Consider the following 72,089-nt stretch of genomic DNA (forward strand, 5'->3'; position numbering starts at 1 on the left):
TGGGAAGATCCCACATGCCGTGGAGCAACTAAGCCCATGCACCACAACTACTGAGCCTGCGCTCTAGAGCCCGCAAGCCACAACTATTGAGCCCATGTGCCCCAACTACTGAAGCCCGTGCGCCTAGAGCCTGAGCTCTGCAACAAGAGAAGCCACCACAATGAGAAGCCCGCACACCGCAATGGAAAGTAGCCCCTGCTCGCGCAACTAGAGAAAGCCCACGCACAGCAACGAAGACCCAATGCAACCAAAAATAAATAAATAAATATATTTATTTAAAATCAGCTTCTATGGAAGAAGACATATGCTTTGAAATCACCCACCTAGTAACTTGTGAAAATGAATGTCATTATATGATTGATCACTTCACACTAAAGGGGGGGCCAAAGGATATAGAAAAGCCAAAAAGGAGAAGGTTAGATGAAGATATAGGACAAGGAGAAACTATAAGATGTTTCTATTTCTATTACCCCCCAAAATATTACTAAATATATGCATAAAGAGTATAAGAAGGAATAGCAGAGTGGAAATGGGTTGAAAGTCGTAAGCTAAATATCATGTTTCTGCTGTTAGTAGCCATGTCATAATCCCTAAATAAAATGTTTGAGGCATTGAGAAAATTCATCTGCACAACTAAAGAGGGGTCAAGAATGAACATGTCAGGAAGATAAGGAAAATCTCTGTTTCTCTGCTTTACTTTAGCAATTTAGCATAATCCCAATGTTCCCATATCAGCTAAGATCTTATAAGAGAACCAGTTCTTTAATATCTTCTCCAAATGTCTCCCTGTTTATATTATGCTTCTAATGAAAATTTTCCTCCAGTTTGTTCTGCATCAGAATCACTCTTTTAGAATTAAGAAGAAAACACTTAAAGCTTCTGATTTTCCATTCTTTTTATTCTTCCTTTCATGTTAGAGCTCTTCTTTACTGTTTTTTTTTTTCCTTCTCTCAATCTTTTCTCTCTTCCTCTCCTACATTAACTTTTCTTCTCCACTTCCTGAGTCATTGCTTAATTTAGAAGTAAAGGATTTTATTTACTGTATTTCTTCTAGAGTCACTAGAAGAATTAATGAAAGTTAAATACTCGGTAGCTAAATTTTACTAAGTTATAGTTAGTGATAGGGAAAGCAAAACTTTCATCAGTTATAACATACTAGCTAAATTATAGTCTAAAAGAGTAATTCAACTTTCATATGCTAAACTTTCAAGCATTATATTTGACAATAAATGCATATATATAATTGCTTTTACTATTATCTATGGTATATACTATAATAAAGTAATGTAACTTTTTAAAAATATGTATTCACATGTATACTTCCATGTGAATATTGTTCTTCAAAGTAGAAATGAAGCTATACTCTTATCCCAAATATGTTGTCACTTCAGAACGTTTTCAGAAATCATTTTGTACTATGAATTATTCCTTATTATGGACTGAATGTTTATGTTCTCCCAAAATTCATATGTTGAAGTCTACCCCACAATGTGATGGTATTTGGAGATGGGGCTTTGGGAGGTAATTAGGGCTAGATGAGGTTATGAGGGCCCTGGTCTGATGGGATTAATGTCCTTATAAAAAGAGACACCAGAGAAACTGCTGTCTTTTTCTCCCTACCGCCTCCCCGTGCTCCCACAAGAAAGAGGTCGTGTGAGCACACAGTGAGGTGGTGGCCCCTACTTGTGTAACTCCTGAAGTGTCTCTGAAACAAATCTCAAAAGAGGAACATCAAAATTCTGTTGCACAATTGTTGAAATTACTGTGTTTTACCTTAATAATGGCATTTAAGAAAAAAAGGTCATTTGGCTATAAAAGGTCTCTGTACAGCCTCACCTACTAGAATATTAATGACAATTTAATTACATAAATAAAGCAAAGAACAAGTTAACATATTTAACTTTTTGTATAGTTACTGTTTTGATACATAGGTAATGTATTTTGTTCATTCCTTCAACAAATATTGGATACTGACCATGAGTCAAGCATATACAAGGTGCGATAGATACAAGTGCAAGAACAGATATTCTCTTTAAAGGAATTCATACCATGAATATATAATATTATAGAATTAGGAAGTCCAAAGGTTAAATGAAAATACACATTTCCCAGAAGAAAAACATGATTTAATAACATGTTAACATGCAGTTATAACATTTTTCAAAGAAATGACTCTGGAAGTTTTGTAAAATATTTGTTTTATGGCCAGACAATATATGACTGAAAAAATAAATATCTTAAATATTTATCAAATCCAGCAGTTTATAATTTTAACTATTGTATCCATCAATGTGATGAATAGTCCAAATTAGTTACCAAATCTTATTCTAAATTAACTTCTTCAAAAATGAAAAATTTTGAACTTCCAAAGGCCATGTGTCTCTTAAATTCTGCCATTTTCTCCACAATAATCAAAATATAAAACCTCAGAATTATTATACTACACAGGGAAACATTTTAATTGCAACAAATTATATTTCTTGGACCTTTCTATAAAAACTGTTCCAGGAAAGAATAGTATCTTCTCATTTAGTTATTAGGATGGCTTAGATTTTTTCAGTAAGGTGATCTTTTTGTAGATGTTGTCATGTTTATAGTAGGTAGCACTCATGAACAGGCAACCGACTGTCTGTGGGTCCACCTAGAAGAATCTGTGATATAAATTTAAAATAATTTATTGTACAATATTGTATTCAGTTAGGTTTAATATTGAATACAACTGAACATGAATACTCATGAATATGCTTACTAGCAAAGAAATAAAATATATATAGAATCTGCATATTTTTAAGTAACGTTTGGAAATGTTCCTAATTTTAAATGTGACATTTTCAGATAATTAAACCTTTCCTTAATTCCTGGGCAACAAAGTTTAAAAAGTCAGACATTTTATTGCTTCCATAACATTTAGCATTTGTGTGCAACACTTACTAGAGAAAGTACTAAGTAAGGAGGGGAGAGGATGGGTTCATATGATTGGCATTTACTTGGCCTTATTTCCATTGTTTCTCATTTTGTATGAAGATAGTTGCATATCACCCCTTTCCTAAAATGGAATATGGTAGAATATAGATTCTATTCATAAACGTGTCATTTGTTGATGAAATAATTTTGCCATTTAATCCTAACTGCAAGTTAACATTTTTCATGGATACCAACCCATTTTCTAATAGATCCCATTTTATTGTGACAATATAAACATTATAATAATTTTTATTTATACATTTCATACATTAAAAAAAATTAAACCTCTTGTTTAATAGTAACAAAAAAAATCATATTCGCTTAGTTCTCTGGCTCACTGAGTCTAGCAGTTTATGATCCTGCTCTGCGTGTTCTGTGCATTTTTCCTCTTGACTACACTTTTAGTATTAGGCCAAGGAAGCTATTTCATCAAGTTCTGCACATGTTGCTTGATAGATTCTTAAATTATGTATGATTAAAATAGTTTAAGATTTAAAATGATTAAAAATTGGGAAAATGCCTGCTAACACACTATTTTTGTAAGTCCTTTGTCAGTCCTCCGTAGAGCAGAATTCAGGGCTAAATGAAAATATTACTGAAAATACTTGGACGACTTATTGGAATAGCTACATCTGTATGAAAAAGCTGGATTACTCAGCCGTAAAAAGGAACAAAATTGGGTCATTTGCAGAGATGTGGCTGGAGTTAGAGACTGTCATACAGAGTGAAGTTAAGTCAGAAAGAGAAAAACAAATATCGTATATTAACGCATATGTGTGGAATCTATAAAAATGGTATAGATTATCTTACTTGCAAAACAGAAAAAGACACAGATGTAGAGAACAAATGTATGGACACCAAGGGGGGAAAGGGGGTGGGATGAATTGGGAGATTGGGATTGACATATATACACTATTGATACTATGTATAAAATAGATAACTAACGAAAACCTGTATAGCTCAGGGAACTCTACTTAGTGCTCCGTAGTGACCTAAATGGGAAGGAAATCCAAAAAAGAGGGGATATATGTATACGGATAGCTGATTCACTTTGCTGTACAGTAGAAACTAACACAACATTGTAAAGCAACGATACTCCAACAAAAATTATTTTAAAAACCCACAAAGCTGGGCTTATTATTTCCTTGACAATGGTTTTTCTCCAAAAATAATGATGAATTTTAGTTTTAAATTCACTCATCAGGACAAGCACTAAAACCTAGAAATCCATTAACCAGTGGTTCCACTGCAACCTTGTTCAATTCATGAATCCGGATGTAATAAAAGAAATAGCACCTTTTGCCCCAGGTAAAGAAGGTCTTTGAAAATAAAACAGTCAAATTCCAAAAAGGGAATAAGCCAGATTTGCCTGCTGGTTCCATTACGAGTATTTATAATTTCTTCTATTATGGCCAATAATAGGAGAATGAGAACAAGTGAAGAGAAATATTAATAATTGGTTAGTTTCAGTGTAGCAATTAATACTTTACATTGTAAATATGGTCTTTTATGAAATGTATATGCAAATGATGTGCAGGTATTACAATAAGGCTGACTTTTGGTGAAATCCCAATGAAGGCCACATGCAGAAGACAGTGATTTTCAAACCCACCTCTCAGATGCAAACATCTAGGGCTCTAACCCCTGCCCACTTTGAACAGACAAGTTCCACTTTTTTTTTTTTGCGGTACGCGGGCCTCCCACTGCCGCGGCCCCTCCCGCCGCCGAGCACAGGCTCCGGACGCGCAGGCCCAGCGGCCGTAACTCACGGCCCCAGCCGCTTCGCGGCACGTGGGATCCTCCCAGACCGGGGCACGAACCCGTGTCCCCTGCATTGGCAGGCGGACTCCCAACCACTGCGCCACCAGGGAAGCCCAAGTTCCACTTTTTAAAAATCTGTTTCCTATAAAAGGGTTGTGAATAAGATTTCTTCCTTAAACCTCTGAACTAACAAAAAAAAAGTTCTTTACCTGATCTAGTTTTAGTGACTTGGATAAAATCATCCTCATCCTCATCACAGCTATCACAGTTAAATTGTTGGAGGACTGTTTCTGACTGGCTTTCAGCTTGATTTGCATCTTTCTGCTTATAGAAGCTTCGAAGTGCAACAAGACGGTGATGTATTGCTGCATGCATATATCCTGTATCTTTGGCACTGGCCTGCAAGAGGAAAATTAAGTTGTTAATATAAGTAACTTAATAATAGCCACACTTTACACATTTGTAACCTTTCACTATTAATAAGGAAGGAATTATATGACATAAGTCTAGAATATAAATAATCCTAGAAACTAAACGGTAAAGAGCCAATTCATCTTGAACCAAATTGAATCCTAGAGCAGATAATTTTATGAGGTCCCAATTTGTGCATTTTAAACTGAGAAAATGAAATTTTGTGATTTAAATTTTCTATTTGAATTTGTTTGTTAAGACCATCCTTCCTTCACTGTGTTATACTGTAGAAAATTTTAGGGTTGGGGGAAAAAGACTTTCATTTCCTTTACATCACTTGCTTAGACATCCCTGCAAGCTGCATAGCTCTGTAGAAAAGCAGAGCTCATTTGAATAGTCTATGATGTTGTACCATAAACACATCAGAAGTCCTTGCTTTCAGTACTTTTCTATTTTTACAGTTGCTATTAATATAAAAATGATGGTAACAATAACATTGGTATAACATTTGCTGTTATAATATCCTTTTACTTTTTCAATCCTTATAATAAAACTTTAGGTTATTTATTCCATTTATGTTAGCAAAAGCACATAGTGCAGGTATTCAGTAAATACTTGTTTCCTCTTCCCTTTACAGATGAGAAAATTATGGCTCAGAAAGGCACAGCTTGTCTGCATTTAAACAGCTAGTTGACAGATTGGCTGGAACTTCGTTTTTGTCATCAAAGTCAGTGTTCTTTAAGGTAACATGTCAGTGGCTTACATTTTTGTATCTTTTCACAATTTCAAAGAAAATCTGGGAAAATTTTTCTCTTTGCTAATCCTTCAGAGATCTACCAAATATTTCAAAACCAAGAACTGAGGGTTGAATCAACTACATGCCAACTTTTGGGGAGAAGGGTCTTAAAATATGGTTTTTCTTTTGTATGTTATTAAGTTACCTTAATTATTTTTAGGGAAAAAAATACACATTAAATAAAATATTTTTGTTTCTCATATTATGTTAGATATTACATAGCAGATGTTGAGTAAATATTTGTTGACTCTTGACCAATTTAATTTTTATATTAAGTACAAGGGTGTAATTTTTCTTCAGTAGGTTAATTAATAACAAATACTGAAAATATATGTAATTGAAATATAAATACAGTTCTGCTGCCTTGACTTTTTTACATTAAATTTTAAATATGCCTTTCACTAGTGTATATATATATATAGCCAAATTCATTCAGATATTTTCATTCAAGAAATTCAGAACAAGAAGTAAAAGCACAATAATATATATATATTTTTGGACAACAAATTTGCAATGCTTAAAAATAATTTCCAGGAAGTGCCATAAGAAAATGCTAGTGAGAATGAAAATTGGCTCAGTCTTTCTGGAGATAAATGTGTCAAGACAAGTCAAAACCTTTTCCCAAGAGAATTAACATGTATGTACATAGAGAATTCCTTGCAGAATTTATAATAATGAACATAGTAAATTGCCTAAGTATTTAACAAAATGGGATTAATGGACTAAATTATGGTACATAATAGAACAGAATTTATTTTCACCTATAAAAGAATTCTTGAAGAATGAACTATTTAATAACAGAAAACACTCATTTTCATTGATAAGTGAAAAGGTCACATATGTGTATTTCACAATCAAATGTTAGCTGTTTAATCTTCTCAATCACTTTATAAAGTATATTATTATTGTCTTCCATTGGCAGATGAGTAAAATCAGGTTTAGGAAGGCTAAATAACTTGCCTGAAAGTCACGCCATATGTACAGTATGGTACACATGTATATATGTACCCACACATACATGTATATACTAAAATGTAGTATAAGACCAAAATATTAATAGTGACCATCTCTGGGAGTGGAATTTTGGGTGATTTTTATTGCATTTTGTTTGCTAATATTCAAAAATTATCCTACAGTTTAAAAAGTCAGCATGGGCCAGATATTGAGCAGCAGAATCTAGTCATAGTTAAATCTAATCGAATCTAATCATAGTCTCAATCTCAGACAGGCTGCTTTACCCACTGAAAGACAGGGGCATCTGGCCTAGCAGAGTATCCAGTATTATCTCCCTAAATGGTAAACAGGGTTTAGACATCTTACTCTAAGATTTTAACACTCAACATCACTTATACCTAACAGTGCACCTACTGGTAGTTAATAAAACCTTTGGTTTTTCATCAGTGGGCTCTTGCCAACTTTTGTTTTTTCATTATTATATGGAAGCCAATTTACTTGTATTGTCATCTTCTACCTGAGTTGCTTAGATATTCAGTCTTCTCAAGTCTTCTGAGACTCGGCCTATGGGGGAAATCCGGCCTTTTTTCTCGCCTGATTCATGTCATCTCTGTCTTTTTTTGCCTGGATCTTGTATTTGAGGTCAAGCATTCCTGCTGCCGGAACAGCTAAAGCTGTGCTCCCATCCTGTTACCTTGGAGACTGACTCATATCCAGAATTGGAATTTGCTATTGGACTGGTTGTTTTAACTTGCTAGCCCTGTGTTTTTCCATTTCTCACTGGTTCCTTTCCAGTGATTTCAAAGCCTCAATTTCAGCACGCAGTGTAAGCATCAGGGTGTGGATTCTGCTGGCCTCCTAGGAGCCAATCCTGACAGTAGTCTCTCTGGAATTTAGTAAGATGGTTGACATAATTTTAATAGTAAAGAAAAATGTAGGGGTTTGACAGCATATACCAATACAAATGTCTTGGGACCAGTACCAATTGACTGCTTTGAACTGTTGTTAATCTCTAAATTTCATGCAAAATTTAGGTCTTATATTAGACTGTAAACAACCATAATAAATGGCTGATTTTTTGCTAATGGTATAGGTTATTTTAATAAAATGAAAAAAACAAATGTGACTGCAGAGATCTATAAATATAGTAGGATAATCCTCTATCACTGAAATTTGTCACTTACCTGAATTAAAAACACTTTGATGTTATAGTCTTCTAAATCAGTAGCTGTTATTCGTAAATTTTTGTGGTTTGCTTTTTGAATCTCCATTTGAGCCCAGAGTTTACTATTGAGAATCAGCCTCAGGCTGCCTTGATTGTGCATAACTAAAATAGGAAGATGAATTTATCAGACTTTAGAACAGCTGATTCCTTAGCCTTTCAGAGGAATTTGCCATTTTGGAAAGCAAATAAATCTGGTAGTTGTTTTTCAGACTCTATTGTCACTACTAAATTGTAGTTTAATTGACTAGATTATAATTTGGTTTCCAAATTGGGCTTTATTATGTTGGAGGACCTTTTTATTAGCTTAAATGCTAAAAATGCTATTTTTTTTTTACTATAATATTAAAAAATGGTTAAATTTTAGAATTTCTTTGAGGACATAATGGTCTGAAGAATATTTACCCAAGAATTGTTTATAATGGAGAAAACTGAAACGAAAACTTTAAGCATTCAAAAAATGGAATTAGTTAAATAAATGATGGTACAGCTATTGAGGATATTATGAACTCATTAAGAATACTAAAGAAAGATAATTATTAATGTAGAAAGGTGACCATGGCATACTATGCAAAAGAAAAAATCAGGTTACAAAGTACTATAAACACCATTTATCACAAATTTTTCAATGTATTGTATACATTTATTGTATACAAAGTCCTTAAGAATATATTTTATTGACAGAAGCTAGCTACTACAGGAAGATAGGCCTATGAGTAATTTAACTTTTTTTCTTCTTGTCGATCCATATTTTCCGTCTTCTGTAATGGACATGTATTACCTGTATAATTAAAAGAAAAGTTGTTTTGTGCATTTTTTTGGCAAGTAGTGGAAGGAGTGAAATTAAACCAGAGTAGAAAACAGCTAATACCTGCCTTGGGAATGATAGTCAGATTATTTAGAAACCTGTTTGCCAGTGCTCCTAACTCTCTTAGTCTGAATTCTATTCCTTACTCACTTCTTGAGATTGATATCTGAAACTCACCAGATATCCATTTACCAGCTTCTACTTGTGGTCTCCTCCACGAGATTTGACCACCCGATATTGACCAGTAAACCCATCCACCCCGGCCCAGATCTCTGCCTGTGCTTACTTTCAGTTTGGACCTCTGAACAATGCCCAGTGTGTCTTTTGGATGCCAGAAACCTCCTCAGGCTTTTGGTTTGGCTGACCAAATTCTGACCAGCACTCTGCCTGCAGGATTCAATAACCACACACCTTTATTTACTTGGAAATTGACCTCTCATCCCAACCCACACACTGTGTTTAGAATGCCAAGAATAAATGACAGGGCAAATATTCTCTTTTAGAAAAACGATTCCACTTCAAAAATAAATTCATCACATTCCTTTAAATAATAATGATTACTATTTAGGTGTTTGCTGGGCTCGGTCATAGGTGCTTTACGTGCATTATCTCACTGAATTCTCACACTCACTAAGTCATGGACTTCTATTATTTCCACGTTAAAGTGATGCAACTGGGGCAGAAGGAGAGTAAGTAATTTGTCCAAGGTCACCAGTTAGTAATGGAGCCAGAACTAGAACCTGTATAGTCTGACATCAGAGCCTACTTTAAATAGGAAGCTCCTATAGTACATTAAAAATAATATTGTTTAATTTACTGACAGCAGTCTAATTGATTGACAGCAGTCTAATTTATTGACACATAACACATCTCCAGAAAATGATGTGTACTTATATTGGAAAAATTTCCCTGAGAAATAGTGACTCGCTTTACAAAATGATTCCTTACTTAGTCTTGACTGGAATGTTCCACAATCACTGCTTGCTGTGTCATTCAGTCTCAAAGCTCCTCTGCCCCTTTCAATCCAGGACTGTGTTGTTTTGTTGAATATAAAAAGCTTGCAGTTGATCTAAAGGACAATTTTTTAAAATGTCAAAATATAGAAAACTTTTCAAAGTGATTTCTTTCCTATGCTATAACACTTTTATTTGTCTGATACTTTACCAGAATAACCTTTGTTAATAATTTCTAAGCCAGCTTTAAAATTTTACTTCGCTTCTGAAACAATACAGTTTTTGAATAGTTCAAACATTAAAAAGCAAAAAGATGTACAAAGTGAAAAGTAACCCCACCAACACTAGTTCCCCATCTACCAGCTTTCACCCCCTACAACAGGTAATCACTGTTGCTAATATTTTGTTTATGCTTCTAGAGATATTTGTATGTATATACATGCCAATATGTATATATTTTTCTCCTATTTTTTCTATAAAAATAGAATACCATATGGTAGAATACCATAAATACTTTCCACATCTTTCTTTTTCACTTGACAATATGTCTGTATATACCAACTTACAAATTAAACAATGTTATTTGAATTATGTAATTTATCTGAAAGTTAAGGAATCATGGAATTATTTGTATGCTTTAAAAATTTTAGCAAATACAGCATCCGAACTAGCATGTGATACCACAGAGTACCATACTATAATTTAATTGCTTACCAGTGGTTCTCAAATACTACTATGTACAAGAATCACCTAGATGACTTGTTAAAAATATAGCATGTCAGGGCCTCACCCCTAGTGATTACTTCAGTGAATCTGGGATTAATCTGATCTGAGAGTTATGCTGTGAGACACACTTGTACAGTAAGTGTATCAGTAGATCAAGGGGGAAGAAAATAGGAATGAAGAGAGTTTGGGGTAAAACAGATGGAGAAAGGCTAAGGGAAATCTGTGCTTTGTTGAAAATGATTAAGTTGTAGTAATTACATTTTATATGCCTAGATTGACAGCTATACCACTCAACATTTGAATCCTAGGTGTGATACTATATACTACATCTGTGAAATTCTTGATTCATGTGAAATTCAAAACTTATTTAAAAGAACCTTTAGGATAAACAACAAGGTCCTACTGCATAGCACAGGGAGCTATATTCAATATTCTGAGATAAACCACAATGAAAAAGAATCTAAAAAAGAATGTATATATATGTATAACTGAGTCACTTTGCTGTACAGCAGAAATTAACACAACATTGTAAATCAGCCCTACTTCAATTTTAAAAAAGGAACTTTTAAAGGAAAACAAAAAACCTTTTTATTATCTTGAACTGAAATCAATTCATCTTATCTGCATTTTTAACTTTCAGTGTAAATAGAATTTTAAATCATATGATAACAAATTATAAAAGCTGACATGAAAAGTGTAAAATATAGGTTGTTTTAAGGCAGGGTCCTTGGTTGTCTTCTTTCTAAGGGACTAATGGGCATGGTTGTAAAGACAGCAATCCATTTTCCTGCAAATTACACATATAAATGTAAGAATACAACAAAATATTGGTATAATCCTTGGAAGCCTGTAACATTTTTATTTAAGCATCTCAGTCTTTCTGAAAAGTATACTTCTGCCTTTATTTTTCAAGCTGTCTCTGCTAAGGGTAGCTTATTCCACACATGGAGGTGCGGCCAGGAAGAGCAATACATGAGGCACAGACCTTTAACACACTGTGTTCTGTCTCCTCCCCGGTTATGACATCAATTTTCTCCAGCAAACATTTTGGTGATGGTTTAGAAGAGAAAGCAGTAGCTGATTCAGTTAGGGGTATATTCTTAAGAGAGTCTGTTCCTGAGAGAAAATAGGGGGAAAGAACACATAAAACGCCCCATTTTCCCTACTGTGAAAGTTCTTTCTTGCCCCTGTTAACATGCATTTAGCCTTAGCTTTTTATAACAATGAGTGTTTCCAAAAAATCAAACTGCTTGAGTTGAGGCAGATCTCTTTAATGATCCCCCATATCATTAAGTCAAACAATTATTAAAGCTTATATATCATGTTTATATGCTTTAATCTTCACCAAACATTTTAAAATACAGGGCTATTGTTTTTGTATTTTATAGATATTAAACAAATGACATGGAAAAACAGGAAGTACACCAGCTGAATCAGATGTTTTACAAATGAAATAATTCTTACTTGAGTTTGGAGCGTTGATAGGAAATTTTAAAGTGAATTTGAATGGTTTTTCCTTCACGTATGAATCATTTTCAAGTTGAGGCTGAGTGAGTTTTTGAGTACCCTAAGTGGGGGAAAAAGATGTATTACTTAATTTTATCCCCATATATTTGCAGTAAGCCAAGAGATACTTTTGTTCTTCTCAGGGTGGCAAACAAACCCAAAAGCTCTGTTTTTGTTTTGGGCTCCTTTTGTGCTGAACAGAGAATTCCTCCCCATTATTAGAAGACCTTGGTTTTCCTCCCCATTATTAGAAGACCTTGGTTCTGATCTCAGCAAACAATCTAGTTACCACCAGCCTACTTCAGGTGGCATCTAGTTCCAGGGGCAAGGGGAAAGCTTTTCGAGACCCAAAAGGAGGTAGTAGCTGTTCCATGCTACCACCACACCAACCTGATGCCTAGAGGGAGATGCAGCTGTTGTCACTTTTTCAAGGTATTTCGGTATTCTCAACAGTCCACTCTTTCTATCCAGTTCATTTAAAAAATTAAAAAGTTATCCAAAGAACCCACTAGCTGTCTCACATCATCACTACAGAAGGAATCCTAACTTCTCCTCTAAGACAATTTTTGCCAACAATCACTTTTAAGGCTGCGTACCTGGGGATTTGCACATGTGTTGTAATCAATGCCTGTGTGAAAAAAGACCAAGTAATTTCCATGCCATTTATAACCTCCTGTACAGCCCCCTGCATAGCTCCCTGCAGAACAGGGAGAATTGGACAATACTTCAGAACCTGGGTATATATCTTTTCCCTTACTAATTCAAGATTCTTTCACATTATTTCACTGGACATCAAGATAATCTGTTAAAATTGGTAGGGATGGGTGTAACTATTTCCATTTTAAGAAAACAGAAACTAAAGCACAGAAAGTTTAATGACTCACTCTTAAAAGCACATGGTCAGCAAACAAATCAAGAGGGCATCCTGGCCCCCAAATCACACAGCCACAGGATTACAGGATCAACTAGAGGACAAACACAGGTGATCTCTACAGCTCCTGCTATCCTAGCATGTGATCAGCTTAAGGAGACAGGAAGCTCAGGTTCCTTTGTAAGTCAAAGTTGAAGCACCCATAGGAAATGCACACAGGTACCTACCTTCTCACACCAAATCTGTAATTCCCACTGTAGTTCATTTGTATAGGTATCTTTCTCTTTCCCTTACTGGACTATAAACGTCTCTAGAGGACAGGGTCTTCTTTAGCTTTGCATAACCACTTACCCAGGTGGTTTTCAATCCTGGCTGTATATTCAAATCTCCTGACACCTGGCCTCACCCACGGAGATCCTGATCTGATTGGTTAGGGGAGATGGCCAGGCATAAGTCCTCTGAAGGCTCACCAGATGATTGTAATATGCCACCAAACTTGAGACCAATGCCAATGCTTTATATATCATAAGAACACAATCCATGTCTGTTAAATGAGTTGAATGTTAAAGTTGATCCCATGAGGTTTGAAGAGTATTTTATTTGTGTCTGTGACATCTTACAGAAGCTGCGACTAATCTAGAATAAATGTGCCTAAATATATTTCCTGGAAGTTGGTCCATTCTGGTTCAGATCCAAAGGTGTGGGTCAACAGCTCTAGGATTGCTGGAGCTGACCTTCATCTTGGGAGTGGCGGAAGGGTGCCTCAAAGCTGAGAAGCTGTGATACTTCTCTTGGAATTGGGGTTAAGCCTGAGGCAGGTGTAGAATAAGCTAGATCTTAAAAGTAACTGATTTGTGAAAGCCCTTAAAATCTTGGAATAAACAGGCCTCATGAGTTGGTGGTCCTTTTGTTATTCTGAGCCCTTGCACAGGTTTTAAAATCTGTACATCCTCCGTGGGATTCTTCATGTAACTAATAGCCCTGAGACAAGCTAGCTTCCTTGTCTTGTCTCAGCCAAGATTCTGGTCTGGGTGAAAGTGGAAAGAGTATAAAGATGTGTTGGACCAGATAAAACCATGGGCACATTTGCTGCACAGCTTCCACTTGGCTGTATAATTCCCCACTGTAGATCATGCTCTGTTTTAGAAACGTGCCCTGTGGAGGACAGAGCAGCAACTGCCTCACGTAGGAGGATGCTCAGTATTAATTAAGGATGATGGTAATAATAATCAGGGGGTTCCACTTGGCAAGCACACTCTCCTAGGCAAGTAAAAGACTATGATTTTCCTCTTACAGCTAGCGAAAAAAGTTTTAATAATGCTTTTCAGTGTAAAATCTTGAAGGGGAGAGTTGTGGTTAATGAGAAAAATTTGGCAAATGATTTTAAATGCATCTTGTTATAAAAAATGCTATTGAAAAACTGTATTAAAATATCATGACCAGTTGAGTTTATCTAACTATTGCAGACAGTTCTGGGATTTCCTTGGGTACCTCTGGTTTAATGCAAGTCAAAGAAGTATTTAGTATTTCTTATCAGTAATAATGTTATAATTATACAATTCCCTTCCTCTGTGGTTCTTGTCTATTATTTTAACAACTAGAACTTGCTTCCCAGGAGAACCTTTCCAGTTAAAGATAGGAAATGTGCCTTTGAACTCAGGAGTTAAAAAGTATGCTCCAATTTAACATTGTCTTAATTAATTTGCCTTCAGAAATTTGAAGTGACAGTTCTCTATATAATAATAGAAACATTTACCAAAATCTTACCAAAACTCTTTCTACCATGTTTTCTCCAAAAACGAAATCAGAACTGCAGCTTTTAAAAGAATACTTATCTTCATTTGGTTGACATCTAAGGAAAAGAAATAAGCATTTGCTATTTTAAATATAGTAGCAATGAATATAGCCATTTTAAACCTTAGCACATGAAATAATCAGATGATTTAATAGATTTATGTAAAGCATAGAAACATCTGCTAACTTTTGTTTATCTGAAGTTAATGAGAAATGATGGAAAAATTGAGATAGGTACTTCCAGGGATCCTATTCAAAATATTTGACGGCTGTTACAGCACTGGCCAAGACCAGTCCAAACAGGCTGTGTGATCAACAGGGGAGCTGCCCAGCCCTTATCTTTTTGCTTTTCCAGCACTAACTCGTCTCCAGTCTCCAGTCTCCACTCTCCTCTTCCCCAACTGGCCAATGCTTTTAGCGATCCAAGGTCTCAGGGCAAAAGCAAAGCCAATCTATCTTCTCAGTTATACTTGAGTGTGCAGTAGTTTAATTTGGTTTTTCCCTCCCAGAAACTTTTTTTTTAGTGTTTTAAGTGTTTTGCATAATGAGAAACTCAAAGACATGCAGCCCTCTGTTTGTTGACAGATGGACTCTGGGATCCCTGTTGCATCCCCAGTGTGCACAGTAGGTAAGGGCTGAGGTACCTGCGTGGGCCCTAATCGCGAGTCCAGAATGTCCACGGCTAGCTGTAATCTTCTCTCAGATCAAACATGCCCTCATCACTGGTGATGCTAGTAAATATTAACTTTCACTTTGTATATTTCTACTGCTTTCTTTGTTGTCTATCCAACCTATGTTAATAAATAATAATGCCAGCAGTAATTTAAAAGAGGGGAAAGAAAGAATGCCATGGAAAGGCTAATCTATTAGCCAATAATTAATGCCTAACTAAATAAAAATTTAGCTGTACCTATTTGAAACATACTTACCCAAGTCAACAAGACAATAGAGATGATCCAATATCAATATGATAATATTTAAATATTAGAGATGTTTTAAAAAACATTTTAAATTTGTATATTTATAAAATCTCCTTTCAAACAGAAATCTTGACATTTTATCTGTACAAGGTCCGAAACTTTTTTCCTGGAAATGGTTATAATGATAAAAGAAAGCAAGAATGAAAGAACACCACCTGTTTCCCCATCACTAACTTACCCTACTGATGTAGGACCTAAAAAATTCTGGTTAGTAGACAGCTGGACTGAAATTCTGGCACTTGGTAAATTTTCACTTAGCAAATAGGAGTTCTCCTCAGAAATCTGAAAGAAAAAAATCCATCAAAAAGTTCATTTAAACTGCCTTACTAGATATATTAATGTGTTGAAAACTTACTTTGTTCAAGTACTACCCTAAACATTTTATATACATTATTTCATACGCTCCTCAGAACAACTCTATACACTTTGTACTTCTATTAAACACATTTTACAGGTAAGTAAACTGACCTAACAAGCTTAAATAATGGGGGCAGGCCTGGGCAACAAGGAAAGGGGACTGATATTCGAGCCTGGGTCTGCCTGACACCAGACTGAGCGGGAACATTCAGAAATCCCACCTCCTTTTGTTACTTTTACCCCTTTAGCCAAGTGGAGTTAATTCTCATTTCTAGATTAGTAAATATCTTTCAGGACTATTTAATCCCTGGAAACACCCTAAGAGCTTCACCATCATGGCCACCCAGTGTGAGAGAAAACTCCATCTCTTCCTCTAGAAACTTCCGACTGGTAACTAAATCAGTTACTTACTCCATCTGATGTGTATATACATATGCACCTTACCTGCATTAATGTATAAATGAAGGAGTGAGCAGTTTTAGAACTGGAAGGAGCCCCTATCTGTTATCTAATCTAGTGTCCTCAGTGTTTTGTGGACACATCCCTTCCTCCACCAGGGATTTTCAAAGATGTTGCAGGGACTTCCTATCTTTAAAGGTAAATGGGGTCTGTTTCCACTTTAATTTTATATCAATCAATAAAAATAATTTTGAGTATTTTTCCCTTTGTAACAGAATTTGAGAGCTGAGAAATATGTGGCAAGAGAGTATGTGCCGTTGGTTAGCAAAGATCAAAGTACATGCTTATGACTCAGTCACTCAGATGATTTATCTCAGCCAAAATGGTAGTTTTTAACTCTATGTTGGTTGAGATAGTTGTTATTAGGCATATATTATTTGAATTACATGCAATAAGTGACCAAAATTAATGACAGGATGAATGAAAATTGCTCTAATTTTGATATACAAGTTAATAAAGATCATAAAAACAAGTGTTCTATAAAATTCACCTACAGATAATTCTTACTAGATCTATAAATTATAACATTTTGTCAGAATTCTGACATAGCATCCTTTTTTTTAATTTTTGAATTTTATTTTATTTTTTTATATAGCAGGTTCATATTAATTATCCATTTGACATAGCATCTTATATATAGTTTGTCTTTAGATCTTCAAAAATCATCATTCAATGGAGAAAATTCAATGATGGGCATATCCAATTAGGCTTTTCACTTATTAGGAATAAGTTCTATTTATGCCCTTAATAAGTTATTCAAGAAGAAATGCTTATAAACAATAGCCTGAAAATTTATCTTATGCTTTATTTTTATTTATTTTTGCGTTATGCGGGCCTCTCACTGTTGCGGCCTCTCCCTTTGCGGAGCACAGGCTCCGGACGCGCAGGCTCAGTGGCCATGGCTCATGGGCCTAGCCGCTCCGCGGCACGTGGGATCCTCCCGGACCGGGGCACAAACCTGCGTCCCCTGCATCGGCAGGCGGACTCTCTACCACTGCGCCACCAGGGAAGCCCCCTTTATTTTTATTTTGTTACAGATTTTATTTTAAATACATGCAATGCAGGATTTCAAAAAATCATGGCAAAAATAAATGTTGATCAACTTTTGACATAATGTGCAATAAAAATTTTAATCTATAATTTATAGAACATGCCATTCCAAAATCAAAAGCAATGTAATAACATTTTAGAAATTAGTTAACACATAATACTTTTTCTTACATACTTTAAAACAAATTAAACAACATGTATCACTCCTTAAATAGGTAAAGAATTTATGTAATATAGTGATGATTATATTTAAGTGAAAATGTTTAATAAAGTACTGATTTGAAATTTTAAAATATGTTATACCTAAAAGTCACATCATATATCATGCATAAATGATGAAATGATTTTTAAAATTCATAATGGGTCTCATTAAATCATGTCTTAACAAAGAAAAAGATTTGGAAATATAAAAATGATGGTAGGGCTTCCCTGGGGGCGCAGTGGTTGAGAGTCCGCCTGCCGATGCAGGGGACATGGGTTCGTGCCCTGGTCCAGGAAGATCCCACATGCCGCGGAGCAGCTAGGCCTGTGAGCCATGGCCGCTGAGCCTGTGCGTCCGGAGCCTGTGCTCCGCAACAGGAGAGGCCACAACAGTGAGAGGCCCGCGTACCACACACACACACAAAAAAAGATGGTAAATGCTGACCAAGTTCAATTCCCTCACTTCACTGATAAAAAAGAGAAGGTTGGATGCTTTGTCTAAGAATGCAAACACAGTTAGATAGCAGTAAAGATAGGATTAGTACCAATCAGATTATTTTCACTGAATTGATTAAATGATTCGTATTTTAACACATCCATGTGTCAATGAAAACACAGTTAAATAGCAGTAAAGGTAGGATTAGTACCAATTGGATTATTTTCACTGAATTGATTAAATGATTGGTATTTTAACGCTTGCATGTGTCACTGTCCTCATGTTCAGTCTGGGAAAAAAACCAAAACCAGGTGATCAATCCTCAGTAGTTTAGCTGGAAGCAAATGACTGATGGAATAACTCTCAAATTCCACCCTGTTGATCCTGTGTTCCCTTCCTCTCAAGTGTCTGCTTCTGGAAGACACAGATAGAACTATAGCAACAGAATATCCCCAAGCCCATATCTGCATGGCCTGAGTAAAATGAATATCTCCTGAGAAAGGCCCACAGCAAGTGATTCAGTTGGAAGAGAGAAATTGTTTCTGTCTCCAGAGGCTTCCCAAGCCCTCCCAATTACACTGTGGAGGTAGTTCGTTACTCCTGTTTCCATGAAGATGGGTCTGGAAGGGAAGCCACACTAGCATGTCCACCAGTTGAAGATACAAAAAAAATCCCTTTCCTTTTTTTGACATCTGACTCCTGGCCCCTGCCACCGCATTGCTCCCTTATTCTCACATGGGATCAATGCACCAGAACAAGACCCCAAGGGTCCCCACTACACAGGACTCAGCTTTACAGCTTAGGAGATAACACAAGACTTGTTCCCGGGAGCAACCCTCCAGTTTAAGAGGACAAGTTTAATAAGGTTACTGAGGGCTTTTGGCTATCTTGTCCAGCTGTTTTTCCAGCCTGGTAGCTGCTTCAGCAACAGAACAAAGGTCAGGCAGCCCCTAATTCCGGATATGGGGGCCCACAACAATCTACCAAAAGAAGGATGGGGAATTGAGGTCAGTCCTACCATAGGAGGTTTTCTTACCTTATTTTTGTTTTTTTCTCTACTCTTGCAGGATTCCAACACATCATGTCCAAATGCTTTTCTTACTTTTATACACTTTTGAGCTTGAGGTGGCTGCAAGATAGCAGGTCTTAGAACATGTTCAGAATGTTTCACAGGACCTTAAAAGAACAGAATGAAAGGGTCAATATATCTTTAGTGAAATACTTTTCCTCTCTATTTTTTTACTAATTTAATGCTAATTTTCTAAAGTCATGATTAAACGAGGGGTAAATGTTAACTAATCAAAGTCAAAATAGCCAGTGAGCTGCCTGGTACTTTCTTCCTGCCTACTTTTAACCCAGTAACTATTCATTTTGATCATGGGACTTAGCTTACCAAATGCTTTCCTTCATGTTTTGTCACTCAACCACCATACCACCATACACACACACAGAGATTAAGATATGGATGATAAAACAAAATTTCTGAGGTTCTTGTAATAAAGAGAAGCTACATACCTTGTTCTGCACTGTTCATATCAACATTCCTTTGCACAAAAGTTGATGTCATAAAAACATTGTTTTTCTTCACTGTAAAAAACATGTTTACAAACATTTTTAAACCTATAGTCAGTTTCTACTGTTTTAACGGTCTTGCACTGAACTCACCAGTAGATGTCGCTGTTAGCACTAACAGAGTAGGAGCACTGATTCTGCTAAAAAAGTGTGATGGCAAGATGAGTTTCGCTACAGTCTTTTTACTCAGAAAAATAAGTGAAAATTAGGTCGCAAGTGAAATAGACAGTTTTCTTTAGAATCATGAAATTGAATACTGAGAGAAATTCTACAGATTATAAACTCTGAATTGGTAGTGAACCATCTGTGTGCATTAATATATATTTCTTATAGAATGTTATAAAACTGTTAGCAAATTCTGCCCCTTCCCCACTCTTTAATGATACCCGAAGAGAGAAGTAAAGACGACCATTACTCTAGGCCATTTTTCTGTGAAGTGAATTGATGGGATAAGACTGTGGTCTTGGCTGCAAGAACAGAATTATAGGCATACCAAAGAGATATTGCTATTGGGATCCAGACCACTGCAATAAAATGAGTATCACAATAAAGTGAGTCACACAAATTCTTTGGTTTCCCAGTGCATATAAAAGTTACATTTACACTATACTGTAGTCTGTTAAGTGTGCAATAGCAATATATGTATCTTAATTTAAAAATATTGCTATGAAAAACAATATACCTATCTTAATTTAAAAATACTTTATTGCTAAAAAAATGCTAACCATCATGTGAGCCTTCAGAGAGTCATAATCTTTCGGCTGGGGGAGGGTCTTGCCTCAGTGTCTGTGGCTGCTGACTGATCAGGCTGGTGGTTGCTGAAGGCTGGGGTGACCGTGGCAATGTCTTAACATAAGACAACAGTGAAGTTTGCAGCATCAGTTGACTTTTCCTTTCACGAATGATTTCTGTAGCATGCAATGCTGTTTGATAATATTTTACTCACAGAACTTCTTTCAAAATTGGAGTCAGTCCCCTCGAACCCCCAACTAAGTTTATTCTAAATCCTTTATTGTCATTTCAACAACCTTTGCAGCATCTTCACCGGGACTAGATGAGCAGGAAACCACTTTCTTTGCTCATCCATGAGAAGCAGCTCCTCATCTGTTCAAGTTTTATCATCAGATTGCAGCAATTCAGCCACATCTTCAGGCTCCACGTCTAATTCTAGTTCTCTTGCTATTTCCACCACATCTGTACTTATTTCCTCCACTGAAGTCTGGAACCCCTCAAAGTCATCCATGAGGGTTGGAATCAGCTTCTTCCAAACTCGTGTGAATGTTGATATTTTGACCTCTTCCCATGAATTACAAATGTTCTTAATGGCAGCTAGAATGGTGAGTCCTTTCCAGAAGGTTTGCAAATGCTTTGTCCAGATCCATCAGAGGAATCACTACCTATGGCAGCTATAGCCTTACAAAATGTACTTCTTAAATAATAAGACTTGAATGTCAAAATGACTCCTTGATCCATGGGGTGAAAAGTGGATGTTGTGTTAGCAGGCATGAATGACATTAATCTTGTTTTACATCTCCATCAGAGCTCTTGAGTGACCAGATATATTGTCACTGAACAGTAATATTTTGAAAGGAATCTTTTTCTGAGCAGTAGGTCACAACAGTGGGCTTAAAATATTCAGCAAACCATATTGTAAACAGGTGTGCCATCATCCAGGCTTTGTTTTTCCATTTATAGGACACAGGCAGAGTAGATTTATCATAATTCTTAAGGGCCCTAAATTTTCAGAATGCTAAATAAGCACTGGCTTCTATTTAAAGTCTCCAGCTGCATTAGTCTCTAACAAGAGAGTCAGCCTGTCATTTGAAACTTTGAGGCCAGGCATTGACTTCTCCTCTCTAGCTATGAAAAGTCCTAGATGGCATTTTCTTCCAGTATAAGGCTGTTTCATCTACACTGAAAATCTGTTGTTTAGCACAGCCACCTTCATTAATGATCTGAGCTAGATCTTCTGGGTAACTTGCTGCAGCTTCTACATCAGCACTTGCTGCTTCACCTTGCACACTTACGTTATGGAGATGGCTTCTTTCCTTCAACCTCATGAACCAACATCTGCTAGCTTCAGACTTTTCTTTTGCAGCTTCCTCAACTCTCTCAGCCTTTACAGACCTGAAAAGAGTCAGGGCCTTGTTCTTGATTAAGCTTTGGCTTGAAGGAATATTGTGGGTGGTTTGATCTTCTCTCCAGACCACTAGAACTTTCTCCATATCAGCAATAAGTCTGTTTCACTTTCTTATCATTCATGTGTTCACTGGAGTAGCACTTTCAATTTCCTTCAGGAACTTTTCCTTCACAGTCACATATTTGCTAACCGTTTGGTGCAAGAGGCCTAGTTTTTGGCCTGTCTTGGCTTTAGACATGCCTTTCTCACGGAACTTAATCATTTCTAACTTTTGATTTAAAGTGAGAGACATGTGACTCTTCCTTTCACTCAAACACTTAGAGGCCACTATAAGGTTATTAACAGGCCTAATTTCAATATTGCTGTATCTCAGGGAATAGGGAGACCTGAGAAGAGGGAGAGGGATGGGGGAGCAGGCTGGTTGGTGGAGCAGTCAACATGCACATTTATTAAGTTGGCCATCATGACTTATATGGTCGTGGTTTAAGTGTCCCCCCAAAATTACTATTACAGTAGTAACATCTAAGATCACAGATCACCATAACAGGTATAAAAATAATGAAAATGTTTGAAATATTGTGAGAATTACCAAAATATGACACAGAGACACAAGGCAAGCAAATGCTGTTGGAAAAGTGGCACCCATAGACTTCCTTGAGGTATGGTTGCCACAAACTTTCAATTTGTAAAAAATGCAGTATCTGTGAAGTTCAATAAAACGAGGTATGTCTGTACTACACATCTCAGAGATCACCTCTTGGTTGCAAATCGCAGAAATAGCAACCTTTGAGTGTTGGATTAAAGGAGATGAGAAAAGAATAAGGATTGCTTCTTCGAAGTATTATAAATGTTGGGGTAGAATAGCTTCTCTAATTCGAAGTTCAATTACATGGTTTTTATGATCTTTATTATTATAAAGTAACACTGAATGGGCCATTTAAAATTGTACCATTTGTCTCCATTCCAACAGCGCCAAGATTCTGCACAACATAAAATGGGATGTGCTTGGTAATATCAGTGGTTTTTTTATTCATTCTTTTTGTATGTGTGTCTGATTTTTAGAAAATGAATTGAAGCAGTTTTCCAGATAATTTAAAGCCATCCCTTTACTTTATGCACAAATACAATAAAACAAATCCTCTGGGATTAAGACCCCTATTCCTCTTAATGTCTGTAACTTGTCAGGCACATATAGATGGAGCTTATTGAACTAGAACCTGTCTCTTCTGTATGTGAAAGGTGTCTGACCATATTGTTGCTCAGTCACGCTTGGAATTGTTAATAAGAATATAAATTCATTAGTTTGAAAACTCTGTGGTTCCTGGGTAGAATCTGCTAAAAGGAAGTGAATAGTTCCTATTTTCTGTTTCTTGTGGTAAGCTTAACTCGGAAAAGGCAGTTGGTTGTTCAGTAGAAACAAAAATATACAAGACTACAAATCATAATCTTGATGTAGAGCATGTTTCAACCATTTCAAATATTTTATTATGATAAAATAGTTTTACTTCGCAAAGTATTACAAATTTCAAATAAAAAGAGGTAATGTTTTAATTAGTGAAAAATTCAAAAGGAATCATATTCTAAACTTTAGAATATAAATTTAAAGCATAAACTTTGAGAATCTACACATAGTTATATATTTTGAGTACTGCATATATTATAAACTGTACAGATGGACAATAATAAGGAAAATAAAGCAAGTTACTGTATTTTATAGGCCTACCTTACATAAAATAATGCTGTCATAAACATGAAATCCTAAAAAACGTCATCAAGCTTAAACTTTCTACCAAAAATAAACAGATATACTGTCTAGATTTGTGGGGCTGGAATTCAGAAGGTAGTCTTCCATGCATACTTTGCTAAGGCCCCTATTTTATTTGCCACTAAAATGTCAAGAGTTTTATAGTAGCCGAAAAAGAAAGCTCATCATGAATAAGAATGGATTTGGAAAAGTCAGAGTGTCAGGCTTGAGGTTCTAAGAAGTTCTTTATTACCTGGCCCAGAAGGGGGGAAGGTCGGGAGATCCGTGAAGGATGACGATCTTAGTCGCTTCTGGGACAAGGTTGATGCTAAAAGCAGATTGCAAACTGGAGTCAATAAGGAAGTGGGGTTTGTTTTTCTTTTGATTTGGATTTTTGCTGTTTTGGAAAATTTTCTTTATCACCAGATTAGAAAAATTTTTTGTATTTTTATCGATTAAAAATAAAGAGTGCCTCTGGTGAGAATTATTCAGTAAATATTTACATGATCATCGTGTGTTAGACACTCTATCAGGCGTGAAGATGACCTCAAGGAACTCTCAGTGGAGGAGACAGACATATACATAAATAGCTGTATGACACAGCAGAGGGCAGTGTGATCTATCATAAAAGAAGTCGCCAGAGTGCTTTGAGTGTAGGAGAGAGGCAAACTAAGTTAATGGTTTATTCAAAACACAGCATATGATAAAGTTCTTAGAATAAAGTGTTTTTTTAAAAGCAGACATCTGTTTATTTAAGTAGATGTTTACTTAGGAGGAAATAGCAGTTTTTCCTAATTGTAAAGCTAATACATGCTTAATGCAGAAACTTTGTGAACACAGCAAAATACAAAGGTCGGAGTTGGGGGGTGGAGTGGGCTGGGGGTGGGGGGTGGGGGGGGTGGACAAGGGAACCAAATCACTTGTAATCCCATTACCTAAGATAACCATTGCCAACACTGTGGTTTATATCCTTTCAGTCTTTTTTCCAATGTTGATTAATTGAATTTTTAAATAATAACTCACTGTGCAATTCATTTATAAACTGCTATCTTCATACAACAGTATATTATAAACACTATCAATGGGTAGATTTTTAAACATTATGTGTTTGAAAAGTCCCTCAGTAGTGTCACACTCAGAGTAAACATAACAGTGAACAGTCAAGGCTATACCTACCTCCTTGGGACTGAGAATCTGTAGTATGCAAAGTAAAAGATGAAGACCGGACACGCTTTCTGGAAGAATCATTACACTCTGTAAGAAATTCAATGTGAAGGGTAAAACTGATTGCAATAACAAATTAGGCTCAATCCGTGATATGAGAGGAGAAACAGAATTTCCTTTTCTCTAGATATATCATCGTTTGACAATGTGTTAATTTCTGAAGCACAGTGTTAGACATTGGGGTTAATAACTTGGAGATTATAAACCAATAGGCATATCATCGTACTGTGAAACAATTAAAAAAAAGTGGCTTTGGCAAGAAGTTGCGTACAAATTCTGAGATTGTATAGAGAATGCTTTTGGAAGGTTGAAGTACAGGCAGTGGAGAATCATGGGATTTTAGTGTTGTTAACATCAGTGTTCCCAAAGACCTACATGTCATCTTTCAAAACAAGAGCCAGTCTACTTGCATGCTTAAAAACAAGAAAAACCATTCGATTTTACATTGTCTGTGCCACATGCCAAAATGCTTGTGCCTACTTATCTCTTTGTATAAAGATTGCTTTTGAAATACAGGATACAAATCATTACCATGTTCTGCTGCTTCATACAGGGTGTCTTCTGCTGGTCTCTGGAAGGAAACAAAGCTACCAGTGAGAGCTGAGTGTTTGCTGTTTTCAAATCAGACTTTCACCCTGTCACTTTATAAGAGAATTCTCAGAAGCCAGGTCTATTCAGCTAGGCTAGGAAAAGCTGCTCACCTTTACTCACTAGGAGTTGAGTTTTTCTTTAGTTAGTTTTGTGGGTAGTAGGGTAAATTACCTCCATAAGTAAGAATGAATAACAAGAAAATACTAGTTAGGCTAAAGTGAGAATGCTACTAATGCTATCGTTTGTCTTTCAAAGCAAGTGATTTTAGTATGATGCTGAAAAAGCAAATAGAGTCCTCAAGATTTCTTTTGAATCATATATTGCAGTTTAGAACTTATTTTATATCCAGTTTTAAGCTAGGTCAGTGGTGGGGAATGCTTGATGAGCCTTAGCCCTCCTAATCTCCTTCAGCCCCTCCCCTTTCCCAGTCACTCCAAAAAAAAAAAACAGATAATTTGGCAAAAATGGCATGTTATCCATAGTTTCAAGATAAGGCCTCTGGCTTCCCATTTCAGCCAAATTGCTGTCAGTAAATCCCTATGATGTAAATATTCTGGAGTTACTACTCCTCTAAGTGAAGAACAGAGGATAAATTTATGCAGCAGTGATATCATTTAGTATAGCTAGCTTCTCGATATACAATCTTGTCAAAGTAAAAATCAAAGAGGGACTTCCCTGGTGGTGCAGTGGTTAAGAATGCGCCTGCCAATGCAGGGGACACGGGTTCAATCCCTGCTCCGGGAAGATCCCACATGCTGCAGAGCAACTAAGCCCGTGCACCATAACTACTGAGCCTGCACTCTAGACCCTGTGAGCCACAACTACGGAGCCAACGCGCTGCAACTACTGAAACCCATGTACCTAGAGCCAGTGCTCCTCAACAAGAGAAGCCACTGCAATGAGAAGCCCGCACACTGCAATGAAGAGTAGGCCCTGCTCTCCGCAACTAGAGAAAGCCCGCGCACAGCAAAGAAGACCCAACGCAGCCAAAATAAATAAATACCTCAAAAAAAAAAATCAAAGAAAAGTGACTTGATCTTACCTTAAAAGTTTGTTTTCTCTTTTCAAAAACAAATATTGGTTGAGCAATGACAGATTTTTCTGTAAAAGTAAAAGAACATGCAAGAAATCAAACAATACTCTGACATTTCTAACACCAACTACAAATATTTGAAGATTTTTTCGTTTTGTATTTTTCCCTGCCTTTGGGTAAAATCCAAACTGTTTTACATGAATGATTTACATGTAAATTGCATATTTACAAATGATTTTAACAATTAATTAGAGAAATAAATATTCGGGGAAAGTGATAGTAATATGTTTCCATAAATAGAGAGATCATCCCATTAAGAGAACAACCTTTAAATGTTTAAGGAAAACAAAGTACAATTACCTGCATTTGGAAACTCATCGTGCCGTAGTGATTAACATCCTTACTTTTAGAATAAGACATTTCAAAGGATGAAAAATCTCATCTGAGGGCTTCCCTGGTGGCGCAGTGTTTGAGAGTCCGCCTGCCGATGCAGGGGACACGGGTTCATGCCCCGGTCCGGGAAGATCCCACATGCCGCGGAGTGGCTGGGCCCGTGAGCCATGGCCTCTGAGCCTGTGCGTCCGGAGCCTGTGCTCCGCAACGGGAGAGGCCACAACAGTGAGAGGCCCGAGTACCGCAAAAAAAAAAAAAAAAATCTCATCTGAGAGTAATACTTCTACTTGGTTTGGATCTCAAAATATAAATGGTACAGATGTACTTAAATAATCCAGGAATAATTCATATTTCCTTGACTAGTCATATACTAAGTCATGTTTTCAATATTTAGACTAAGAATCAGTCTTAAACAGTATTGTAAAGTAGGTAGTTTGTCTTCAGCCCTGCCAACCTTATTAATCTTTTATATTTTCCTATCTTAGGTAAGGATAGAAAGGAACTCATTCACTCTAGGGTATAAATGAGTGATAACAGCATCAAATATCAGCACTCTAGAATTCTTAGGGAAGATTATATGGTTGTTAAAAGCTTGGAGGGGCTCTGGAGTTAGAGAGGCATGTGTTCAAATATAAGTTCCACCGCTAATTGGCAATATACTTTTGGAAACAATATGTCTGTACCTTAAGTTTCTTCATCCGAAAAAAAAATGAAGACTATAACAGTACTTACTTTACAGAATTTATGTGAAAATTATGTGGATTTTTAGATATAATTACTTAGATTTTAATAAGACCAAAAAAAAGCCTGAAAGGATATTAAATATGTGGCGTGACACCAATCGCTATTCCAAAACTCATAGCTGACATTGCTAATCTATGACAACACTTTCTTGATGAGCCCCAATATTTCCTCAGAACTTTTATCATTATAGGCTTCTAGCAGCCATTACCGATGTATCATGCCGGCATAGAAGCTGAGGTAATTTGCCATCACTGGTTAAATAAATAAAAGCCTAGCTGAAGAATTTCAAGGAACTACCAGATAATTACACCTTTTATATGCCAGAAAGGGGTTTTCCAGTTACCCACAATCTTATCCCATAACAGCGTGTCAAAACTCTGCCAGACCACCCTTTGCCAAGCTCCTGGGGCCCTGTGAACTTGGGTACCTTCTTTCGGTCCAGCAAGATAAGCTTCATTTTTTTATGCAAGTGCTTGCTGTGCTGTCTGCCCTTGGAGCCAAGTGAACCACAGCAGAAAATGCTCAACAATATATTTGCATTGCCATCCATATTAAACTGTAGCTCAAGTCTTTGTTCTTTCTTAGAACAAGCTCCTTTTTCGGCAGTTACATTAGATTTAAGAAATGAGATCTCTAATGACTTTGAAAGGACATAGTCTTTGTGAATGTGCAGTGGAATACTTATGAAGTGGAATAATAAATGGGCCTCTTCTAAATTGGACTTAGGGTAGTTGTCCTTAAAATAGTATGACTTGACCGAACCGTAGACAAATAGCATGTTGACTTTTCCTCTATCAAAACATAGAGCTAAAAATGGGCAGAAGTGATCTTCAATGGCAGCATTAAGTAGGAAATCATAAAGGGTTACTTGTAGCTTGGAGGGCATGTGGTAAAGTAGGAAGGCCATTTTTTTTTTCATCAATTCAACAAATATTTATTGAGTATCTTTTTGTGCCAGCCACTGTGCTAGGATCTAGGTATACATTGTCTGATTGAAGGTATATTAGCCTCAGTGCAGTGACACTGCCCAGCTCATTAGCTGGAAAACAGATGACCTCCTTACCTCCTCTTCCAGCTAGATTCTCTCGCCCTTTCTCAAACCAGTCCTTTGGCTCCAAAGTCAAAAGTAAACATTTATCAAGCCATTGGGTTCATAGCAGTTTTCTAACCTGACCCAGTAGGAAAACTTGAAAATAAGATCACAGTCCTTACAATGATATATTTTAAAATGTATCCTTTCTTCTTTCTAATATATTTGTTGATCAATCCACTTATTCAACAAATATGTATTGAGGGGTGACTGTATACAAGTCACTTTGCAAGGTAAGAGGGAGAGGACAGTGGTATAAGATGAGGCTGAAGATGAAGTTGGATTATCTAAGATAATCTTCCTGTCTCAAGATCCTTAACTTAATCACATCTACTGGGTTTCTTTTGCCACATAAGGTACATATTTACAGGCTCTGAGCATTAGGATACGGACATCTTTAGGGAGCTGTTATACTGCCTACCACGCATACAAAATATTGAGGTTCTGTCTGAGCACTCTCTACTCAGTTCACAGAATGCTGGCAGCCAGGTTTATTTCCTCCAGGCAGGAAATTATAAGATTTTTCTCTGGAGAGTCTGACCAACCCGAAAGAAAAGAACAAAAGATAAGGGCAAACAAATTTCTCCGTGAATGGTCAAACCAGATGATGAGAACCCAGTGCAAGTGCACATAGCTGCCAATGAGCTTTTTAGTGAGTGCCCCTTTCTTAAATATAAGCAGGCAATCAAGGGTCACCAGACATACAATTCAGTGATTGAATGAGTAAACAGAAGGAAAGTAAACTGGAGGGAAAAGACTATGCAGAGAGTTTAATATATATTTTCTAAAATTATATACAAATAATTTATTTTCATATATATTTTATAATTATATATCTAATATGTATATAATTAATATCCTCACAAACATGAAACATCCATGAAGCAAAAACAGAGTACTATTTTTTAAAAAGAGCAACACAGAACAAGAATAAGCTTTTAGAAATTTAGACTTTAAAATATGGTAGTAGAATCAATGTTGCCTTAAAAACATCAATAGAAGATTTAGAGAATAAAATTGAGTAAATAGTCCACATAGCAGAGCAAAAGAACAGAAATGAAAAATGTGAGAAGAGATAAGAAAACTCAGATGATCAGTCCAAGAGTCACTTCAATGCCTGACTAATAGAAGCTATAGAGAAAGAGAATACAGGAAAAAGAGGGCTTGAAATTATCAACAAATAGATCATTAAAATTCCCCAAATCAAAAGACATATGTCTCCAGTTTGAAAGAGTCAATCCAATACTCAGAACAATACATGAAAATAGAACCGTACCAATGCACATCATGAAATCTTAGAACACCACTAAGAAAAGGTCCTATTGGCATGGAAAAGGGGGTAAAAAAAGTCACATATGAAGGGTCAGGTATCGGAATGGCTTTAGGTTTCACAACAACAATCCTGTAAGTTAGAAGTCAAAGGAGCAATGCTTTTAACACTCTGAAAGGAAATGATTTCCGGTCTAGAATTATATGTTAATATAATGTACCGGTTAAGTGTAAAGACATGATAAAAACACTTCCAACTGTAAGCTCTCAAAGTATGTATCCCACATGCACTCATTCTCAGGATGCTTCTAAAGGAAGTGCTCTACCAAAAGAGCTAGTAAACTAAGTAGCCAAGAAACAGGGGCACCGACTCAGAAGAGGTGAAGGCAGCCTCCAGGATGATGGTGAGAGGATAGCCCAGAACGAGAGCAGTACACCAATTGCAGAGAATAACCAGTCCACAGTGGGGGAGGTCCCTGAGGAGACTCCAGGAAAGAAGTCTCCAAAAGGATGGAACTAAAAGCAGTTGAATATCTCAAGTAACTGAATACTTTGAAAGCATATTTAGATAATTGGAAGAGACTTTGGGGGTTGACTGGTAACTAGTACGTAGAGGACTAAGAAAACGAAACAAAACAAAAATATGACACAATTATTAAATCCAGAGAAAACAAAAAGTTGGGCAGGAAAACAAAAGTAATCAAAATATATTACATAATCATGACGATGTGAATACTGAATATTGATCTAATCAGACTTCTGATGCAGTGATTTTGGGAAGATGGGGGAATGGAAAGCGTTCATGTGTATGGTGGTAGTGGGTTGAAGGGGTCAGAAAAATCTGTGAAAGGGACCTAAATTCTTCCATAGTTGCAAACCAGTAGCACCTAAACATAAATATAGAGAAGTAGCCCTAAATGCATGGTATTTGGTTTTATGGAGGTTAATACAAAAGAAACAGCTGTGAGTTGGATGCTGTTACCTCTGGGGACCAAGAAAAAAGAAAGCAGAGGAAGGGGCCAGGAGGAGATTGCTACTTTTTTCCAGAAAAGTCTTGTAGGACCATTTGAACCCTTAAACCACATGAATATACGTAAGTTTGAAAAAATAAAAACCAAATTTGAAAATAATTTCTTTTCTACCGTAGTGTCAGACACTCATGATTAAAGGACAATTCTCACGCTCCTGGCCAACGACAGACTTCTTATTGAATTATACTGCTTAGCATGTACCCAGTATCTTATTTCTTTGGCCTACCTGTTCTTTGCATAGAGATATATGGAAATAGATGGTGGGCAAGACGGATTCACTGAATTCAGAGTGCAATAACATGCTTCTGAATAACTAAAGATCTGCTCTTTATAATGCCGTCTAATCTACTGAAAGGCATTTTATGTTCTTGTCCTTCACCTTCATTCAAAATACTCCTTCACATCTCCAGACAAGAATTCAGCTAGAACATTATGCATAATGTAAGAGCTTTGTTCTTCAGGATTCTAAGGTAGTGTAATGGTCAGTGTTAACAGTAAATATACACTTCTTTTCTCCCTATTCTAATATGTACCATAATTTTCCCCCCAAATTTTGGGTGAGTTGTAAGGTCTTGTTCCTACCTTTTTGTTTTCAATATATTTTATTGGCACTCAGTCTCTGACAAACCTGTTTCATGTAGGAAAGTAACTGGAGGATTTTCAGTCATCTCAAAGGAGAAGGTTTAAGAGTGTCTACTGAGCCAAAAGCAGATCCGGAAGAGGAGGAAGAGACTGAGAATGGAGTCCCAGTGGGCATGCGGGCAGGAAGCTCTAGGGGTCCCACGTTTCTGCTACATGGCTTCTCCCACCGAGAGTCTGGCAGACTGCTTCATCCTGCTTGGTAGTTTAGGGTGATTAAGGTGAAAACTGAGTTCTCCACACTGGATAGAACCAGGCTACTCCAACCAGGGCCACAAAGGTTGTGGAAACACTCTTGGCAGGAAAGATGGTGGCAACAACCCTCCTGCAGAGGAGCGGACACTGCCAAATGGGTCGCCTCTAATTGCTACCAGGACTAGAATTATCCACTTGGACTGCAGCCCTGGCATGCCCTGCATTTTCCTCTCTCTTTCTTCCTGGATTTTTCCATGTGTCTCTGCCACGTCCTCTTTTCTCATTTCTTCTCACGTTCCAAAACTGTCCTCTTCACCTCTTTCACTCGTGTCTGGCTCTCTGACTGGTCAAAGCATGGATTTTGGAGCTCTGAAGTTAGATAATCCTAGAGCTGTGCTTTAAAAAAATTACTGCAAGGCTTAGCTTTCTCGTCTCTCTCGATATATATTTTAAAAGGGTTGTTATGAGGATTGAAGAAATGTGTGCATGTAAGAGCTTCTTCAAACCTTTTTGGAACAAGGCAGAATATCTTTCTATCGATCCATCCTCTATATATACACAGATATATATATCCATATATATCCATTTACATATACAAGCCTAAACACATGGCAATATGTCAGAGCACAGGTTGCACAGAAGACACTCAATAAAAGTTAGCTTCCCTTCCCTCCTCTCCTCCAGTCCTATGTCATTGCCATCACCTAGCTACCCTGTTAGCTCTGGGGAAACTTCTTAATTGTTCCTCAAAGGTCCTTCTTTTTCCTTTCACTCATTACCTTATTCTTACCCCTGGTTCTCTTCTCACTTTTCCTTGTTTTACTCCTATCTTTCTTTTTCTTTTTTAATATCAGGAAGTTTCTGAATTCAGGCCCATGGCCCATTGATAGTTTTAGAGATCCTTGCCCCACAAAGTGTGGTCCAGACAGACTAGCAGTATTGACCAGGGACTTGTTAGAAATGCAGACTCTCAGGCCTCACCCCAGACCTACTGCAGCAGAATCTGCATTTTACAAGATCCCCAGGTGGTCTGTATACGTGTTTGAGGACCGGTCCTCTAGAGCACCTCCAGGTGTCTGCCCACTGAGACCAAATCTAGGAAGATGGCAGTGGAGACCCTTGGAGTTAATGACTAAACCTCCAGACGTTCTGAGTAACCTGACAGCTAATGAGAAAATAATTACAATTCAAACCACACACTATGATTATTGTGATTCAACGTAAGGTGAAGTCAAGGGCTACTCTGAAGACCTAAAAAGAAATGCCTGTAGTTAGGATATTGAAATATCGATACTGATATTGAAATCAGTCATTCAGATATTCTGCTTAAAACATTGATTTCCTCTCTGATGCAGGGAGTCTTCTGTTTTAATAATGTGTCTGAAATCTGAGTAATGGAAATTTTTTTAGAAAATATCTTTGCTTGGGATTATTAAATGTCAGTTAAAATGTTTATTTCTGCAAAGCGAAAATTTAGCCTGAAAGCATAAACTACATCAAAAGCATTTGTCATAGTTCAAAGATTTTTCAACAGGAATTTAAAACATCTAAAGTCTCAACTATAAAAAATGACATCTTCTGTAGAAAAAAAGATAAATCATAGCAGGAGACCCAGGAAGAGGGGATGTAGAGGGTCTGAATCACAATTTGATTTTTTTTTAAAAAAAGGCCTCAAATCTATGTTAAAATATTTTAAGATAGTTTTAAGAAATGACAAATTGTTGCCCCAGAAGAAAAGTGAATCTGTGCCAATTCGTGAAGGAACTATAGGCATAAGACATTCTGTACTCATTTCTAGCCATCTATGGAGGAATTCTGTAAAAATGCAAAAGGAATGAACTAAACAACAAATTACCCACCAAAATATTAAAAAATATGTCTTTACAGAAGGAGGTGGTAGGGCCACAGAGTCGTTATTAACTATGATGGGACACTCTTGATTTTACTTTATCAGATGTTTTGTACTGCCTGACTTGAAGGTAGAATAACCAGGACCCCAGAGGGAAATTTCCTGTTTACATTTACATACAATTTCCTATTTACATAGGAAATTGCCAGGCTGAACTCACAAAGCACCAGCTCAACTTGAGACACAAGATAAATGGACCCTGCTGGAACAATTGCAGCCTCGTCGTCCCTGCTGAAGTTATAACCAGTTGTGTACTATGAACACAAGTGTGTTGTAATACATACATTATAGGAAGTAATAGGAGAAAACACTTTTCAACCCAATTCTGCATTTTTTGAACTGCTGTAAATTTTTGTTGGAAATGGAATTATAAACTGCCTGCTCTAAGAAATCTAGAATTTCTTGGTTTTGATTCAATGTGAGCACACACTTGAGAAAAAAAAAAGAATCAATATTAGAATAAAACGAAGGAAGCTATCCCTTTTCTCATAAATACGATGCTGATAAAGAAATTACTCATTTTCAGAATGGGACATTGGAGAAGAAGATGAGAAAAGTATCTCGCAACCCACTGAATACAGCCGTTACCACTGAGAACTTTGTCTAATCCGTCCGATTTTCTGAACTCATCTGCTTCTTATGCTGCTAGTCTTCAAGAGATCCATTCATTGTAAGTTCCAAAGACTTTAGACTCTTTTCTCAACTGGTTTGTATATTGGTCTCCATCTAGACACAGATGGATTTCAAAAAACCAAGACATAAAAATAATTAAAGTGTCTGATGTGAGCTAGAACTAGAGGTTGTGTCACACACAGACCTTGCTACCCTTCTGGAGGTCGGACCAAGCCCCTGAAAACTCTGTGTTTAATGCGTTCTCACCCGAACCTCAACACCAAACCATGCTGCTTAGTTTATAATCCAGTCATATGTGGTAGTGGGCTATGGCCAGTGACTTGATTTCGTTTGCATTTTAGAATCTGGAGATTTGTGGCAATTCAATTGAAGAAAAATTCTTCTCATTTCTTAAAGTCATGTACTTCACTAATGTCATTATAAATAGGGAACTTCACAGATTTTAAAGAACAGAAAACTTTCATTAAGTCATTTGATACAGAACATCTGGCAAAATCACTCTGCAGATCAAAATACAGTGATGAAGGAAGAAACTGGCTTTATATTTTTGAGAGTGTTCTGTAATGTATCCCAAAAGACATGGTCGTCATGTGCAGTGTGCTTTATATTTGGGGATGTTCAGTGAGCTGAACGGTTTCATGAAGACCTTCTTGTTTTCCAAGAGACCTTTTTCAACAGCCAACACAGCATACTCCATTAAATTTTACTATTGTTTTCAGTGTCAAAACATGACTCTTTGAATTATTTCTTTTTCTTTCTTCTTAAAACAGTACCATATGACATGCTTATGCATGTCATGACTAGTCTTTAACCTTTTGCCTTTTGAAATGTTTAACTTCATATGACCTAAAAGTTAGACCTTGCTGATCTCCCATGATGCTTCTTTTATGCACATGTGTAATGTGAAAATGTATATTTGTATCATACTTCATCTATTATAAAACGTGTCTAAATATATTAATCTTTGGTGACTAAGTAAATGACTACCACGAGCCAGAATGCAGGGTTTTATAAACCTAAACTTTGGCAAAAACGAGACTGGATTCAAATTCCGTCTCTTCAGTTCACTAACTTTGTGAGCTAGGGAAGATCACTTGATCCCTCTGAGGCCACGTTTACTCATCTGTAAAATGGGAATAGTAAGACATACTTCACAAAGTTGTAAGGATTTAGCGAGGTAACGTAGATAAAATGCTAAGCACAGTACCTGGCATATGAGAAATGCTCGGTAAACCGCAGCTCTTACTACATGATACGATCCTCAAGAGGTAATTTATTAAACCCTTGGATCATGAGACAACAAAGCCTCCAGAATTACAAGATGTGTGCAAGGTCACGCAGCTCGTACTTAGAGATATGGGACTAAAACACATGAGAGCTGACTCCGAATCTCATGTGTTTTCCTCTAAGAAAGGCTCCCTCTTGGCTTAGTTAAATGCCTGTTTTACAGCTTCTTTTCTTATGAAGCTGTGATGTACCTGAGCTGTGATAGGCCTTCTGCCTTTGTGGTCTGTACGAGCCTAGTTGAGATGTCATCCCAGACTGTGTGAATGCTCCTGCACTTTTGTTTTGCCATCCGTAAACATGCAAGATGCTTCACTTATTCTTACCATTTTCTGTTCGTATTTTGACTTTCAAAAGGTTTGTTTGAGAATGTTGGCAGGCAAATGGCGTGGTGAGCCTAGCAATTTAAAACCTCTATGTCAATATTTATTTTCAGCCACTGGCAAAAATGACTCAGAAGGATGTATTACTTTTGACAAAGCATACCCATTTCTCCAAAACTTGAAGGTGTTATTTTATCTATAAGTATTATAGACCTTTATAGTTTATGGAATATAAACTATTGTATGCTTTTGTGATAAGGTTACCTGTAATCTTTAATTACTTGAATATGTTTGTCAGCAGCAAGTGTGGGCCCTCTGGATTGATAATGCCAGAAAGAGCTGTTTGCTCTTACTCGACACCATTCCTTCGTTTATGCCCATGGGGTAGTAAAGATGCAGAACGTGTCTTGTGATGTGCCTGGTCCACTCGGTACCATTTGGAAATACATATTTCATTTGACAGCATTTATAAATCACATATTCTCCCCTCAGAATAACTTGCAGTGTGAAAATGCTTCCATATGTTAGAAGTGGGTCTCTCCATTTTGCTGAGGGAGGAGGGGATGGAAATATAGTCTAGGCTTCATGGCATGTTGAAGATAAGTATTGTACAGGTTTAAAATGGTATCTGTTCATTTTAAGTAACTCCCTAGCATTTTCTGCACTGCTGAAATTAAAGAGGTGAGTTTGACACAAAATATCATATTAGTAATAATTAAATCACTCTTCACAAAGACTATTAGATATGGCTGAAATGCTGCTTCAAATATTGAATCCAGATACATTTAAGCTCTTCCTCGTCAGTAAAGAAGTACGCTATTTTTAAATTCCCTCATGGATTCCAAGGCCGGATAGAGAAGCTTGATTGCAACTTCTTGCAATTCCCAAACTCTCTTCCTTAAACTCACTCCTCTTTGGCCTGAGCCTTTGAGCAGGCAGGAGAAAAGGCTCCTTGTTTTCCCGTTTCACAGGAGTAAATGCATGTTATTCCACTGAGAACAAGACCTCGGAGGCCTAGGCAGGAAGAAAGGAGCAGGGCTGCCACCCAAGGCCCTCACAAGCCCGGAAGGCCTGGACCCCGTTCTCCTCTCGGGAACTCCCGGAAGCCCCCGGAGGTCAGCATTCACCCTCACCTTACGTGTGTGAGGACTGAAATGCCCTGCTCGCCCTCGGGGCACAGAAATGGAGCGGCGGGGCGGGGGGTGGGGGTGGGGCGGAACTGTGCCGCCTGCTGCAGTTGGTTCTGCACACACCTCTCACTGCTCTGCATTAGAACTAGTTTGAGAGAAGTAAAGGCCAGGTAGCAACTTGTAAACCTTACCAGAAACATTTGTTCACCATGCTAAAGAAGATTACAGGATAAAAACTGATCAGTTTTCCAATGTATATGACTTGAAGAAGTCTCAAAAAGAACCCCCAAAACCTGAGAACAATCCTTTATATTTATTCATTTTCTTTCCTTCAAGCTTTTATGATCATTGAACTATTATGACAAGTCAAGATGAAAGGATCAGAGGAGATATTGTAATTATGTGATATCTTTTTCTAAAGCATTTTTTATTGTGTGAAAATATACATAGCATAAATTTTACCATTTTAACCATTTTAAGTACAGTTCAGTGTTATTAGGTATTTTCACAATACATAACTATCAACACCATCCATCTCGAGAAATTTTTCATCATTCCAAACCGATATTCTATACCTATTAAACACGAACTCTCCATTCCACTCTCCCCCCAGCCCTTGGTAACCACTGTTCTACTTTCCGATTCTATGAATCTGACTAGGTACCTAATGTAAGTGGGGTCAGACAATATTTGTCTTTTTGGGCCTGACTTATTTCACTTAGCATAATGTCTTCAAGGTCCATCTGTGTTGTTGCATATGTTAGAATTGTATTCCTTGTAAAGGCTGAGTAATAGTCCATTGTATGTGTATACCACATTTTGGATCTTTTTTTTAAATCAGCTTTCCCTCATTTGTCTCCTCCTCCTTTCTTTGCTTCCATTTGGCTCCATATTTCTCTCTAACACCCACCTTCCTTGTCTCCTTACACGTTTCCCTCCCTCTACTCTTTCCATTACTCCTTCCTCCCTCTCTGACATACTCATCATTTTCTCTACATGCTTAATATGTATTAATATTACATACCAAGTACTCTTCTTATGGGTATTTTTTTAATGAGGTAAAACTCAAGTTTATCTCACCTTAATTTTTTAACTATGTTATATACTTTTAATAACGATGGTCCTCATATCATAAAATTCTTAGATAGATAGATGTAGATGGACATATAGTCCCAGCTCTCTGCACTAACTACTAACTTTGAGTAGATGACTTAGCTCCTCTGGTTTCAGTTTTCTAATATGTAAATTCAGTTGTACTACGTGATCTTTGAAGCCCCAACATTCAATGATTTATGAATATCAATCACTCGGAGGAAATTTTGGGGAAGAAAAATACTGATTTATTTGGTAAGTGTTAATTGCATGCTATGAGCAAGATAATGAACAGTATCTTGAGTTTAAGCCTTAAAATGTGAGAAATGTTCACAAAGATAGAAAGAAGTTTGGCACATCTATTATGGTGGGGATTTTTAAAAATATTTATTATTTTATTTATTTATTTTTGGCTGCACCAGGTCTTAGTTGCAGCATGTGGGATCTTTAGTTGCAGCATGGGGACTTCTTAGTTCTGGCACACAGACTCTTAGTTGCGGCATGCGTGCGGGATCTAGTTCCCCAACCAGGGATCAAACCCAGGCCCCCTGCGTTGGGAGCGTGGAGTCTTACCCACTGGACCACCAGGGTAGTCCCTATGGTGGGGTTTTTTTATGAAGATTTGTTTTCTCTATCTTTTTGGTTTTTTCTTATCTTTAAATTTGTAGCTAGTTGTTCTCTACAAACCCCTCTAAACCTACTTTGCTTCATCCCACTAACAAAACAATCACTTCTACTAATTAATTTTAGCTTACTCAATTTTCAAAAAGAAAAATGGCAAATAACACCGAAGCTTGAAAATGAAGCTCCTTATGACAAAGTTGGCCTTGTTGAACAAACAGAACCTCATAATCTGTAGCACCGGTATATGTCTTACCCATGCTCAGCTTATAAAAACACACAGGCACACAAATCTTTATCTGCAATTTCACTTCTCTGCAGATAACTAAAGTTTAACACAGCCAACCTTAGACCCAAATAGTCCATTTCCAACATTCAAAAACTTTCTCCTTACTTTACACTCTCTCTCTAGATGGCAGCATCCCTCTATGTTACAAATTACCTCCTTTCATCAGGACGAGAAAGGATTTGGTGCCAGTTACTTAAGCCAGTCATTATATAGATCTGAAGTATGGTTTTTTCACTTAGGTGCATCGCTACTCTAGAGGCATGATCAAGTTACTGAGTTGTAGTTTCTGGAGGTCTGGTAGTTTCTCTGGATCTGCTAAGGGAAAAGAATTTATGTCCTGTCAGCATTACATTCTTTCAGGACCTGAACCCATTTTGTGGTGATATAGGCCATTTAAAAAATTTCTTCCTTCTCTCTCCTGTGAGATCAGGTCCCATCTCCTCAGTTCCAATTTAACCCCTGTCCTCTTTCTGGCTCAGCTCACACATGCATGTTTTATGCTCTTTTGATGTTACTTTAGTTAGTTTCAAAATATATCTTCAGACCATCATCACTTGTTAGCAGTCCAGATCTTTTACCTATGACTTCTGCCTTGCTTGTTTATTGCCATCCACAGGGGGTGAGCTATCTGACATTTGGGTAGAAGGAATGCAGCTTCCTACTGAATACAGGTATTGATTGCATATTAAATCCTGACTTTTGGATATTGTACTAGATTTGCCAACAGACTTCATTAAAAAGCAACGCAGGTGTGAAACTTACCTTGCCGAAACGTTGTTTAAGATTTCAAGTCAAGTTAATGATTTAATATAATGGTTGAGCCAGCACTTTTTAAATAGAATCCTCAATTTAAATAAAAAGTGAATTATAACAATGAATATTATTTAGCCCTTTTTAATTTGGAGTTTTGGACACTGCTTGTTTATTTTGTCAGAAATACGAAGGATTTCTCCAAGGCCACAGCAGTCCAGTTCCAAAAACAGTGCATTGCTGTCTTTCACACTTCATGCAGTGTGAGAGATACAGACTGTGCTGTTGTTTAAAAGAAAACTGCTAGCCCAGCAAGCAGGTCACTTTCTCTGAGCTGATGTATTTGCACTGATACAGCTGCATTTTCTCACCTCTTTCTCTTAGGGACAAATACCCACTTCTGAGACAGTTGGATGTGGTTAGTAATTTATATAGAAATTAACCGGTGACTTCAAAAACAACACATTTTGAACAACTGAACCACAAATTGAGTTCAAGGGCCAGCCGTCACTCAGGCCCTTCATAAGTGCTTAGCTGAGCATCTGTTTTTGTGCCCAATAAGAGGCAGTGAGCATGGATTAAAGCAGAGGCTCTGGAGTCAGGGTTCTTGGGTTAGGATCTTGCCTCTACACCCCTGCTGTGAGGTCTTGGCCATTACCTATCTCATGAGGCTTTTGCAGAGAAACGAGCAAACACATGAAAAGCGCTTAAAACAGTGTCTGGCCTATGACAAACACTCTGTAAATGTGATTTGTTTATAAGTGACATGTTAGCACTGTGGTGTAGTCCAGGGTATAACCTCAGTTTACTGCTCTCAAAGAACTTGTACAACACAGTTAAGGAGACAACATCAACATGAATGAAATAATTATGGACAAATCATAGAATCTTAGTTTTGAAAGGGGTCCTATAGGTCCCCTAGTGGAACTCACCATCTAAGGTGTCTAGAACATCCTCAGTAGATGGCCTTCCATAACATGGCATATCAATAAGTGTTAAAAGGTATCCTGTCGGGCTTCCCTGGTGGCGCAGTGGTTGAGAGTCCGCCTGCCGATGCAGGGGAGATGGGTTCGTGCCCCGGTCCGGGAAGATCCCACATGCCGCGGAGCGGCTGGTCTCGTGAGCCATGGCCGCTGAGCCTGCGCGTCCGGAGCCTGTGCTCCGCAACGGGAAAGACCACAACAGTGAGGGGCCCGTGTACCGCAAAAAAAAAAAAAAAGGTATCCTGTTGCCCGAGCTTCCCAGCACGTGTGGCAGCATTCTGGTGTATGCGTTAACATGTGTGCCAAGATCTTGGTCCTTCATCCCACAGGGTCAGCCTCCTGTTTTTACCCCCAAGCTATTATACACATTTGAGATTCATCTCTGTGGTACATGTATCAGTAATTCATTTCTTGCTACTACTGTGTAGGTATCCAGTGTATGAATATACCACAATTTGCTTATCCATTTACCTTGCTTATATACACTTGGGTTGTTCTCATGTTGAAGCTCACAGGAATAAAATCTGCTATGAACATTCTTGCTCAAGCTTCTTGTGGACGCATTGTTTTCATTTCTCTTGGGGACAATGCCTAAGAATATAATTGCTAGATCATAGGGTAGGTGTAGATTTAACTATATAAGAAACTGACAAACTGTTTTCCAAAGTTGTTATACCACTTCACGGCAATCATTAGGAGTCGTGTTTCTCCACATTCTCCCCAACACATAGTATCAACAGTGTTTTTAATTTTAGCCCTTCTAGTGAATGTGAAACAATATCTCACAGTGATTTTAATTGCATTTTCCTGATGACTTATTATGTTGAGCATCTTTTGATGTGCTTACTGGCCATTTGTATATTCTTTCTGAAGTGCCTGCAAGATCATTTTTCCGTTTTTTAATCAAATTGTTTACATTGAGTTCTTTATATATTCTGATTACAAGTCCTTTTTCAGATACATTTTTTACAAATATTTTCTCCCAGTCTTCTCTTTTCTTTTCCTAATGTTATCCTTTAAAGAGCAGATACATTTAATGTTGATAGTCTGATTTGTCTAATTTTTATGGTTAGCACTTTTTCTGTCTGTCTAAAACCTGCCTATTCCAACTTTGTGAAGATAGTTTTCTGTTTTCTTTTAGAAGCTTTATAGATTTGCTTTTGCATTTTAGTATATTTCACCTCAAGTTAATTTTTGTATGAGGTAGTTATTAAGGTTCATTTTTAGTAATATGTTTATCTATTTGTTCCAGGATTATTACAGAAAAGACTATCTTTTTCTCTTTCAAATTATCTTGGTATCTTTTTCAAAAATCAATTGACCACATATGAATAATAGTTCAATTTCCCGGCTCCCTCTTCTGTTGCAATGGTTGATTTTCTATCCTTACACCATTATTATACCACCTTGATTATTTTAGCTTAAAATCCAAAGTATAAGTTGTCAACTGTGTATTTCTTTTTCAAGATTGATTAACTATTCTAGATCCTTTGCATTTCCTTTTAAATTTTAAATCAGCTTGTCCAAAAAAAATAGTCTGCTAGAATTTTGATTGGGATGGCCTTGACTCTCTAGATCAATTGAGGAGGATTGATACCTTAATAATATGGAGCCTTCCAATTCATGTATTTAGTTCCATCTTCTTTAGCTTCTCTCTGCAATGTCTGTTTTAAGTGTACAGGTCTTGCACATATTTCATTATTTATTATTATTAGTTCTAGTGTTTGGGGCAGTGGACGTAGATTCCTAAGGATTTTTCTACATAGACTATCACTTGTCTGTGAATAAAAACAGCTTTATCTCTTTCTTTCCAATACATAAGCCTTTTGTTTTCTTTTTCTTAACTTAGTACACTGGCTAGGACCTCCAGTATGATGCTGAGTAGAAGGAATTACAGCGGACATCTTTGTTATCTTCTGATCTTAGCAGGAAAGTGTTCAGCCTTTCACTTGATACTGAAAGTACGATGTTAGATGCTGGTTTTTGTAAAGCTCTTTATCAGGTTGGGTAAGTTCCTTTCCATCCCTAATCCTTTTAAAATTTTTCATGACTGAATGTTCTTTATGTTTTTTTCTGCATCTTTCTGGCACAGTGTTGTTTATAATATTCCCTTGTTATCCTTCTAATATTTGAAGGCTCTATAATGGCACTCTATATCATTCCTGATAATGGATTATGTGCTTTGTCCCTCTCTCTCTCTCTCTCTCTCTCTCTCTCTCTCTTTTTTTTTTGGCTGCACTGTGCAGCATGCAGGATCTTAGTTCCTCAACCGGGGATCAAACCCATGCCCGCTGCCGTGGAGCAGTGGAAGCATGGCGTCTTAACCACTGGACCACCAGGGCAGTCCCTGTTTTTTCTCTTTTTTATTGAGAAATCTAGTTAGGATTTTATTAATTTTATTAATGTTTTCAAAGAAATAGCTTTTGGGAATCAGGGATGAGTAGAATATTTCCTCCTAGCTTTGGTTTTAGAAGTTGGAAAATGAAAGGGTTTTTTTGTTTATTTTTACTTTCATTTTTGTTGTTTTAAGTCTTAACTCCAGAAATGTAATTAGGGATGGCTTTGACAGCCATAGCTGTAAAAAAAATTGTGGTAAAATACACTTACCATAAAATGTACCATGTTAACCATTTTTAAGTGTACAGCACAGTAGTTTTCACTTTGTTCACATTGTTGTTCAATCAATCTCCAGAACTCTTTCACCTTGTAAAACTGAAACTGTATACCATTAAACAATGACTACCCACTCACCCTTCTTCCTGCCCCTGCCCAAGCCTCTGGAAATTCCCATTCTACTTTCTGTCTCTATGAATTTAACAGTTCTACATCTCATATTAGTGGAATCATGCAGTATTTGTCTTTTGTGACTGGCTTATTTCACTTAACATAATAATATCCTTAAGAATCATCCATGTTGTAGCCTGTATCAGAATTTCCTTCCTTTTTAAAGCTGAATAATAATCCAGTTATGTATTTTGTTTATCCATTCATTTGTTGATGAACACATAGGTTGCCTACCCTTTTTGGCTATTGTGTGTGCAAGCATCTGTTTGAGTCCCTGCTTTCACTTCTTTGGGGGTATATACCCAGAAGTAGAATATCTGGTTCATAGAATAATTCTATTTTAAAATTTTAAATAGTAAGGAACTACCATACTGTTTTCCACAGCAGATGCATGATTTTACTTTCCCACCAACAAAACACAATGGTTCTAATTTCTCCACTCTCTTGTTATTGTTGATAACAATCAACACTTGTTATTTTCTGTTTTCTTTTTTTTAATAGTAACCATCCTAACAAGTGTAAGGTGGGAAAGTGAAGTTTAAATAATTACATTAATTTTCCAAATCCTCACATATGTGCCATCCATTAGGAAGGCTTATTATGGAAAGGATTCCTGTCCTGAGTGTGAGGTTGAACACGATAAGTGAATAGAATATGAGTTCTCCCCTTTCTAATAATTTTTAAATGATCTATATTTGTTTCTACCAATCTGTGACTTTAAATGCTTTGCAAATAGAACAAAACTATCTCTTTGAAGCTCCTTTTTGGTGAAAGAAAAACAGAAGTGCGTGTAGGTCTTCTGGAGATGGAGTTTAATAATGGTCAACAATTTAATCAATCATGCCCACATAGTATGAAATCTCATATAAAAACTCCAGACACCAAGCTCAGTGGAGCTTCCTGGTCGGTGAGCTCATTGATGTACTGGGAGAGTGGTGCACCCAGACTCCATGGGGACAGAAGCTCCTGTGCTCGGGACTTGCCTAGACCTTGCCCTATGTATCCCTTCGTCTGGCTGTTCATTTGTATCCTTTATAATAAAATGGCAATTGTGAGCTTTCTTGAGTTCTGTGAATGTTCTAGCAAATTTTAAAACCTGAGAGGGTTGTGAGAAGCCTTGAATTTGTAGTTGTCCAGGCAGAAATGTAGGTATCTTGGAGACACCTGAAAGTTGTAACTGGCATTTGAAGGGGGGCAGTCTTGTGAGACTGAGCCCTTAACTTTTGGGGTCCTTGCTAGCTCTAAGTAGTGTTAGAATTGAATTGAATTGTAGGACACCCAGTTGGTGTCCAAAAATTGGTGTCAGAACACACAAAATCAGGAGGAATCCCAATGCATCTTGGGTCTGCAGAGGTTTTCTAATATGGACCAAGGAAGAAAATTAATCATGGTAACACTAAGAATCGTGGATTTTATGAGACAGCTATATATAACAGAAAGTGCCTTGAATGTAGATTTTAATAACTATGTAACCTTGGAAAAATCACTTGACCTTGAAGATTTCTAGTGTCCACATCTTGAAAAATGAGGCTAATGATGCTTACCTGTAATAGTTAATTTTATGTGTCAACTTGGCTGCACCACAGTGCCAGATATTTGGTCACACATTATTCTGGATGTTTCTATGAGAGTGTTTTGAATGAGATTTACATTAAATTGGTGAACTTTGAGTAAAGTAGATTGCCCTCCATAATGTTGATGGGCCTCATCCAGTCAGTTGAAAGCCTGACTAGAACAAAAGATTGACCTCTCCCGAGGAAGACGGGACTTCTGGCCGGCAGACAACCTGTGGACTTCAACTGTAACATCGGTAGGATCTTCACGTGGGTCTCCAACCTGCTGCCCCACACAACAGACTTTGGACTTGCTAGCTTCCATAATCATGTGTTCAGTCCCTTAAAATAACCTCTCTCCCTCTCTCTATATCTTTATCTATATGTATCTGTATATTTCAATATACACACACACGTATATACATATAGAGTATGTATATATGTACATGCTTTGAGGTTAACAAAGTAGTCTCACATACATTATCTTATTTAATTCTCATAACAACCAGGTGAAGTAGTGTATTAATCAAGTTTCTGCAGAGAAAGAGAACAATAGGATGTATACATACATGTGTACACACAGGCATACATACCTACATGTATGTAGACACACGTTACATACATGTATACACATGTATATATGTATACACATCTGTATAAGTAAATAAGATAATGTCTGTGGAACTACTCTGTGAACTTCAAAGCACTGTAAAATGTAAGGATCGTTAAATCTGCCCAGTACATGTAATGTGTACTGAAATTTGTGCTGAGTATTTATAGACATATAAATTAATGTCTACAAATGTGGTCTCAGATCAATGTTATAGACAGATGGATTTAAAATACCACAGAAGAAGCAACAGTAGAAAGATTAGCCTTCTGGACTTCCGTTCTGGACTAGTATAGCACCTGTTGCCATAGGGTGTAAAGTCTATGTAGACAGGAAAGCATGCGGCTTGGCTGGCTTAGTTCAGCGTACATACCCAGCATCTGGCACAGTGTTTTGCATAGTCATTGTACAGCTAATTGCTGAAGAATAAGTGACTTTTATCTATGTGGTCACCCAAAAAGCACATTTTGTGAGTGACTAGGTGGAAAGAGTTAAATACCTCAGACTTAACATAAAGCACTTTAGCATCTAGCATGGAGGACTGGAAAGTACGCATGTGTTGAACCTGGTTATGCCTCAAAAGAGTTAAATGTCAATTAATCCTGACCTGTATGCTGGAATCTTAGTCTGGCTGGTGGTAGGCCAAAGCCACAAACTCAGAGTACCTCAGTGAATAAATCCACAGCCAGCCCTCACTCTGAAACAAATGGCTTTGCTTCCTTGGACCTTTGCTGAACTTTGCATAATAACAAGGTACAAATATAGCTTGGTGGAAAAGTCAGAACCATTGCACTGAATGAATACTTTTAAACTCTGGGACAGTAACTGGAATGCAAACACTGCCCAGTGTCACTTGTCAGCTCACATCTCTAGATGACATCTCTTGTAGCAGTCAGTGGCCAGTCTGGATTGCATTAGCATGCTTCACAACTTTATGGATTGTGGTTTATGTGGGCAGATATTTTGAGACTCGGTTGTGGAAGAATATGGTTGCTTTCAAAACATTCTAGGCAAAAGCTTTGGTCTGCAAGAGGAGACCAGACTTCTAATCTTGTTGATATTTTGGGAAGTATGTCATCACAATGATATTTCCAGGCTGTTCTGGATATGGCCAGTAAGGCAGAGACCATCAACACGGCCTGCCTTAAATTAAAGCAACAGTGGGATACTATTTTCCACTTATAAAATTGGAAAAAAACAATTTAAAAATAATACCCAGTATTACTGAGACTCTATATCTCTACACTGCTGATTAGAGGACCATCTGCCTCCCCCACCCTGAAAAATCTTGAAAAACATGCATATCCTTTGACTCCACAATGCCACCTCTAAGAATGCATTCCAAGAAAATAATCTTATCTCGGCAATGATTTATCCATTAGTGTACGTTAGACACAGTGTTGCTTGTAATAGTGAAAAATTAGAAATCAATGAAATGTCCAGCCACTGTAAATTGCCTAAAAGAATTTTGCTATCATCCATATGAAGGAATAGTATACAACTGTTAAAAATAAGGTTGTAGAAGAATATATGACAAGGGAATTTGTTCATAATCTATTGTTGATTTAAAAAGCAGTTTGCAAACTCTATGTACAAAATAAGTCTATATTTACTTTAAAAAATCAAGCAAAAGAATAATTTGTACATGTGCATATAAGAAAAGGCTAGAAGGCTATACATTAAGATGTTAATAGCAACTATCTTTGGGTGGTGATTTTTACAGGTGATTTTTACCATCTCCTTTATGCTCCCCCTAGCAAGGTTACTATAATAAATATTACATCAACAATTGTGGGAGAGGGAAGGTAGCTTTAAACATTTCAAACAAAATGAACCGCAAACAAAAATCCTATGATGAATTAGATTGTCTATTAATAGAGAAGCAAGTACATTTGACAGTGCTGTGATTAAACCCTGGCACATTCTAGGACTTTACATTCTAAGGCAGTTAGTTCAAAATAATTTATATGAGCCCTGATGGTACAGAAGGGTCTTAGTAGTTTTTGCTGTTTTCACTTAATAGGAAGTATTTTATACCCACACTCTGCTAAGCCTTGTACAGCATGAAGTCCAGGAACTGAAGCAGGGAGGTGGCCTGACACATTCACACAAATGTTAGCACACAGATGCCACCTTGGAAATGGGAGGTTTCAGCCCTTCAGCCAACACTCCTCATACCACTGAAATCTAAAACTGTGTCTATGGAAAAATAAAGAGCTTGTAGTCTAGATCCATACATAGACAGATCCATCTGTCTATTGAGGGTATTGAGGAGAAGTTAGAAATGTCTGGGGTGAATCCTTAACCTCTTGGGGGTGATGTCATCCCTGACACCCAGCCTTTTCTACAAGTGTCCTTGGTGTCCCTGACAGCATGGATTGGAGGGATCATCCTGTCTATTCATGTCAACCATCTGCCGCTAATTGATGCAGCTGGCTGAGTAGTGGATTTGAAATTTTAAGACTGATGGTGAAAATGGCTGCAAGGTAGATAGTTCAGTCTGAATGAGTGCCCATCATGTGAAATGTGACACTTTTCCCTGTCTGTCTCCATCTGTTCCAGAACCGTAAAAGAGAAAGAGCCTAGAATATATTTATTTCTCCCACAAATGAATGAGCCAGAGATCCAGACAAATTTAGGCTTAAACTTTAAGTCCAAGATGATACCATTAGTGGTAGGACAAGGGAGAGCATTGCAGACCAACTTAAAGCCACTCTCAGCAAATTTCCCCTGTAGCAGATTCAGCCTTGGCTAGACGGGTGTTTTGAATTACACAAAATCCAGAGTACTCTGGGAAAATGACAGTGGCTAGAAGTGTAAGCACATAAGTTTCAGAATGACAACTCCATTCTCGATAGTCTTCTATAGTCCTTTAAAAACCAATAGTGAATGCAAGTTAACTCACCCTTATACATCACTATTATGTCTGTTCTCAGAGTTTAAAAATGGAAGATTGCAAAGCATTTCACAGCAGAGATTCCCCAGCCCACCATCCTTCCGGAAATGCAAATGGACAGGAGGTCACAGAACACACAACCCATTAGCCTGACTGACTCACCTTGATGTTGCTGGTCCTCTGGAATCTTCAGTCTACAGGTGCGCAAACTGTTGAACAGGTGGCTGCTGCCCTTTCTTTGTATGGTAGACATGGTACTGGCAGTACGGCTGTGGCTCCGGTATCAGTAGGGTATTCCTTCCCTTGGCCAGTCACCTAGAATGGTCTTCACACGATACCCAGAACCACAGAGGTACAGGCAGATGCTGTCCTTGCATGGAAAAACATTTACTTCTCTAATAAACTTCCAAGTGTTTCCTAGTCATGATTCTTGAAATAAGTATTTACCAACTTGTAGCTTCTCCTACATATAAAGATGCCAATTCATTTGGATAAAAACACAACTTAATTCTTCTTTCATTTCAAAGCACATTGAAACTTCCCCCCTTATAGTGTAAAATCCAGTAAAGTAACTATTTCTAACAGATTACAGTTTTGCAATGATGACTCCTGCTGACATGAAGTCTAATGGCTCCAGTATTTAGAGACGACTGCTAGAGTAATACATACCCAAAGGGAAAAAAAAAAAGAAAAGTGCTGCCGAGTTAAATCAAGTGATTTCTAAGCCTGGTCTGAGTTACCCTCCGTGACAGCTGAAAGTGAATGGTTCTTAAAGGAGGCTGGAAGGGGGAGGAGCCGAGTGGGCTAGGCTGATTAGCATATAGAGGCAGGCAAGAAATGGCGTTGGAGTTGCTTTGAATAATAGTGACCAAAGCAGGGATTCTAAAAAGATGCCCCAACGTTGCAGTCATCACATATCTGACTTCTGCTACTTTGTTTGTAATTAAAACGAACGCTCACAGCAGGAGTTTATACCGCATGGATATTGATGTGTAAACCCGACATCTAAAGGAACTGCTAATGAGCTCATGGAAATCTACTGCTGGAACTTTCCGTTTCTGTAAACACCTTTGAGTCTTCAGAAGCGGGCCGTTTTAGAGCAGACTGCTGTCAAGGCAATTATTTGGAGTTCTGGAAGAAAAATAAAAACACAAAACATTATCTTTCCAGAGATCTATATCTGTTTCCCCTTAGATTATCTATTACTACTTCTAGGTCATAAGACAAAGCTATTTCCAGTGTTTTCTTGTGCTGAAATAGCATACTTCATTGAAATACTGAAAATCGTTTATATTTCATTGAAATAATAACGTATTTCATTACTGCTTCAAGACAAACACCTTTCATTGAACTTAGGAACCTGCTACCTCTGAAGTTGTAATGAATGCTGGTAGATCCTACCCTTCAAGATTCACAGCTCTTGTAGATTCAGAGATGAGGTGGTGGGCAAGGACAAGGAGAAAGGCAGAGCTGTTTAGCTTCAAAATCTGGAACCTGCAACTTCCTGTGCACATTTGGAAACTGGTGCTAAGCTCGACACCCTAACTAGAAATTTACCTCCTAGCCGGATCCTGGTGGGCACCCTCATTTCACTTTGAGGCAATTAACGGTTCCCCAAGCATACTCTGAGCTATGAAAACTCTTATGGAATGTAAGTGCTGTTTCATAATTCTTATGATTTTTGTCAAACTGCTTTTACTATTTTAATAAATAGTTTACCTATTGCAGTTTTTTAGGTCCCTCAGAGTGTAACAGGTTATAGAAGTGTTTGGCTACATTGAAAGAGATTCCTGTTACTAGAGAACCATAGTTTCTGCTTTAAATGGCTGGTATTTATCTCCTGCTTCACAATGGTCATGGTAGGAGGCTGAGGTATTTTCTTGCTGAATTACATAAAGCTATCAATATGCTATCTAAAGCAATTCTACTCCAATAAAGGTGTTAAAAATTTAAAAAAATTTAAAAATTAAAAAGATATTTTAAATATAAAAGAAAAAAGAAGATGCTTATGTTGGCATTAAGTAAGAGTGAAAGAGGGCACCAACACTATGTGTTCCCCATATTTGTTGGTATCACAGAATCTAACAAGATTAAAAAGTATTCGTATAACTTATTGGGTTTGTTTTCATTGGAACGCTTATTATAGTATCAAAAATGTCTTCTGATTCATTAGTGAAATAAAATAATTGTGCTCTATATTAAAAATATATATATATTCTACCTAGCTGTGGACCTCACTAAACGTATTATCATGTAGGTAAATCAAATAACCCACAAAACTGTAAGCCAGGCCTTGAGAGAAATGAATGTTTTAAAAAGTGTTTTACAATGAGAAAAAAAAAATATATATATATATATATGAAGAGAGAATAGCATAATAAGCCCTATGTACCCATCACTTGGATTCAGTCATTATTAGCTCATGGATAATCTTGTTTCTAATGTGTGTTTCATCACAACCACTTTTCCCCCTCTCTCCACCACTGCATTTGAAGCATCCCAGACATCATTGCATTCATAAATATTTCAATATGTATTTCTAAAACGCAAGGACTTTGAAAAATAGAACCATAATAAAAGTGTCACCTTTCTAACAGTTAAGCATGATTTCTTAATGTGATTAAATATCCAGGTGGTATTTTGCTCAAATTGGGACCCAAAAGTCCACACACTGTATTTGGTTGCTATGTCTCTCTCTCTTTTCTTTTTTTTTTAATAGTAATCTTTTATTTATTTATTTATTTATTTATTTTTGACTGTGTTGGGTCTTCGTTTCTGTGCGAGGGCTTTCTCTAGTTGTGGCAAGCGGGGGCCACTCTTAATCGCGGTGCACAGGCCTCTTCACTATCGCGACCTCTCTTGTTGCGGAGCACAGGCTCCAGACTGCAGGCTCAGTAGTTGTGGCTCACGGGCCTAGTTGCTCCGCGGCATGTGGGATCTTCCCAGACCAGGGCTCGAACCTGTGTCCCCTGCATTAGCAGGCAGATTCTCAAGCACTGCGCCACCAGGGAAGCCCACTATGTCTCTTTAAGTCTTTTCTATTCTGTAGGTTTCTCTCTGAGAGGAAATGTTGCTTGGAAATTAGCATCTGCATTTACCCTAATGCAGGGTCTAGTGTTTCAAAGAAGTCCCCTAGATGCCTCCATTTTTCTTACTCACGAATGAATGTAAAGCTGGGAAAAAAGAGAAGAAAAGGAATGGTCAGCTGACCATAGAACCAGCTTTCTAACCCCAGCACTCCCACTAGTGTGCTGTGTAGCCTTGAACTAGGAACTTAACATCTCTGAGTTTGTGTCTTCATTTGTCAAATGAAACAAATGTTTTGTAAGCAATGCAAGAAAGTATTCAACACTTGCTCTGTCGATATGAAGGCCTGAAAAGGGAAGGGGTATCCTGTTTTATCTTTGGCTAAAGACTGAGAAGAAAAAATATATTTAAAACTGAGAATCTGAGTAGAATTTGGGAGTGTATTTGAAAATCTAGGCCTTCAAGTCTCAAACTTGGCTGACAACCATAATTACCGAGGGAATGTGGTAAAGTTAGAGAGTTTTGAGCCCCAATTTCAGAGTCTGGGGTATGGGGTATATATATAGTAAAAATCTATATATGTATTTTTTTTACATAACTCCCACCCCCCAATGCCAGCATTATTGAGATGCAGTTGACACATAACACTGTGTAAGTTTAAGGTGGTACACGTGTTGATTTGACGCATTTTTTTTTTTTTTTTTTTTTTTTTTTTTTTTTTTGCTGTACGCGGGCCTCTCACTGTTGTGGCCTCTCCCTTTGCGGAGCACAGGCTCCGGACGCGCAGGCTCAGCGGCCATGGCTCACAGGCCCAGCCGCTCCGCGGCATGTGGGATCTTCCCGGACCGGGGCACGAACCCATCTCCCCTGCATCGGCAGGCGGACTCTCAACCACTGCGCCACCAGGGAAGCCCCGATTTGACGCATTTTTTATATTGCAAAATTATTATCACCACAGCATTAGCTACCATCGCCATCTTGTCACACAGTTACCATTTCTTTTTTGTGGTGGGAACTTTTAAGATTTACTCTGTCCTAGCAATATTCAAGTATATGATATAGCACTATTAGCTATAGTCACCATGCTGTACATTAGATCCTCAAACTTGTTAATCTTATAACTGGAAGTTTGTACTCCTTGACCAATAATGCTCGACAACCCCTGGCAACCGCCACTCTACTCTGTTTCTCAGAGTTTGGCTTTTTTTAGATGGCATCAGTGTAAAGTCCTCTTATCAAAGTAAACAAGCATGACCTGCTTAAACAGATCTGGTTTGCTCCACTACTTCATTCATTATATCTTTCCTGAGGACTGATGAAACCAAACAAACACTCCCTAAACATAGTAGTTTCCAGTCCACGACCTAAGGGTACAGGGACAGTACCGGGGAAAGCTTGCTGCCTGGTTCCTCCATGTCCCACTGTTGTGTATCATTGAGTGAGCCCTGGGCAGTGACCCTGTGACTGAGTCAAGAGCAGGCTCTTATACTGCATGTTCAGTTACACTTCTGCTCTCAGAGGCCTCTCTGTTTTGACTCACCAGTTTTTATTGGAAATAAGCCAGTGTAGCTGAAAGCAGTATGTTACAGGAGTACTGTATGTGAAATAACATCAGATGTATCAACCATAGTAAGTATCAGCTATAATAAGCCATAGCCGTTTCTTTTCAGACACACCACCAAGTTAGTAGTCCACAATGGGCATGTTATACTTTGCTTTTTGCTTGTAAATAAAAGCAAAAAGTCAGAATACAAAAGGTGAAATCTGCCTGGGTCAAGAAACAGGTGAATAATATCTTTGCTTGCAGTTTGTTTAAAAATGAGTTAGAATCCTCTGAAAGCCAAGCTTTTTCTCTTATCAGCTCTCTCTGATGCCAAAACGATGCCACCAGTTTCCTTGGTCTAGGTTCTTCCTTCCCTCCCATATCCTTTCCGCTTAACCTGTGTCTTTGTACTCCCACAAGAGTAGAGTAGAATGGCATGTCACAGGTAAACAGTTGATCTTATCAGCTGGTGCTTTTGGAGTGATACTGGAAAAATTGATATTTGATTATTAGAATTCTCAGAAAGCTATGAATTCTAATCATAAGATATCAGTTTTATAATCTAAACGGTTCTCGGTTTATAGGAGAATTTTCTTTGTTCAATTGAACCATGTTTAAAAAGTATTGTACGTTACACATGCACTGTACATTAGTTCACAAGTGAGTTACTTGTTTAATAGTAACTTGCCTTGTTTCAAAAGTATGTATGATACCTAGTTGACAAGTTTACCTACTCTCTGAGGGTCTTAAGACTGTTTTGAATGACAAGTATTATATATATACAAAGCAGTAGTATTGCATTCATCACTCTCATTCCTACAGCATAAGATAAAAGACCCTTAATAGAATCCAAACACAAAACTATGAGGCCCTGGGCTGAGCCCAAAGCACTGCAGGAATTATTAAATGGTTATTGCAGTTCAAGAATGGTGAACTAGTGTTAAGACTTTAGATTTTCTATTGATTTTAAATAACAGATCCCTTGCTCCTCTGTATCAGCCAGTGGTAGTTTCTTTTTTTGAAATCCTCTTCCTTCCACCAAAGACATTATAGATGAGAATGTTGAGTTTCAAAATCTCACAATGACTCACGTAACATGTATATCACAAAGTACCATCAAGGCAGGCCTTTGAAGCTGTTCAGAGTTGTGTTACTCTAAGTTACTGTATGTTATTAGCTCAAAGAATTTCCGAAGTAGTACGGTTAGCTGGACTCCCATGATTGCTATTTGTAGAAACAAAAGAGATGCAGATGGTTGTATTAGAGATTGTTTTGCTTGAATACTTACTCCTGTCAATAGATTCAGGAGGCTACACTGGCATAGCACCAAATTGCTTATTTATCAAAGTTGCTCACCATTCTGAAATTGCTACCATTGAATGCCAACATTTGAGTGTTGGTTATCAGAAATATTGCCACACTCCATGAACATTGCCTTGGCAGTTCAAACGAATTTTAGATCTTTCACGGCAGCCTCAGATTTGGCTGCCATAGGGCTCCCTCTGGAGGTCAGCAGAGTCCAAGGTCAGTTAATAAAATAGCCTTGGCCTCAGGATAAACCCATGTTTTCTCATCCAGCACCCACAAGAATGGGGTCTTATATTTGTGAGCTTAGGAAATGATTATCTGTATGTGAGATTGTAGGAAAGTTACCTGATTATGGGTGTGATTTGATCATTGCTATGTGCCAATATTTAATCTCTGTAGCTTTACATTTCCCTATCTTTACTGAAGTCTTTTAGCCAAAGTGAAAACACAACAAAATAAAGCCAAAGATCAGAAAAATACCGAGTTTTAATTTGTTCGTTCGTTTGTTTTAAGTGGCAAGGAAACAGAGTACAGTGGTTCTGGTTCCATAATGTCCACCATCTGGGTAAGAGCAAATGTTCCTGCAGAGTCTGAATTCCATCTAAAAGTGTTTGAAGCACCCAGGAATCAGGGTCAGCAGGTTTGCAGAAGAACTGAAATCTCTGGAGGTAAATACTCATTAACTGGGATCATTTCCAAAATAAAGCAAACTAACTTGCACCAGATCAAACTCTTGTTACTTCATTTGAATTTACGTTTATAAGAATAAAATAATAACTAAACTATGTTCCTCATCCTCTCCCTCCCTCCTTCCTTCCTTCCTTCCTTCATTTATTCATTTTCTCTCTTTTTTTCTTTCTCTATTTCTTCTTTCACTCATTTCTTTTATGTTAGCTAGGTGGAATATAATATATAATTAATTAATTTAATTATTCTATATCTGGGATTTGTTTCACAAATAATTTAAATGAAAGATATGGGGAGTATAGATGAAATAACATTGGTCATAAATTGATAATTATTAAAGCTAAGGGATGGGTACATGGGATTTATTATACTTTCATGTCTACTTTTTTTTTTAACATTTCCACTATAAAAAGTTTTATAATTACTCAGTGAATCTAATTGAAAGTGTACAAGAAATAGGCAATGTGCTAAATTTATTAGGATGTGGAGAGAAACTCTTCAAATTTCCCATTTTTTACTCCACATATTATAAAACATATACAAATATAGGAAATGTTAATATTCATAATGTATTCATGTAGTAGTATAAGAATACAATTTATAAACAAACAAAGGAAACCACACTGGGGTACATTCTTAAACATCTGAGCCATAATCATCAAATTCAGAACCTCTGTGGCAGAGAAAGAAGGCTGGACGTATGTGAAAATGACACTGTCATTTAAAGAGAAACAAACAGTCATTTTACTCATTACTTCTCAACTGTACAGATGTTCTCTTCTATACCATTTTTCTTATTTTCTTATTTCTATTTCTAAAAATACAATTAGATTGTGTCTTAGTTTGGGCTGCTATACAAAATATCATAGACTAGTGTCTTATACACAACAGAAATCTCTTGTCACGGTTCTGGAAGGTAGACTTCCGAGATCAGGGTACTAGCATGATAGGTTCTTGTGAGAGTCCTCTTCCAGGTTGCAGACTGCTGACTTCTCACTGTCCTCACACAGTGGAAAGAGGGTGAGGAAGCTGTCTGGGGTCTCTTTTATAAGGGCACTAATCCCTTCATGAGGGCTCCCTCATGACCTAATCACTCCCCACAGAGCCTACTTCCTATCAGCATCACATTGGGGGGATTAAAACATATGAATTTGGGAGAACACAAATATTCAGTCCATAACAGATTGTATTTGCAAAGATGGAAGAGAGTTTTCATCCAAATTCAGCTCCTTAATGAGGCATTGAGGAAAAAATATCTACGAGCTCTTTGTATTCCCACATAACTGACTTCAGAGGCCTGCCCACAATATTCATTGAATATTAACTAACTTCTTACTGTAGAACTACAAACATTTCTTGCCTCCCAACAGACAGATCTATGAGTGCGTGTGCACACACACACACACGTATGCCCCTTATCCCCCTGGCATTCACAGCTGGCATGTGAGAATCAGGTGTTTTAGCTCAGACATTGATCTTCAGCTTTAAATAACAACAGCACCTAGTGAGCTGCAGGTGGGAAATCCTGGACCAGTTTTGGGGCTCCCTGAACATTTGCATCAGTACCAGGGCCATTGAAACCACTCCCTAATTTCTCAGTGAGGACCCAGAGTGGCTGGGCTTGAAGAAGATGGAAGGATCAGAATATAGGATCCCTCTCATTGTCTCAGAGATCCAGTGGGGTAACCATATGAGAGTGGTAGAGGGTAAATCAAGAAAGAATCAGCCTTCCACATCTGATCATTTGATTATTTCTCGATTTAATGGGAGCTTGAAGCTCTCCCAGGAACTCCGAAACCTGGATTTACGTGTTATTGGCACAATTAGGTGAAACTACTAGCACGTTTTTCTGTATATTACACATATCAGTTACATCAGCAAACATACTTCTTCACTGTCACCTTTTTGAAGTAAACCTGTGTAGACAGTCAATCCTAAACAGAAACTTTAAGAAGGCAATAGAGAACAGATATTTTAAAATTACTTGTAGGAAAGACTAATCAAAATAGCAGGCCACGCACACACTTCCAAATCCATTCAAATGATTAAAAATTGTACAAAGAGAAAAATTTTAAACATAGATGTTTAAAATATAGACGTTATACATTAGAAAGTTATCTTCACGTATCTGCCATAATTGGACAAGAAACTATGAGGACTCACAAGAAGATAAAAAAGAGAAGGAATCTAAACAATAAGAGTGGAGTAAAGCATGGTAGAGAGGAAGCTTGGGGTCAATAAATATAGGTAACATGGGCAATCATCACATATTAATGAAAAAACTGCGTGTGGAACAGAGGAATTTAGCCACAGGATAAATGCTGACAGTTGTCCTTTTTTTTTTTTTTTTTAAACATCTTTATTGGAGTATAATTGCTTTACAAGGGTGTGTTAGTTTCTGCTTTATAACAAAGTGAATCAGCTATACATATACATATGTTCCCATATCTCTTCCCTCTTGAGTCTCCCTCCCTCCCACTCTCCCTATCCCACCCCTCTAGGTGGTCACAAAGCACGGAGCTGATCTCCCTGTGCTATGTGGCTGCTTCCCACTAGCTATCTATTTTACATTTGGTAGTGTATATATGTCCATGCCACTCTCTCGCTTTGTCACAGCTTACCCTTCCGCCTCCCCATATCCTCAAGTCCATTCTCTAGTAGGTCTGTGTCTTTATTCCCATCTTACCCCTAGGTTCTTCATGACATTCTTTTTTCTTAGATTCCATATATATGTGTTAGCATACGGTATTTGTCTTTCTCTTTCTGACTTACTTCACTGTGTATGACAGACTGTAGGTCCATCCACCTCACTACAAATAACTCAACTTCGTTTCTTTTTATGGCTTAGTAATATTCCATTGTATATATGTGCCACATCTTCTTTATCCATTCATCCGATGATGGAAACTTAAGTTGCTTCCATCTCCTGGCTATTGTAAATAGAGCTGCAATGAACATTTTGGTACATGGCTCTTTTTGAATTATGGTTTTCTCAGGGTATATGCCCAGTAGTGGGATTGCTGGGTCATATGGTAGTTCTATTTGTAGTTTTTTTAAGGAACCTCCATACTGTTCTCCATAGTGGCTGTACCAATTCACATTCCCACCAGCAGTGCAAGAGTGTTCCCTTTTCTCCACACCTTCTCCAGCATTTATTGTTTCTAGATTTTTTGATGATGGCCATTCTGACAGGTGTGAGATGATATCTCATTGTAGTTTTGATTTGCATTTCTTTAATGATTAATGATGTTGAGCATTCTTTCATGTGTTTGTTGGCAGTCTGTATATGTTCTTTGGAGAAATGTCTATTTAGGTTTTCTGCCCATATTTGGATTGGGTTGTTTGTTTTTTTGTTATTGAGCTGCATGAGCTGCTTGTAAATTTTGGAGATTAATCCTTTGTCAGTTGCTTCATTTGCAAATATTTTCTCCCATTCTGAGGGTTGTCTTTTGGTCTTGTTTATGGTTTCCTTTGCTGTGCAAAAGCTTTGAAGTTTCATTAGGTCCCATTTGTTTATTTTTGTTTTTATTTCCATTTCTCTAGGAGGTGGGTCAAAAAGGATCTTGCTGTGATTTATGTCATAGAGTGTTCTGCCTATGTTTTCCTCTAAGAGTTTGATAGTTTCTGGCCTTACATTTAGGTCTTGATGAAAGAAATTAAAGATGATACAAATAGATGGAGAGATATACCATGTTCTTGGATTGGAAGAATCAACATTGTGAAAATGACTATACTCCCAAAGCAATCTACAGATTCAATGCAATCCCTATCAAACTACCACTGGCGTTTTTCACAGAACTAGAACAAAAACTTTCACAATTTGTATGGAAACACAAAAGACCCCGAATAGCCAAAGCAATCTTGAGAACGAAAAACGGAGCTGGAGGAATCAGGCTCCCTGACTTCAGACTATACTACAAAGCTACCGTAATCAAGACAGTATGGTACTGGCACAAAAACAGAAAGATAGATCAATGGAACAGGATAGAAAGCCCAGAGATAAACCCACGCACATATGGTCATCTTATCTTTGATAAAGGAGGCAGGAATGTACAGTGGAGAAAGGACAGCCTCTTCAATACGTGGTGCTGGGAAAACTGGACAGGTACATGTAAAAGTATGAGATTAGAACACTCCCTAACACCATACACAAAAATAAGCTCAAAATGGATTAATGACAGTTGTCCTTTAAGAATGTGAGTTATCTGCCTGGAAAAAGCTTTTAAACTGGGACCAGAAAGAGAAGGAGAGCTGGAAATGCCCTAGGACCACCCTCTCTCACCTCCTGGCTGGAAAAAGATATGGAGAGAGACTGGAGAAGAAAGTAGATCTGTTCAGGAAAGAAGTACACTAAAGGCTTCCACTTTTTGCAGTCACTCCTCCTTTGCAGTAATGGGAGGATGTCTGTCTGCTCTGTATCCATGAACCCCAAAGTGAAGTCTGTCAACACAACTAGCACACTGACACAAAGTATGCAGTCAGCCCTCAGGAGAAGACCTGCTGGGGGAAAAGACCCACGCAACTGCAGAGGAAAGTGATGCTAACTCCCAAAGCAGTGACCTAAATGTTTACTCATAAATATGAATGGCTAATGCAGCATCATCAGATATTTGAGAAAAAACAGTAGAAGAAAGGAAAAGGACCAGGATTAAGCAAAGGGTTAAGCAAACAGAACAGATGACTCTGGAAAAAATAGAAATAATGCAGAAAACCAAAGAGAACTTTAAAAAAATAATTTTATTTAGTGTCCTCAGAGAGAGAAAGGATATTACATCCATAATACAAGAATAGGTCACCATGAAAAAAATGAGCTATTATGGCAATATAAAAATTATTTGAAATTTAAAATATGATTGTCAAAATATTTTTAATTACTAAAAACTGACTTGAGTAATAAACATGATTAAAGATAGAATTAGTCGAATAGAAGGTAAAAATAAAGGAAATCTCAAAGGTGTGCAGAGCAAAAAGGCAGACAAAAATGTGTAAACAAACTGAAACATGGAAGTTCAGTGTAGGAGGTTCATCTACTCCTCCACTTACTAGTTGTGACCTTGGGCAAGCTGCACGTTACTAATATCCAACCTTAAATGTGCATTTACTGTTTGCCAGTACTAAGTCCTTATACATATTAACTCATCTAATCCACTCAGCATTCCTCTATCTGTAGGATATCTTTCTATCTGCCATGATCTACTATACCCTTGATTTGAGGAGCTGGATGCTCTGTAGTACTTTCACCTAATAAATTAGTCTCTTTATAAAATACCAATTAAGTGACATAGAGAGTCCACAACCTACATTTCACCCCTCCTTTCAAAGGTTAGCCAGGGATTCTCTCTCTGCCTCCCTGCAAATTGTGTGGTACCTGTGGTAGAGGGAAAACATAAGGCACAAACATAGAAGCATCTAGTCATACAGCCAAGAAATCTCAGAGACAAGAGTCAATGCCAAAACAGGCAGTGGTAATCCACTGACATGTGGTTTTGGCCTAAACAGAGCTTCAAATAATATTGAATTAACAATCAACCTTTCTTTTAAAAGACTTGTAGATTTTGTCCAAAATTCTAAATTGTAGTTTCTTATGACAAAATTAGAATATTTGCCCCCCACCTTCCAAAAAAGCAACAAGTCTGCTAATTAAGGCAGGCTATTGTAATAAATAGACTCTAAAATATAGTCCCTCAAAGAAAATAGAAATTTCTTTCTTTCTCACATAATAGTCCGGAGATGAGCAGGTGATCCAAACTGAATAGGTGGCTCTATCTGAGGTCCTCCACGAACCCTGGTGGCTTCTAATATTTTGTTCCAAAAGAAACATTTTTATTTAACTTTTTTGATTAAAGAAATGACTACCTGCACCAAAAAACAAATATTTTGCCTCCTGCAGATATCCAGATATTGAATAAATTGAGGCAAATTTACATCTCCTGCATCTTGCAGATGACAAATAGAAATTTAAAAGCACTAATATTTATAAAGTACTGTTTTGAAGATTATAGATAAAGATATAGTAAAACAAAGTGAAAACCAATAAAAAGTCCTCTGCAAAGCATTACATGTGACCTATAATGATCTGCGTGGTCCTAAAGAAGAGAGAAAATATGCAATGCTCTGTCTTCATTAGAACACAGGTACCTCATTTATACTAACTGCAAATGTTAACCTGATAGTACCTTCATATTCTTATTCACTCTGTAGTGGACATTGTTGAATGCCTGCCCAACAGCCATTTCCTCCTCTCTCCTTGTTGACAGAAGTCTGATCTTGTGCAGCCATGTGCTTCAGGGGAGCTAGGCCTCATCCCCATCATCAGGGTTTATTCTGACTCATCATGAAGATCCCATTCTCCTTGCACTAAATATTTGTGAGAAAATAAATGCTTTGAATACAGCCTGGCTCTAATTTGTACCATGTCAAATAGCTTTTATGATGAATAGAAATGATACTGATAAAAATTAAACATTTAGTATCATAATTTCCAGGAGAGAGAAGTCATTCCATCAACATGGACTGGCTTGGAGCCATCCCTGCAGCTGCTTCACCTTTCACTATAACAATGCTGAGAGCAGTAGGACCATTGTCTTTGGAAACAGCACACACTTTGCCAATATCAATACAATACTTGTTTAGCTCTGACCTTTCTACATCTCCATTCCTCTTATTATTGCATGTAGTAGTCACTGGTATAGGAATCTGTACCCAACAAAGATGCCCCTGGGATTTTCATACTCTGTGGTGTCCCTGAAATGCCCTTTCTCTTGCCTATTCATTCTTCAATACTTAGATACCCCAGCACCACCCTCTTCAGGACAGAGTTAATCACACCCTCTTCTGGTCTGGAACTATATTTTGAATATATTTCTATCATTGTACATATTATATTTCCTGATAATTACCAGTATGTATATGTTTCTTCTCAGTAAGATAGGAGTGCATTGGGCTTAATATATGGTGCTTTTAAAGTAGAAATAAATAGAAGAGAGGAAAGGAGACAATAAGAAAGAAAAGAAGAAGGGAGGGAAGGGAAGAGGAAGGAAAGAAGGAAAAACGTTATAGTTTCTTTCTTTTTCCTCAATGAGACCATGATGAAATAACCAACCTGTCAAGTGTTTAGATCCTAGCAGATTATTCCCCAAATTGGGAAAATTTCTGCTCCATCCATGGTTAAGAAACCAAGTGGAAGAAATTGCATCCAAATTTTCTAGAAAAATTGTTTGGGAAAAGTAGATTAGATGACTGTAAAGAAGTGGTTGATACCATACACAAAAATAAACTCAAAATGGATTATAGACCTAAATGAAAGACCAGATACAATAAAACTACTAGAGCAAAATATAGGCAGAACACTCTTTGACATAAATTGCAGCAATATCTTTTTGGATCCACCTCCCTGAGTAATGGAAATAAAAAGAAAAATAAACAATTGTACCTAATTAAACTTAAAAGATTTTGCACAACAAAGGAAACCATAAACAAAACGAAAAGACAACCCACAGAATGGGAGAAAATATTTGCAAATGATGTGAACAACAAGGGGTTGATTTCCAAAATATAAACAGCTCATGCAGCTCAATATCAAAAAAACTAACAACCCAATCAAAAAACGGGCAGAAGACCTAAATAGACATTTCTACAAAGAAGACATACAGATGTCTAAGAATCACATGAAAAGATGCTCAACGTCGCTGATTATTAGAGAAATGCAAATCGAAACTACAATGAAGTATCACCTCACACTGGTCACAATGGCGATCATCAAAAAGTCTACAAACAATAAATGCTGGAGACGGTGTGGAGAAAGGAAACCCTCCTACACTGTTGGTGGGAATGTCAGTTGGTGCAGCCACTATGGAGAACAGTATGGAGGTTCCTTAAAAAACTAAAAAATAGAGTTGCCATATGATCCAGCAATCCAACTCCTGGGCGTATATCCAGAGAAAACCATACTTCAAAAAGATACATGTACCCCAATGTTCATTGCAGCACTACTTACGATAGCCAAGATGTGGAAGCAACCTAAATGTCTATTGACAGAGGAATGGATAAAGAAGATGTGGTACATATATACAATGGAATATTACTCAGCCATAAAAAATGAAATAATGCCATTTGCAGCAACATGGATGGACCCAGAGATCATCATACTAATTGAAGTGAATCAGAGAAATACAAATATCATATGATATCACTTATATGTAGAATCTAAAAAAAATGATGCAAATGAATTTATTTACAAAACAGAAACAGACTCACAGACTTAGAAAAAAAAACTTATGGTTACCAAAGGGGAAAGGTTGGGGTGAGGGGTAAATTAGGAGTTTAGGATTAACATATACACACTACTATATATAAAATAGATAATCAACAAGGACCTACTGTATAGCACAGCAAACTCTACTCAAAATTCTGTTATTAACCCATATGGGAAAATAATCTGATAAAGAATATATATATATGTATAACTAAATAACTTTGCTGTACACTTGAAACTAACACAACATTGTAATCAACTATACTCCAATATAAACTAAAAATTAAAAAAAAGAAGTGGTTGACATTTGGAATAAACAGAAAGAATAAAGTGCTACTGACCTAAGAGGCAAAGTTAGACTTTAATATCATTTAAATGAGATCAGGTTCATTGAATTGGAAGGGCTGTGAAATCAGGCAGGCCTGCTGGAATCTGGGCTTCACCCCATGCTGGCAGTGTGACCTTGAGCAGCTTACCATCTGCCAGCTTCTGTTTCTGCATTAGACAAAATTAGTACAGTAATACCTGTCTTATAAGATCAATATGTAGTCTATATTGGGTGAGATAACTACATCTATCTCAATGCTGGGCACAAGCCGTTTAGATGTTAGCATCTTCCATGCATAGCAAGTACTAACTTAGAATATATATATATGCACGTATATACATACATATATATACACACGCACACACATTTCTTCCCACTAATATATATATGTACTTATATTTAACATACATATATACGTGGTGTGTATTATATATATGTATATATAATACACACACACACACACACACACACACAGTTGACCCTCAAACAAAGTGGGGGTTAAGGGCAACGACCCTCTGAGGAGTGGAAACTTCCTGTATAATTTATAGTTGTAGCCGTGGTTCCCGGTATCCGCATGCAAGGACTGAACCAATTGTGGCTTGTGTAGTACTATAGTATCTACTGGGAAACAACTGTGTATAAGTGGACCTGTGCAGTTCAAACCCATGTTGTTCAAGAGTCAACTGTATACTTAGATATATAAGTATATATATATATATATATATATATATATATTTAGAAGAAATATGTATACATATATATGCACACACATGTAATAAGCTGGGGAGGACTCATGGTGGAAGTGGGGATACTGACCAGGATGAGAGGATTGCCCTGGCTGGTGAATAGCGAAGGAGTTTTTAGGGGTGTTGGGCCAGCTCATACATATTCTGATTTATACTCTGTAGTGATTCTTTTAGGATGAGTCAACTCTCCATAGAACCAACATTCCCAGGCGAATTTCTTCCACCTAATTTGAAGCCTGTGGATTGCACAGGCCTCAGTAAGGGGGCATGAAGATTCTCTGAGGACAGGGACCATGTCCAATTCAACTTTGGGTCCCAAGTGTGGCGCACTGAGACTGGCACCCCAGAGGTGGCAGTGAATTTCATCAGAAGAAGGAACTCGTGAAATCACGCTAAGGTCCTGTCTGAGGCCTAAGTCCTGAGATTTACATCAACAGCAGAACCCAGAAGTTCTTGCCAAACTTTTCTTTGATGACATCTTTTTAAGACCTGCATAATATCAAGCAGGAAAGAAGTAGGGCTTCATTCTTCCTTGACTTACCTCACATTCCCATTTTCTCTCAGTGCAAGGAAACCTTTGTCAGCTCTGTGGCTGAGACAGCAGCCTTTCAGCTGTAGGAATTTTCCAGTTGCATGAGAGAGCTTCATTAGAAACCATCTGTACTCTCACCCTGCAAAGGAATAAAAAGAAGAAGAAAGAGAGAAATGATGACTCCAAAAAACAGATATTTTTGCTTTTTCTTTTCCTGACTCTATTTTCATGTGTTATTAGCTGTATGTTTAAAATTATGTCATTGTTTATGATTTATAAAGTTCTAATTAAAGTACTGTTTACAGTTACACAAAGCACAGAAGATGTTAACTAAATATGATGGAAAGATGGCGATAGCTCTCCAGTCTGAACGCAAGAGGAGAGCCCCGCTGGGAGCTGACTAACGTGATTTGTTTAGTCAGCGTTTGGCAGCCCCAGTGAAGGACAAACACAGCAGATACCAAGTGGAAATATCTACACTACATGTCAGAGAGTCAGCCAGGCTTGATACAAGAAATAACATTGTTTGAGGGAATTAGAATTACGAAATGAAGTATGTATGTAAGTAGGAACTGTTTAAAAACTATTAAGTAAAAATATATGGTTTCCCCTTTTAAAACTCCTTTGAAACAAACTTTATAAACCTCATTTTGAGTTTATAAGTAGGCAAGCATTTAGTAGTTTAAAGAGGCATATTCACTTAAGTTCCAAAAGGCTGACAGATAATTAAGATACCTGAATTGTCTAGCAGAACATGACAGAGATTTGGTTTCAAAATTGTTTCAGGTGAAGTATTACATTTCAAAAAAGTCTCTGTGTGGTTTGGGAAGCTGATTCACAGACTTTGGAGTCCACCTGGTATTGTGTTCTAGGCCAAAAAAAGGCATGAAAGTCATGAAAGAAGTGATGTCCTCCACCCCCAATGTGATGTAAAGCCTGTTCCACCACAGCCAGATGGTGAACAGTTCTTGGATGGACTCATAATGGCCTATAAGGGCCCTTGTACACCTCCAGTGGCAGAAAGAACTCACCAGGCAAACCGTGTAACAGAGCTTGTCCAAATTCTTAAAGGGATTCAGGATCTGCTGGGTTGGATCACAGGCCATGGAGAACAGAATCAGAAGATATTCATTCATTCGGCATCATTTCTCGCCTACTAGCTCGGTAGTTCTCAACCCTGGCTGCACATTAGAATCCCCTGGGGAATTTTAAAGCATTCTGATGCTTGGGCCCCACCGCCAGAAAATTTGAATATATTGATTCATATTAGAGCTTGGGAGCAAATATTTTTCAAGAGTTCCCCAAAGTGATTCAAATTAATAGCTAGGATTTTAAAACATGGCTCTAGACTATAAACTCCTTGAGGGCATGCTTACTACCACCATTCATCTTAGCATCTACTGTAATGCCTGGTCCATGATAAATATTGTTGAGGTGAGTGAAATAGAATAAAAACAAAGGGTTCTCTTCTAAACCAAGATCAGCAATGTTGCTGCCAGTTCTTTATGTTTATCTCTACACCTTGATACATACCAGTGGGTCGCATGGCACTTGTTAGCACAGTACCTCACTTAGACCTGGCGAAGTAGGGTCCACACTTTGGAGGGCCTTCCTCGAAATTTCTAAGTCTCTTCCAGTGCCTGTGATTGACTGGGAATGGCAGTGCCCTCTTTGTTTCTGCACTCTCTGTTTTGCCTGTGTGCTCAACCAGATGCCTCCAGGAGCTTCTAGTCTCAGGAGAGAGGGATTTGACCGACAGCAGTTCCTACAGTCCTGATGTCCCCACAGACACTGAAGCAGACGTTGAGTTTGAAAAGTACAATTTCTGAACCTTGTGTTTTAAATAAGAACATTAACAGCGTCACAGGGATAAAAATTACATTCAGTTATTTATGTATTTCATCCTGCCAAATAGATGCTTGGGAAAAGCAAAGATTCTCAACTTCCGACTTTCCTGAACAGAATTTGAATTTAAATGACAAATGCTTTGTTATTAGGGTTTCTCTTCCAGTCCTTTTAGTTTCTGAATGTCTTCATTTGTGGTAAATACAGGGAAGATTCCTGTTAGTGGCAAGATTGCAAAATAGAGAACAGATTTTCCCAGGGTGTTGTTTTTTTTTTTTAAACATTTATTTATTTATTTGGCTACATCTGGTCTTAGTTGCAGCATGCGGGACCTTCGCTGTGGCATGCAGGGTCTTTTGTTGTGGTGTACCGGCTCTTTGTTATGGCGGGCTTGCTTCTCCCTAGTTGTGGCACGCGGGCTTCAGAGATCGCGGGCTCAGTAGTTGCAGCATGCGGGCTCTCTGGTTGTGGCACACCCCACGGCATGTGGGATCTCAGTTCCCTGACCAGGGGTCAAACCCCCGTCCCCTGCATTGGGAGGTGGATTCTTAATCTCTAGACCACCAGGGAAGTCCCTCCCAGGGTGTTTTACTTAAACACTTTACTTTCACTTAAACAAATGGGGATGAAGAAGAATCATGTTTAAAAGTATCCTGCCAGGAGTTTTGTGGGAGAGTGGGTTTTATAGCATCAGAGGTGTTACTGGTTGATTCAGACCAGTCATCCAGCCAGTTGTAGTGACTTTCCAAAGCTATTTTGGGAACCTAGAACTATCCATTTTCACCTCCCCTCATATTATCACCAAAGAGTGGTACTGGAGAAGTTGATAAACTATCAATTGTGACAATAACTTGAGACATCAATCCACGAGTCTTACTTTCTTCCCTTTGCTACAACAAACCCCTTCCTGGGTCAGAGAACAGATGTAAATACAGATGTATAGGATCAATAAGGACCAGCCAGGTATGAGACAAAAACACTGGGGGAGTCAGAAGTCAATTAGATGCCCTACTCCACCTGCTAGAGGACAGTCTACAGAGCTATTGGAGAGAAAGACTGGGGTGACTCCTTGAAGAAATCTTGGAGTGTTAGAGTTGGAACACATTCTTTTCACACCCTCACTCTCTTCAGAAAGGAGAGCACTTGTCGTGATTTCCTATAAAGTGGATCCGCAAAGAAGACCCTGTGAAGTTCAAGGGAACACCTGAACACAGGGACTTGCTGAGTGGCAGAACCCACTGGCACGTCCGGGGCTGCCAGGGCACAGGCAGAAGACATCAGAGAGCTTTGGACACAGGCAGAGGGCATCAGAAAGAGGACAAGTCAGGAGAGGTCACAAATCACCTCCCAGTTTTCCACAGAGCCAAGGTGGTTTTAATGGTAAGTCCAAGCTTCCCAGTGGCCCAGAGGTCCCATAAGATGGTTGGAAGCATAAGTCATCCTGCTAAGCAAACCCCCATTCCCTGGATGCACATGCAGCAAAGGGGCAAGTACCAGCCTTACTTAGTCCCAGGGAGGAGGGGCCCCTGTCCTTGACCCCATGATTGAGAGCGTTCTGCATATTGCCAACAAATACATTTGCCAAAACCACGTGGTACTGCTGCCACCAGGGATCTGAGATTAGAGCTGGCACAGAATGACACTTTTCAGGTTCCAGGGAAAGCTTCTTCACTCCTTTAGATACTCTAAACAAAAGGCAATTGTGTCCAAAGCCCTGAAGGTTTGTGGGCTGTGCTTCTGCAGAGGTTGCTTGGAAGTACAGGGAGGATTTTAGCAGTGCATTCAATGCAAATAGTTCAGGGAGAAAAAAGACAAATTTATTTATAAGCCCTTTCTCTCAAATAGTGTGAGTGCAGAAGATTCCTTTATAATGAAATATTAGTTCCCTCACAGTGTCAACTGCCCATTTTCTTCTTCTTCCTCTTCATGTTTTAGTTTGTACTTCCAGAGGTGCTCATAAATTTGCCCAGTATTTTCAATAGTTAACCTGATAGCTGAGAAACAACTGTAGTATTGTTTGTATAATCCTTAAATGTGTATATATGTAGGTCTAGTTGTAGCATGCATGAGACATGATTCCTTTCCTTTATACTGGCAATTTCATGGGCATTAAATTCTAGAATGACAAATCCTTTTACTTTTAAAAGAATATTTAATAAGATTTAATTTAAATGCTTAAAAATTTTCAGTTCAATTGATACACTATAATTTGTAGTTTGCCTTTTAATTTTTTTTGCCTTTTAATTTTAATAAATAATTTAAAATATTTTAAAAGAAATCTTACTTATTTTAGAATTAAAAACTAGTTTTATTTGTTTACATCTATTTTAAATTTTCTTTAAATTAATCCAAATTTTATACAGGTTAAATATAATTACATTTTATTTTTTAATCTATTTAATTATTACTGACATAAGAATACAAGTTACGTGTGAAAAAATGTTTTTTGAGAGTTAAAGAAATTCACATTTATTTATATGTGTGAAAATTTTGATTATATCAACATAATTAGTGCCTTTACTTGAAGGTCAAAAAATTTAGATTCTAGGAAACAAATATATATTAATTTCTGAACTATTACTCATCCAAACATAGCCAGCCCATCAAGAGAACACTCAGTCATGTGTAATCCAAATTAAATCTAATTGATTTAATTGATATTTTGCTAACTCTAAGCTTTATATATATTTTTCTGATTTGTTCTTACAAAGTATATTTTCAAGTTAGGACAATAGAACATATTTCATTTAACAATTTGTTAACTTGATTAATAATTCTTAAATATATAGACTTAAGGTATGTGGGCCTCCATTTGCCTCAGGCCTTATAAAGGTTGGGTCGGAGCGAAGGAATTCTGCCAAGAGAGACTCATGGCAGACCACCACTCTGGGGATGAAGCAGAAGTGAATCTCAGGATGCCAGGAGCATACAAAGATTCCTCAGCCAGCAGGAACACACCCACAGCCAGACTGGGTGATGACCTTGCCAGCTAGAATCAGCAGAGAAGTGACTGTAACCAGCTATTCAGTTTCCTGCCCACTGTCCTGTGTCAGTTAGCTCATTTTTCCTGCTCTTCCCATTTCCCTGAAGCCTTCACAAAGGCCAAGCATGAGATTCCGCCTCTGGAATTTCAGTAAGCATTGGGAGTGAAGGCAGTTTGAAGAAAGAATTTTGAGCTGGATAGTGATTGAAATAATAATACCTGAATCTGACCACAGATATACTAAATTAGATGGACACTTACCTGATTGTACTATATTTTATTTTCCTGCTGTAACTGAAATGGGGGCTTGTAAAAGGAAAATGGGCACCAATACAAAAACTAAGTTTCATATTTGCCAACATCTGACTTGCACTTTTACAATGCATACCTCTTACTAGTAGCACCTTACTGGAGAATAGAACACCTTTTAAATGGTAGAGATCAGCAAAGGTAGAAGGATGGGGATTATTGATTTCTTGGCTTGACACAGTAATTTGTAATCTGAGCTGTACAATAGAATTACCTAAAGGCTTCAGAAATAAGCCAATTTCCTTGCCTCACCTCAGACTAATTGAATCTGAATCTTGGATATAGGGCTTAGTATCTTAGTAACTCAGGTGATTCTGGTAAGTGACCAGGGTTGTAACGCACAGGGCAGGTCTGCCTGGTCAATTCTTTGCCAGCTTTATATCTGTTCCTAAATCTTGTCAGATTCACCAGTTAATGCTGCACTCTTTCTTCTCTTCCTATCTGTGTTGTCATGGTCCGAAATCCTGTCAACTGATTAGGTCCTTTGCCTCAGGTGCCTTGCACAACAATTTGTTTACTGAGGAGTGTGACAGTCATAGCAGTGACCTGGGAAATCAGCCTGTGTCAAAGCCAGTTAGTCTCACTGTTTCTGTTTTAATGAAGCAGATCAATTAAGAGGGCTGCACTGGAAAATTTCTGAGCTGCCAGACCAGCAGTCCTTCGGTGATTAGGCACCAAATTCATTCATTCATTCACTCATTCAACAAGCATATATTGAGCACCAACTATGTGCTCAACACTGGAAATAAAATGATGAATAAAGATACAATCTCAACCTTCAAAGAATTGTTTTTTATTTGTCAACTCAGAAATCAGTTATTTCTCAGCCACCTGGAGTTTACCTGTTCTTAGTCCCCAAACTTACCACTCCTTTCTAGACTATGGAATTTGATAGGCCAGTATTTTTTTTTTTGAAGAGTCACCAATTTTTAATTTTACAAGGTAAAAAAAATCAAGTGGAAGTCTTTTTAACACACAAAACTTAGCAAGTATATCATCTCAGCATAAGGAACTGCCATTTAAATGAAATAAATTTAGCTTCATGAAAAACTCTACACTATTTTTTTCTCATTTTGCTGCCTCCCAACAACCTTTCTCTACATTTGTTTAAAACCAAATAACTAACTTTCTTTCTTTTCTTTTTCCTTTCTTTCCTGATAACGAATAGTACCAGTTATCCTTCTCCAAATAAATATTCTAGGAACTGAATTATACTTCTGGCCAAGATGGAGTAACAGGACCAGATTAATTCTCCCACCTTTAAACAATCAATAAATGAAGAAAATATACAAAGCAATAGTTTTCAAGACACTGGATATCATACATTGAATAACTGTGATTCCTAAAAGAAAGGAGACAAGTGAGATGAGTCCTATATTTACCCTTGCTTGCTGTCTTAAGAGAGATTCCAGTCTGTAGTGCAGAAAAGGGAAAACCCAGGTGGAGCCTGAATGATTCCCTGACTTGAGAGGGAGCTGAAAGTCTGGCATGAACAAGGTGACTAGAGTTCACAGGAAAGAGTACTGGGAAAGAAAAAGCTGTACAGAGCTATCTGAAGATATGAAGAGTTTTCCTTGAATCTTCAGTTGAGTACCGATGAGCATATGCATGTGAGGAAACTGCCTTAGACCAGGGACAGAATCACCTGGAATGGGTAGAGGAAGAGTGCCTGGCACTCATACAGGATCAGAATAGTTCTTGTACCCAGAAATCACACTGGAAAACCTCATGATTCATGGGGCAATGGGTAAAGTAC

The 72,089-nt window shown here is 37.5% G+C and overlaps 1 protein-coding gene across 9 annotated transcripts; it reads right to left on the bottom strand.

The window, feature by feature from the left end:
- Positions 1-254: 254 nt before the first annotated feature.
- On the bottom strand, positions 255-49,663 carry RANBP3L (RAN binding protein 3 like). 9 transcript variants are annotated; one of them, XM_029217561.1, is made up of 16 exons: positions 48,934-49,634; positions 40,878-41,099; positions 26,563-26,621; positions 25,461-25,500; positions 24,882-24,959; positions 23,959-24,033; positions 19,765-19,836; positions 19,286-19,425; positions 15,925-16,028; positions 14,740-14,824; positions 12,060-12,162; positions 11,581-11,711; positions 9,865-9,985; positions 8,071-8,213; positions 4,935-5,124; positions 255-2,651 (listed from the first exon to the last, which is right to left on the bottom strand). In XM_029217561.1, the coding sequence occupies exons 1-16, from the start codon at positions 49,022-49,024 to the stop codon at positions 2,608-2,610; spliced, it is 1,698 nt and encodes a 565-aa protein (XP_029073394.1). In that variant the 5' UTR covers positions 49,025-49,634; the 3' UTR covers positions 255-2,607. The 9 variants fall into 9 exon arrangements, 8 of the variants coding, with proteins under 8 accessions (XP_029073394.1, XP_029073398.1, XP_029073396.1 ...); XR_003792752.1 differs by lacking the exon at positions 255-2,651 and adding an exon at positions 8,835-8,889 and having other exon boundaries at positions 48,934-49,663; XM_029217565.1 differs by lacking the exon at positions 40,878-41,099 and having other exon boundaries at positions 48,934-49,633.
- Positions 49,664-72,089: the final 22,426 nt, after the last annotated feature.

Source organism: Monodon monoceros, unplaced genomic scaffold, assembly GCF_005190385.1.
Source record: "Monodon monoceros isolate NGI ecotype Baffin Bay Population unplaced genomic scaffold, NGI_Narwhal_1 Super_Scaffold_12, whole genome shotgun sequence".
In the NCBI taxonomy this organism is placed as follows: Eukaryota; Metazoa; Chordata; class Mammalia; order Artiodactyla; family Monodontidae; genus Monodon; species Monodon monoceros.

Coding starts and splice junctions, on each gene's coding strand:
- RANBP3L (XM_029217561.1), bottom strand. CDS start 49,024: ATGTCTACCATACAAAGAAAGGGCAGCAGCCACCTGTTCAACAGTTTG. Junction 19,426..19,764: donor TATGAACAGTGCAGAACAAG/GTATGTAGCTTC, acceptor TGTTCTTTTAAG/GTCCTGTGAAACATTCTGAA. Junction 16,029..19,285: donor GAGAAAAAAACAAAAATAAG/GTAAGAAAACCT, acceptor TTTTTCTTTCAG/ATTTCTGAGGAGAACTCCTA.